The 72,089-nt window shown below is 34.9% G+C and overlaps 2 pseudogenes; both read right to left on the reverse strand.

Annotated features, from left to right (window-relative positions):
- Positions 1 to 7,900: 7,900 nt before the first annotated feature.
- Positions 7,901 to 9,798, reverse strand: LOC136388081 (heat shock cognate 71 kDa protein pseudogene; annotated as a pseudogene).
- Positions 9,799 to 28,216: 18,418 nt separating this feature from the next.
- LOC136388082 (small ribosomal subunit protein eS10-like) lies at positions 28,217 to 33,066 on the reverse strand (annotated as a pseudogene).
- Between the last annotated feature and the right edge of the window lie 39,023 nt (positions 33,067 to 72,089).

The following is a 72,089-nucleotide window of genomic DNA, read 5'->3' on the forward strand; positions in this document are numbered from 1 at the left end:
TATGAAGACAAAAAGAAGGGGTTTTATGAAAAGTTACCTCACAGGATGATCTGATATGAAATTCTAAAATGGGCAGGTCATGGTGGGTATTCATGACCCAGGAATATAACTTATTTAGTAAAAGGCTTATTTTTACCTTAAGCAAATTCTGTCCATTGTTTCTGTGCATGTAGGTCAATGCCTCTCTGAAATGCATTTTTTCAATCTCATTAACTATCCTGTAATCTGATCATCACCTAGCTTTCTCCCACCTTTATGCAATCTTCCTTACTGCATAAAAAAAATTGCAAAACGATTATCTCCAGAGAGTTTGAGATCTTGCTCTCCCAGCATGCTATCAGTTTGGTTCAAATAAACCTGTAAAATTCTAGGTGAAGGATATATGGGAATTCTTTGTACAATGTTTGTAACTCTTCTATAAGTTTATAATTATTTCAAATTAAGTTTAAAAGCTATTCAGATGAAACTTAAAAAACAAAATAAAATAAATAAAAATTATTTGCAGGTTTGGATGTTTATTTACCACACATAGTATTTACACACATCTAACAATTGTTTATTCAAAAATATATAGGTATATTTTTATGTTCATTTGTCCTCAGTGATGTGAACAGAAGAGATGTTGGTAATATTATTTTACAAATTATATAACTGGATTTAAAATAATTGAAACAGATTTATGTGGACAAGTCCTGCCAGGGGTAAGGACAAGAGAGACGCAAAGACCCAACTCCGGAGGCCAGGTTCAGTGACACAGATCCACTTTATTCAGGAAGTAAGCTAGCTTATATATATGGGTTCAGCCTATAGGGTGTTACAGTGTGTCCTTCATAGCCAATGGCTGAAAAGATCAGGGAGCTGTGTGGTTGGCACTGAGTCACTTCCTTATAGCGGGCGAGCTCCCTTTCTGGGTATGCCCAGGAGGGTTCTGGGAGCTGGAGTATTCTCACAGCATTGCATCAGCCACAGCTGCTAGGAATGCGCTCTGCGCTCCACCCACAGGTTTACAGGTATAACTCTTGCCAAATATTATCTTAATTATACACAACAAAATAGAGAGGAATTATAAAAATCACACTCTGTTGTTTCATTGTATATGTGTCCTGTTTCCTGTGCTAGATAATTATTGCATGAAGTGATTTATCTGCAGAAATTTAACTCTGAAACACAGTTAGGCTTATGTACATAATGTATGCACTTTTTATTATTTGCCTATCTTTTCAACTGCCTTGGGACCAGAACTATGAAAATATCTAATTCTTAAACGATCTTTTATGATGCAATATTTGCCATGCCTGCGCTTTAGGAAAATATGAAGCTTTCCCAGTATAAATCAGTTTTACTACAATAATATGCTTACTTTAGTAATACTAGGATGCCCACTCTACATTTAATGTATTTCATTCATAATTTCACATTTATTTCAATGCAGGTTCTTGAGATTCTTAAGCAAAATTGTGCTTGCTAAAGAATCACAAAGCTGGAAGGATCTTAGCATAGTAACTTGTTCAGAGTTCTGATTTTATCCCATTCTACATGCTGTTGCAGAAAATGTCTACCTTACAAAATAAATACTTGCATTTTGTCTCTCTATTAGAGTGATAGCACTCATAAAAATGAAGTTGATCAATTTTCTTTAATATAAGTAATATATAAGAAAGCTATAAATACGTTATTTCCACAAGTAAGACAGTCACTCAGATTTATGAGCTGTCTCCAACCTTATTTAAACATCTAACTTTGAAACTTTATATAAATATTGCAGCCTTTGATTTGATCCTTACCCCTTAAAATTGTAAATCCTTAAGGCCTTACTGCCTGAGGAATAAAGATAATGTTGTTGAATAGCTTAAGATTTTTAGTTCATTGAATAATCATGTACTGCTTAACTTTTACTTGAAAGCTTTCAGTGTGACATAAAATAACCTCATCACATCACCAATCCCAATGCAGTCGGAATGAAGGTAAATAGCAACCATCAGGAACTTCAACTACGTTGAGTGCTCATTAATTATCCTTTTGGAGTAATTATCCCTTTCAGAGGTTAAATAATTTTTTTTTTCCAAATTGTCTTGGTTCATTTAAACTACTATAACAAAATTTCACAGATTGGATAGCTTATAAATGACAGAAAATAATTTATCACTGTTCTTGAAGCAGGGAGCCCATGTTTAGGGCACCCACATGGTAGCTTTCTGGAATAGGCCCTCTTCCTGGCTCACAGGCTGAACCTTCTTGCCATGACCTCACATGGTGAAAGGGGCTAGGGAGCTCTGTAAGGTCTCTTTAATAAAGGCACTAATTCCATTCATAAGAGTGCCACCCTTAATCCTTCCCAAAGGCGCCACTTCTTAATATCATCTTTGAGGATTAAAATCTCAACTTTTAAATTTTAGAAGGACACTTTCAGACCATAGCACAAACCAAATATTTAATTAAATGATTTGTTATAACCATCCAGCATTGTTGATAAAAAAAATCTTTTCTTACATATATAAATACTTATTTTCTCATCCCTGATACGTTTTCTATTGAGAAGAAAGAGTAGAAAAATTTATTCATGTAGAAAAGTATAATCATGTACAAATTATATCAAATTGAAGTAACAGTGAATATTTTCCTGGATTCATACAACTAAATAAATGAAGAAACAAAGTATAAATTAATGAATAAATATTTTTGAGTGCCTGTTTAGAGTCAGTCAGAAAATAAATGATCTAGACCCAAGGTCCATTGCAAACCAACTTTGTTTTGTTGGCAAGTCTATAATTTCTCTTTGTTTCATTATTCTTATTTATCAAAAATAAATTAGCTGACTAGATTTTGCATTTTTTACTTGTAAACATAAATAAAAAATAGTTGCTACTTGATTTTTCTTCTTGGATTATTGTGTTGTTTTAAAGGTACAATGAAAATATTTTAAAATTTTAAAAAGTTTCACTTAGTATAGGTAATTTTTATGTTGTAATTTTCATAAATTTTTTGTGAGTAAACCTTAAGAGAACAAAGTTTCAGTTTAATCAATTTATAATAATTTTCTTTTAATACAATGTAATGAGATCCTTGTTTAATGGGGGATGTAAAAAATTAGGGATAAGTCATTATTTAATCTTATTATAGAAAATATATTCATTTACTAGGAAATTATTGGAGTTATAAACAATAATTAATCTAATCTGATGCTTTTATGTAAATATAGTGTATGTCATAATTGTGTGCAAATACAGTATTTAATTGAACAAGAAATTAAACCAAATGAAGGCTGATTTAAAAATAAAAGTTTATTAAATTTTGTTTAAAATATGTTCAAATAAAAATAAATAAACTCTACAACATTATATAATGCTGTCCTTTCTTTTCAACTCTAACTTTCAAAGTTCTGAGTACTTGCCAACCATTATCTAATTCATTAGTTGATATATTTTTTAATATAACTTCACATCTATGGAATCATACCAATAAAAACTATGTAATAACCTAGACAATTAAAGTAGAAAGTATCTGAATAGTTTTCCATTTCAAATGCAAGTCAAACCCTTAATCAAATATTCCATACATGCTTATTGTTTGTCACTCTCTCATAGAAACTAAACTTCCTGAAAATTCATTGTTTTGTTTATACAATGGTACCTTGAGATACGAATTTAATTCATTCTGTAACTGAGCTCATAAGTCAGTCACCTTGTGTATCAAATTGCCGATACTGGACGTGTGCGCCAATGCGCCAACTAGCTGCAGCTTCCCGAATCATGACTCATATCTCGAAATTTCACTCGGATCTTGAACAAAAATATGGACTGAGTCGCAGCTCATATCTTAAAAAATTGGTATGTCAGTCTGTGTGTATCTCAAGGTACCACTGTAATTCTATTGCTAACAATTAGAATAAACTGTAAACATACATTTCCCCCAATCAAAGTCTTATATTAAAGATTTTAACATTTACAGTAATTCAGCAACTTCTCTCACAATCTTATATTTCATTTTATATAAAAGAAAATATGTTCAAATATAGTATGGAATTTTACACTCAACAATATAGATAACTAGACACCTAAGATTTGAATTCTATTTCTATTCTTAATTTTTTGAAGAAGTATGAATTCTACTTCAAGATACATTTTCCTCACAGAACACATTGCCTCTCTTTTTCTAAGTAAGGTAGTCAATAGGGCAAACTCACACATAGTTACACAGTGATGTCAAAACCAGTTTTATGACAGATACAGAATGTTTATAGAAGAGTTAATTTTTAAATCCTCAGAAAATATGTTGATAATAATAAAATATAACTCAAATAATTGATTCTAAAGAAGAATACACTATTGAAATACAATATATTGGCTTTCAAGTTTCCTAAAGTGATATAAGGGAAGAATTAAAATTTCTTGGGGTATGAATAAAGGGTGCTCCTTAGAACAGTTTCCGGAAATAGCCAATCTCTTAGTCAGGATTCTGACATTAAAAAAAAAAAAAAAAGACATTCTGGTCCTGCTAAATCTCTAGTGAAAAATTTAAAATGGAGATTATTTTTATTGAATTTATTGGGGTGACATTGGTTAGAGAAATTATACATTTCAGGGGCACAACTCTACAATACATCTTTCTGTACACTGTATTGTGTGTTCACCACCCTAAGTGAAGTCTTCTACCGTCATCATTTATCCCCCATACCCTCCCCCATTCCTCCACATCCCTACCCCCAGCAATCACCACACTGTTGCCTGTGTCCATGACTATTTTCTATTGTTTTCTTTTTTTAGCTCAATCTCTCCACCTCCCACAACCAGTCACAATCCTCTTGCCCCCAACACATTGTCAAATGCTATTCAATTCCCCCCCACACAACCTTTTCCCACTGGTAAACATCACAGTTATCTGTGTCTATGATTTTTTTTCTTTGCTTAATCCTTCCACCTTCTTCATCCAGCCCACCCAAGCCCCTCCCCTCTGACATCTATCAGTCTGTTCTCTGTATTTATGAGTTTGTTTCTATTGATCTATTTATTTATATATTTTTCATTAGATTCCATATATAAGTGAAATCATATGTTATTTGTCTTTCTCTGACCGGCTTATTCCACTTAGCATTACTCTCCAGATCCCTTCATGCTATGGCAAAAGTTAAGATTCCATTTTTTTTATAACTAAGTATTCTATTATATAAGTATACCATTGCTTTTATTCATCAACTCATCTGTAGATGGGCTATTGTAAGTAAAATTGCAATGAGCATAGGGGTGCCTATATTCTTTCGAATTTGTGTTTTCAGTTTCTTCAAATACATTCAAAGAAGTGGAATTTCTGTGTCAGAGAAGATGCTTGATATAATTTTAATCTTATTAAATTTATTGAGACTTGTTTTGGGTCTAACATACAATCTATCCTAAAAATGTTCCATATGCACTTGAAAAAAATTTATATTCTGCTGCTTTACAGTAAAATGCTCTGAAGATATTAAATTCATCTGATCTAGTGTGTCATTTAAGACCACTGTTTTCTTATTTATGTTCTGTCTGGAAGATTGATTTATTGATCTTAATGGAGTGTTAAATTTTCCTAATATGACTGTATTACTGTCCATTTTTCCTTTATGTCCATCAAGACTTGATTTATATATTGGAATGCTCTTATGTTAGGTACATAAATATTTACAAAGGTTATATCCTCTTGTTGGATTGCTTTCTTTATCATAATGTAATGTTCTTGTTTGTCTCTTACTGTGGCCTTTGTTGTAAAGTCTATTTTGTTATATATACATATTGATAGCCCAGCTTTCTTTTTCTTTTCATTTGCATAAAATAGCTTTTCCATCTCTTTTAGTCTGTGTATATCTTTTTGCTCTGAGGTGGGTCTCATGCATAACAACATATATATACATCTTGTTTTTTATCCATTCAGCTACCCTATGTCTTTTGATTGGAACGTTTAATCCATTTACATTTAAAGTGATATTCCCATGGTTCATTGTCATTTTATTTTTTTAAAGGAATCTCTTTCTACTACTACTTCTCCTTCTTCTTTTTCCTCTTAAAGCAGGCCCTTAAATATTTCTTGTAATACTAGTTTGGTGGTAAAAAATTCCTCTAGCTTTTAATTGTTGGGAAAGGTCTTTATTTCTTTTTCAATTTTAAATGATAGCCTTACTGGGTAAATTAATCTGGTTGTAGGTTCTTACTTTTCATCATTTGAATATTTCATACCAATCCCTTCTGGCCTGAAATGTTTCTGTTGAGAAATCTATTCACAGTCTTTTGGGAGCTCCCTTGCAGTATCTAACTATCCATATCTTGTTGCTTTTAAGCTTTTCTTTTTTTAAAATTCAATGAGAGGAGGGGAGGCAGAGAGACAGACTCTTGCATGTACCCTGACTGGGATCCACCTGGTAAGTCTGATGCTCTGCCCATATGGTGCATTGCTCTATTGCTCAGCAACCGAGCTCTGCTTAGTACCTGAGGCAGAGGCCATGGAGCCATTCTCAGTGCCTGGAGCCAACTTGTTCCAATTGAGCCATGGCTGCAGGAAGGAAAGAGAGAGAGAGAGAGAGAAGTAAGAGGGGTTGAAGTGGAGAAAAAGATGGGCGCTTCTTCTGTGTGCCCTCGCCGGGAATCAAATTTGGGACATCCACATGCCAGGTCAACACTTTACCACTGAGCCAACTGGCCAGGACCTAAGATTTTCTCTTTATTTTTTTATGGTGCCAAGTTTAAATGGTTTTATTTAAAATACCGCATTTTCGGCCCTAGCCGGTTGGCTCAGTGGTAGAGCATCAGCCTGGTGTGCAGGAGTCCCGGGTTCGATTCCCGGCCAGGGCACACAGGAGAAGCGCCCATCTGCTTCTCCACCCCTCCCCCTCTCCTTGCTCTCTGTCTCTCTCTTCCCCTCCCGCAGCCAAGGCTCCATTGGAGCAAAGTTGGCCCGGGTGCTGAGGATGGCTCTATGGCCTCTGCCTCAGGCGCTAGAATGGCCCTGGTTGCAGCAGAGCAATGCCCCAGATGGGCAGAGCATCGCCCCCTGGTGGGTATGCCAGGTGGATCCCGGTCGGGTACATGTGGGAGTCTGTCTGACTACCTCCCCGTTTCCAACTTCAGAAAAATAAAAAAATAAATAAAATAAAATATCACATTTTCCACTTTACAATACTTATAATGTGATACTTATAAAGTGCATTATTTCTTTTCCTTGTGTACATATTCCATATTCAAGTGTCAAGAATGCCCAGTGTAGGGCCAGTATTCACGGCCACCATCAGAGCCACCTGGCCAATGCAGGTTCAGGTTTGATTCTGACCAATGGTAATGAAGCAACACAGTCAAAAACTGATGGGCTATTTTCCTTTAATCCTATCTTGCTCTGGGCAAGCCAGTAAATACACACAGTGGGAAACAGTTCCCTTTCTAATTAGGGCTCCCAAAGCCACTGACTCATCTGAGTTTTTCTAGAATCAAAGGCTTCCACTTCACCAGTCTTATTCACCTCTGTTCCCCATCTCCTTCTCCTCCACAAACTGGCTTCTCCTTCCCCCATTTTACCATTTTGACTGCCTCCTCCACGTGGCTTCCCTGCCGTGCTCCAGCCAGGGCTCCTTCTCCCTACAAGAATGTGGCCACTCTCTTTAAATGGCCTCCTAGCTCCACCTTTTAAAACCTATTGATGTGAAAGCCCTCCCCCAACACATTAGGATAACCACACCCCTTCTCAAGCAAGAAGGGCATTAATATTATCACCATGGGCAACATCATCTTTAACAATAAGGGTGGGAAAAAATAACTTTATCTGCCCAACATCCAGTTATTTAAATACAGAAGTTCAACTTTTAAAACTGCCACCCAATATTCTACAAATATGGATCCTTCATTATTTTGTGTGGAACAATACTAAATCTATACTCAAGGTTGGCTTAATCAACCTCTTCAATGGTGAATCCAGAGGACAGAGGGGACCCTACCAGTAGGAGGGGCTTTCCCACGAGGGAAGCCCCAGGCATTCTTCCTGCTATGCTTCTAGTACTCTTGTACAGCTCTGTAATGATAAGGTTGCAGACATTTTCCTACTTCTTCTGCTGGATGTTCAGTTTTTCCTTTTCTGTGGTCTGGTTCTTATCAAGCCAGTTGATGGTTTTATTGCACTTGTCAAGAATCTTCTCTTTGTCATAATCATTGACCTTGCCTTGATATTTTTCTTCTTCAACTGTTGCTTTCATATTGAATGCATAGGTTCAAGTGAATTCTTGAAAGATACCTTGCCCCACTGCTTCTCAGCTTCCTAGACCATGAGCTCAATGTCTTTTTTTCTCAGATGACCCTTGTCATTAGCGATGGCAATCTTGTTCTCTTTTTCTGTATTCTTATTCACAGGAGAGACATTGAGGATGCCATCGACATCAATATAAAAAATTACTTCAATCTGAGGAACACCATGGGGTGTAGGAGGTATGCCTATAAATTGAAACTTGCCAAGCAGGTTGTAATCTTTTGTTATCACACACTCACCTTCATTAACCTGAATGAACACAACAGGCTGGTTGTCAGAGTAGGTGGTGAAGGTCTGTGTCTGCTTGGTAGAAATAGTAGTATTGCATTTGATGAAGATAGTCATGACTCAATGCCAAGAGAAACAGGAATGACATCCAAGCAGTAAATCTTGAACACTTTTGAATTTGTTTTCAGAGAGAATGGCTATTTCAACAGCTGCACCATAAACAACATTCTCATCAGGTTTGATGCTCTTATTTAACTATTTTATATTTAAGAAGTCCTGAAGGAGTTTCTAAATGTTGGAGATATGGGTAAAACCACCCACCAAGACAATATAATGGATCTGGGACTCGTCAAGTTTGGCATTCAGAAGGTCTTTTTCTACAAGGTCCAGGGTGCCATGGAAAGGCCAGAATTCAATTTTTTAAATCAGGCATGAGTGAAAGAGGTATAGAAATTGATTCCTTCATAAAGCAAATCAATCCTTATACTCAACTAAGTGCTGGAAAAGAGAGTATGCTTAGCACATTCACAAGCAGTATGAAAGTGATGGACAGTCTTCTTTTTCTCATTGATGTTCTTCTTATGACTGTGCTTGAAATCTCCAATAAAACGGTTGACCATTCAATCATCAATCTTCTTCACCTATGTGGGTGTTTCCAGCTGTAGATGTGTCCTCAAAGATTCCATCTTCAATTGTGAGAATCAACACATCAAAAGTGTCACCTTCCAAGTCAAAGATCAGCACATTTATTTTCAGCTCCAACCATTTTGCCTAAGCCATAAGTAATAGCAGAAGCTGGCTCATTGATGATTTTAAGTACCTTGAGACCAGCAATAGTCACAGCATCGTTGTAACCTGACATTGAGAGACATTGAAGTTAGCAGGTACTATGACACCAGCATTGTTAACGGTCTTCTCAAGACAGGTTTCTGTGATTTCCTTCATCTTTGTCAAAACCACAGATGCCATCTTTTCTGGATAGGAACTTTTTGCCTCTCCCTTGTATTCTACTTGATCATTGGGCCTGCCAGCATCATTCACCACCATGAAGGGCCCAATGCTTCATATCAGATTGGACAACAGTATCATCAAATCTATGTCCAATCAAGCATTTTAAATTAAAAACTGTATTGGTAAGATCATTGTAACTTGACTCTTTGCAGCATCACTGGTCAATTGATCAATGTCAGTAAAGGCAACCTAACTTGGGGTGGTTTGGCTTTCTTGTTCATTAGCAATTATTTCTATATTTCCATATTGGAAGAAACCCACAAAAGATTAGGTGGTGCCAAGATCAATGCACTCTGATGGTCCCTTAGATATGGTTGCTTGAGTGCATGTGCCCCTTTTAAAGACCCAGATTGTAACAGCTGCCCTTGCGTTTAATGAGTTTCTTTCTTTAAATTTAACCTTTGACGTTTTACCATATTAATTATGGTGTGTCTTGGTGTGGGCCTCTTTGGGTTTATCTTGTTTATGATTCTCTGTGCTCCCTGGACTTGTGTGTTCTTTCTTTTCACCTGGGTATTTTTAAAGACCCAGATTGTAACAGCTGCCCTTGCGTTTAATGAGTTTCTTTCTTTAAATTTAACCTTTGACGTTTTACCATATTAATTATGGTGTGTCTTGGTGTGGGCCTCTTTGGGTTTATCTTGTTTATGATTCTCTGTGCTCCCTGGACTTGTGTGTTCTTTCTTTTCACCTGGGTATTTTTAAAGACCCAGATTGTAACAGCTGCCCTTGCGTTTAATGAGTTTCTTTCTTTAAATTTAACCTTTGACGTTTTACCATATTAATTATGGTGTGTCTTGATGTGGGCCTCTTTGGGTTTATCTTGTTTATGATTCTCTGTGCTCCCTGGACTTGTGTGTTCTTTCTTTTCACCCGGGTATGGAAGATTTCAGTCACTATTTCTTCAAATAGGTCCTCTTTCTTCTCCTTCTGGTACTCCTATGATACAAATGTTATGCTTCATGTTGTCCCAAAGGTCCCTTAAATTATTCTCTTTTTTTTTTTTTTTCATTTTGCTGCTTTGATTAGATGCTTTTTTCTATTTTCTATCTTGTCTTCCAAATCACTGGTTAAATTCTGTTTCATCCAACAGATTGTTTATTCCTTCTAGTGTATTCTTTACTTCAGATAATGGGCTCTTCATTTTTGACTGGTTCTTTTTATGGTTTCTATGTTCTTTTTATGCTGTTGTAGCTCTCAGTTCCTTCAGTATGTTTATAATCTTTTTTTTTAACTTTACATATGATAATTTGCTTGTATCTATTCCATTTAGCTCTTTTTCTGGTGATTTCCCCTGTTATTTTTTTTTTTTAATTTTTCCATTTAGGGCATGATCCTTTAACTCCCCTTTTTGGCTTCCACTTTGTGTTTGCTTCTTTATATTAGGTAGCCCTACTATGACTCTCAATCTTAATAAGGTAGTCTTATGAATTAGAAGTTTGTGGGACCTAGAAGTACATTTTCCTTTATCACCTGAATTGAGTGCTGCAGGGATGTCCCTTGTGTGGCTATGTGGCCTTCTTGTTGTCATTGAGTCTTGTTTGCTGTTATCCCATTCATGCAGAGGATGGACTTCAGCCTGGCTGACTGTAAGTGTTACCACAACTACAGTGTATGAAGTATTTTGAGAGTCTTGACCACAAAAGCAGAATTTGCCTTAGCAGGGTCTGGTAGCTGCTGAGATCTCCCTTTGTATATACTAATTATAAAGTTATTTGGATTGTGCTGTTGTCTGAAGCTGGCCATTGGGTATGTTAGCTCTAGTGCAGGCCATGGACAAGCAGTTTGGAGCTACAAGTGATCTACAATTTGTAGCTACCTTTGCTATACCTGGGCATGCATATGAAAGATCAAGTTGTGCACCTATACTGGCTTTTACCAGTATTCCACCTGGGAGAAGTTCAGCAAAAGTCCCAAGGCACCCTGATATTGACCTCTGCCTGCCTCCACTTGAAAGCTGCTTGTTATGATCAGTCACTGAAAAAACTTCTGGTGGTACTTGAGTTTCATGAGGTAGTTTTTCAGCAAGTTACCAGGAAGGAAGTAGTGGTATGCACCAGATTGATATAGGTTCAAATTTGGTGCTAGAGGTGGTTGTGAAGACACTCAGCCAAAATTCCAAGGTTTGCCAAGTCTAGCTGCCACCCACTAGATGCTTGCCACTGTTGTTGTGGGGTGGGGTCTCCAGGTAAGGCTAGCAGAGTTTATCAGGCCCAAACATACCAAGATTTGACTTATAAAGGAAGGCTCTGCACTGCTCTGGCATGTGAGGAAAAAATGGCCCTGTTTTAGAGCCACTAAACTCAGTCTGCCCCAAATTCTGCCAGGAGCTGATCTCAGCATGCCAAGCCATTGGGAGTCAGGTGGATTGGGCTAGTGGAATTCCCATGAAGAGGGAGGTCCTGGTCATTCTTGGAGGACAGTGGGGAGAGTAGCCTCCACTGCAGAGCTACACAACTCAGTGTTTCCCAGATTCTTACCAGCCCTTATCAGGGCAGAGCCACTAAGAGTCGGGAGTGTTGGACAGCTGGGAGGCCAGAGAGTGGGTCTAGCAGATCTCCCCTGAAGGGGAGCAGCCAGTAAGGTTCACAGAAAGTGGGGGGTTTTCATTTGTCCCAAAGTCATACAACTCAGTCACTGATGTCCCCTGAGTCTGACCAGACCTCTCTACCCTGGCCCATTAAGCTGACTCCTCAGCAGAATGCAATCTCACTGTGTAGGGCTACAAGGATTCCAGAGGGTGGGGACATTGCATTCCTTCAGGCTGCTGCCATTTGGAGAGTAAGCGCCACCCAAGGGAGATGGCATCTGCAGTGTGAGAGAATGACTCAGCACAAAGGTCCTGGTGGCTGTCCCTTCAGCTGTCTCCCCAGAGCAACAAGCCCCAGTCTATTCTCACATAACTGTAGATCACTCTACCCTCCCTCTGCTAGATCCCAGGGTAGTGGCTGTGAATAAGATTTTGTGCATCTGCCTTTTAAGAGGGCACCTGTGTTTCTATCAAACTTTTGTCTCTTCCTGGCAGACAGAATCCCCTTTGATTTCTTCAACCAGATTTTATGTGGGGCCCATTTTCCTGACTTTAGTGCTTAGTCTGGGGAGCCTAGTTTGATATTAAGACCCCCACATAACTTATTAGATCATTCACAGTTAAGATATCCCTCCAGAATCCTACCCACTTCAACGGGAGCAGAGCCAGCCAGTGCCAGCCATTTTTGTCTTTTCCTTACTACCAGTCTTGATATGGCTTCTTCTATAAATCCTTGGTTATAAGACTTATCTTCAGCTAGTCTTTAGTTGGCAATTTAGACTGATTTTTCTATATATATTTGGTCTCAGTGACAGAGAGAAAGAGACAGAGGGAAGGACAGATAGGAATAGACAGGAAGAGAGATGAGAAGCATCAGTTCATTGTGGCACCTTAGTTCTTCATTGATTGCTTTCTCCTATGTGCCTTGAGCGGGGGGCTACAGCAAAACAAGTGACCCCTTGCTCTAGCCGGTGACCTTGGGGTTTCAAACCTAGGTCCTCTGCATCCCAGTCTGACGCTCTATCCACTACCCCACTGTCTGGTCACAGGCTGATTTTTTAATATTTTAGTTGTAATTGAAGTTTATTCCTGGGAGGAGGTGATTGTAACATCAATCTATTCTGCCTCTATCTTGGATCTCCAATTGATTTTCTTATATAACAATTTTAAAAGGATCATATGCGCTGCAGAATAATTTGGTGTCTCCTAGTTTCACCAAAACTATCTTACTTTTAGAATTTCCCAAAATCACTATTCTTAGTTTAGTTTCTTCACTAGTGATACAGTAGTTGTTTTGTTTTCATTTTGTTACATATTTTGAGATGCTGAAATTTGGTATTATTTTTATTTTTTTTTCTTTAGGTGGTTGACAAATATAAATATTATGATGATATGTTTTTGATTCTATGCAGATCTCATGACATTTTATGGCTCTACTATAATTTTATTAAATTTACTTATCTACATATACACACACATTTTTGTACATTATAAGCCAGAGTATTTAAAAGTGCAACTTCTAAAATGAGATATTTAGATTTGAGTCTTAGCACAGCTCCCAAATTTGATTGGAATAATTTTAAAAGATCTGGAATATAAATAATATAACATACAAAGTGCTTTGTTAATAAAATTTTGGATGTGTTCATAGTAATAACTTTTGCAGATAAAATTCCTATATTTTTAAAGCAAAAGAAATATGTGTGTGCACTCTTTTTACTACATTGTTAAATTCTCCTTTAGATTGTTAAAGAAAAAGAAAACCAATATTTTGTTTCCCAATTATACATAAGGTCAGAATTAATTGTCTCAGGAATGAATCTGTCACAATTTGAAGAACTGATGTAGTAGAACTTGATCTTCTGGGTATAGGCTTTGTGTAGTCTCTTAATGTTTTTATTTAAATTTTCATTGGCCTTGTAACCCAAAACCTTGCTTTAAATTTATTTTTTCTCATATGCTACACAAATTGAAGAAAATTTAGCTAAAGTCTCATTGATATAATTGCACATAAACCCTTAAATGTATTCAAGTGCTTTTTATAATAAGAACAGAAAATTAAACTATCCATTGTACTATCGTGCTAATCTATTATGTTGCTTTTATGAGCAGTATAAGAATTAATTTCCTAACCTAAAGAATTATTAAATCCACTTTCATGTCAACAGTTCCTTGTTGTTGATAGTTTTGCTGTTTTTAATGATAGACTCTTACAAATAGCATCAGAGAATTCTATATTGCGTGCAGAAAACTAAAGGTAAATCTATTTCAATACATTATCAACTATATTATTTGGCAATAGTTGTGAGAAAAGTATCTATACTGTTTGTGGCAGAAAATTCTCCTATTAAAGATTTATAAAATTATAACAACTGTTCTATGGCCTGGTAACAGTGCTTTTGATACTTGACATTTTTAAACCTCCTTTAAAAACAACATTTGTAATTTTCTTTGGATAACTGTTATTCTGAGTCACTATCTATTGCAGGGATGTGGTTTAGCATTGTATTTATGAAAGTCTCCCTTTCCCAGAAGCAGTTACTAAAGGCTTAATCTAATCATTTTATTTCTTATTCCTAATCGAATGGTATGTTTGAAAATAAGCAATTTATAATGACACTTTTTTGTGGATTGACAAGGAAGCTTTTTCTTACCTTTTTCTCAATTACCACACAAACAGGTCGTCATTCATTTTTCAACTTGATTGTTGAAGGTATAAAGTTTGCAAGTGAAAGAACTATTACTACCTCCACTTCATGAGAAGTAGCTGAGACAGAGAGAGGTTACTCATTTCAGGCAGGATCACACAGCTAGTAAATGTCCAACCTGGGGATAGGAAGCCATGTTGTCGGGGGCCAGAGCCCATGCACTAGCTGCTACATATGACATTGATTAGTACCTCTTGAGCCTAGAAATGTACTAAACATTTTACAAACATTGTTACATTTAGTCTGCACTCACTGCAACCTTCTAAGGTAGATATTGACCACCCTAAATGTACAGATGAGGAAAATAAGGACTAATAAGGGTAAGGTAATACTGACTTCAACATCTGGGCATTTAACCATGTGTGTGGGGGCACCAGCTCATCCACCTGGTGTGATGGTGGTTTGTAGGGGCTCACATACCTTAGTGTGTGCATCACAGATGACTGCTGCTACTACAGACAAATCATTCAAAGCTTTTTCCAGTCCTTGACTTGGCAGTTGATCCTCTAACATGACTGCTGCCATTCTACAATCCTTTAAATTATGTGCACTTCAAAACATGGCCCATTAACACATTCTCTGTGATATCAGTTGCATATGTACACATGAGCATGCAATTACATATACAGGGCACACATACACATCTGAAAGTGTACCTATTTTGCAACCACAAAGAAAGAGCTGGCAAATGGATGTAGTCATATTTCTGTGCTGACCAGAGAAGGCAGAGCTCTACCAAGAGTAGTCTCATCCTTGATGAAAATATTGGAGAAGGTGAACTAAACCTTATTTGAGTTATCTTTACTTCTGGACTTCTCAGTTATAACTCAAAAATGTTTTTAATCTAACAAACAATGAGATGGAGTTTGTGTCACATAAAGCAAAAAAACTCCCTTAAAGATACATTGATGTTTGGAAATTCTTGCTTTTCAGGACTAATGATAATATCAGTGTTATTTTTCTGAATAAGTAATGCAAAAGATAGAACCATTGATAGCCATAGAAATTCTTCATCTTTTTAAGATTTGAAACCAGAGTTGTCTCCATTCATAAGATTTTTAATGCTATATTCACAGTCTAAAAGAGTACATAATACCTAGATGCTAAATTCTCAGGAGACTATCCAATATGGTCACTTACTGATTTTTACCTTCAGAAAAGCTTTCCAATTGTCCCCTCCTCATCAACATCCCTGGCCATACTTTTGTTTAAGGTCTGACTAGATCCTCCTTTAAAAATTACAATAGCTTTCTGACTATTTTCTAACTATTTATACTAATAGTTTTCTAACTATCTCTATTATTATCTAATAGTTTCTAACCATTTAACTTTACTAAGTCTGCGAGAGAGTATGAAAGATAGATACGGACATAGATTACCTATTAGCTCTTTCCTCTGGAGGTTCCAGACTAATACATTGGTTATGAAAGCAAAAAGCTTGCAAAGGAACAGATAAATTTCTGATGGGTGAATGTAGACATGTGAGCCAACACATTCTGCTCATGACTTAGAAAACAGCTAGTCAAAATAGAGTGTACCGTCTGCCTTGGTTCCACCCCAACAGAGTTCTTATCTGCTTTGAGAAATGTGTGCCAGATACTGATGCACCAGCCTGCAGGTGTAAGTAGATCTAAGGGCTGCAACAACTTGGCATACACATGGCTTCAAGGGCCTTTGCAAGGACTCCTGAACTCCAGATGTTATGTAATGGGTATGTTTGGGCTTCACATGTGGCCTGAGCACAGTTCTAAGGGTGGCAGTGATAACGGAGCCAGGGATCTGGATACAAATCCATGATTCAGTAGGAGCTGCTTTCACTGTGCGTAGCCTTATTTAAACCTCTGTGAGAATATGAACCCAGTAATACAGTTGCAAAAATTCTGAATTAAAAAACTACAGTTAAGACATAGGAAAGGGTTTTATAATAGTTTAACACCAAAGAATATTCTTTTTGTTTTGTTTCTGTATTTTCAGATAGTCTCAAGGTTCCAGATGAACTGACAGAATATGAAAAAGGTACCTTTTTTTCTAAAATGGATACATAATATTAAAGAAGTACATTTGATATGTTAAACATGTTTTATATTTGCAAGTTTGCAATACAGTAACCTGCAGTCACAGATGATGGTTGAGCAATTGGAAGGTGTCCAGTAAGAATGAAAAGCTAATTTTAAAGTTTTATTTGCTTTAAAATTCCTTTATATATATTTTATGTATTTAATTAATTTGAATCTAAATGTCAATAGTCATGTGGCTAGCAGCACCCAGTTCTAAGTACCCAAGTGAATAAAATGTTTCTAAATACCTAAATTCTCTCTAAATTGTGCATTAGCTGTATCTCACCATTTCACAAGTAGTATTTTCATTTTTATTGTTGTTTCAGGTTCAAGAGTTTAGTAATCTTTCTTACACATTATGTATAATCAATAGATAATTTGGTAATGCATAATGGCATATTTGAATTATAATATTTTTCTCTATAATGTTTTATAACATTGTTTTGGGTAATTAAATGCAGCACAGGTCATGATGGGTTTAACTTTTATTCTGAAAAAGGTGTAGAGCTATCAAATAGTTCATCAGAAGGTAGTGACATGTCAGTTTGGCAATTGTATAATTGCATTACGATAAGTATGGAGTCAGGTAAATTTGTTTAAAAATTACTCTAAAGTTTATTCACTCAAAAAGGGTACATTTATCCTCTTATTTTTGCTACAAATTTTTCATCATCAACCCTTGGTTGTTTGTCTCTCATTTGGGCCTTAATTTCTCTTTAGTATTTCCTTTCCTATGCTTCTTACCTTATAGTTTCTCTCTTTCTTTTTTTTTTTTCTTTTGTCTTCATTCAGTTAGTGATTTTTAGAGAGGGGGGAGAGAGAAGAAGGAGAAGTAGGAGGAGGAGAAGGAGAAGGGAGAGAAACATCAGTTTCTTGTTCCAATAATTTATGCATTTATTGGTTGATTCTTATATGTGCCCTCATTTGGGATTGAACCCACAACCTTGATGCACAGAACGATGCTTTAACCAACTGAGCTATACCTAGCCAGGATCTACCTTATAGTTTCTTGATCATGACTTTTATTTTTTTATTTTATTTTTATTTTTTTGTATTTTTTTCTGAAGTTGGAAACAGGGAGGCAGTCAGACAGACTCCCGCATGCGCCCGACCGGGACCCACCTGGCATGCCCACCAGGGGGCGATGCTCTGCCCCTCTAGGGCGTTGCTCTGTTGTGACAAGAGCCATTCTAGTGCCTGAGGCAGAGGCCATGGAGCCATCCTCAGCGCTGGGGCCAACTTTGCTCCAGTGGATCCTTGGCTGTGGGAGGGAAAGAGAGAGACAGAGAGGAAGGAGAAGGGGAGGGGTGGAGAAGCAGATGGGCACTTCTCCTGTGTGTCCTGGCTGGAAATCAAAACCAGGACTCCTGCACACCAGGCCAACACTCTACCACTGAGCCAACCGGCCAGGGCTTGATCATGAATTTTAAAAGTTCATCCTAGCTTGCACACTACTTTACAAGACACACCATTGGAGATATTAGCCTCACCTAAACATTTAAGCAACCCAACGAGGCCAAATCAGGTTAGAAACATGCTGTGCCAGGGAGACAGTGACAGGTACATCTTTTAAGCGGGTGTCTCCATTTCAGTCAACAAAGAAGATCAGGGACTATGTTTTTGCTCCCATACACACACTCACATGCCCTATGATAACTTGGAAATTATAGCATAAAAGTGGATATGAAAGACACCCTCCTTACAGGCAAAACATTAAAAAAAAATAAAACCATTGTCTTTGTAGCAGCTGATGGACAAAACTTTTATGGTTCTGGCAAGAGTCATGTTGAATTATATGAAATCTCACACTCAGGGAAGCCCGAAGCTTTGACTTAATAGAGTACAGAATGGTACAACCAAGGATATAGGAATGAAAAGGTATACAAGTGTTTCAGAAATTGATAAGAAAAAATAATATTGTCATTATTTATAGAATTATTATAATTTCATGGAAAATCAGCAGTCCATTAAAACTAATTAGAATAGATTCCTGGGTGTGAGGGCTGCTTAAAATAATCAGTAGCATTTATCTCCACTAGATATAAGCATAAACATAACTCTAAACTACATATCTTTCATATTAGCACGAGGAAAGTATAAGTTATTAAGAACTAACATGTCTCCTGACCAGGTGGTGGTGCAGTGGATAGAGCATAGGACTGAGAATTGGAGGACCCAAGTTCAAAACCCCGAGGTCACTAGCTTCAGCGTGAGATCATCTGGTTTGAGCAAGGCTCAGCAGCTTGAGCCCAAGGTCGCTGGCTCGAGCAAGGAGTCACTCAGTCTGCTGTAGCTCCCCCCCCCCCGGGGTCAAGGCACATATGAGAAAGCAATCAATGAACAGCTAAGGTGCTGCAACAAAGAATTAATGCTTTTCATCTCTCTCCCTTCCTGTCGGCCTGTCCCTATCTGTCCCTCTCTTTGTTTCTCTCTGTCTCTGTCACATGCACACAAAAAAGAATATGTCAAGACCTCTATGGAAAAACAGAAAAACTCTAGTATAAAATGTTAAAAATATGAATAGAGAACACTATGTTCCTTTGATTGAGACAAATAGTAAAAATATGTCAATTCTCTACACATAAATATATACAGGCTATGCAATTCAAAGTAGATTTTTTGAAAAATGTAATAATTGTGTCTAAAATTTCTACTTAAAAGTAACGTCTGTTTTAAACAGAGTTGTAAATTCTGAAGAACAAGAGCCAGTAAGACGGTGTGGTCTTTCTCCTTTACATGTTTAATAACATACTGCATGCCAATAAGTACTCTGTTTCTATGATGTGTCATATTAACTGATTTTCTTTTAAAGAATATTTTTGTGTTCCTATTTTTTCTTATTATAAACAAGCCAGCAATGGCCATCTCTTTAAATATTTAGTGATTTTTATAGAGTATGTGTTGATTTCGGAACCTTCTCTTCAGCAGCAACTGACCTACTTATTATTAGCTATCAAGATTATATGTCTTCATGATTCTGTCTTCAACCTTGCCTTCAAAGCAAATTCAAAAGGAGCATTCATTGCCAGACTGTGTATCCATCCTTGTTGTTACAAACAAAGGACTGGTAACTTCTTTGAGGAACTGTTTGGTCTGAGGTCTGCACTACAATCATTTTTTCTAAATATCTTTTATCCCTTCAGTTTGACTTTCATTGCATACTAGCAGCTGCCTCTCCTGGCCCTGTTTAGAGTCACAGAGGCTCTTATTTTCTGTGGAAAGCGCCAATTGCTTTTCTGGTTCTGTTTCTCTTTGTTGTTGTGATAGGAGTACTGAGCAGGAAAAAAAAAGTCAATTTTATTTTAGCTTTGACATTAAAACCAAGAGCTTTCCAGTTTCAAGGAACTCTTTGTAAACTTAGTCAAATATGAAGCTGCAGTAACTGCAGACCCTCAATAATTAACCAATTTAATCAGAATTCCCTTTTCTTTATGTTTGAGAAAGATTGGACAAATCATTTCTGTTCTTTCATTTTCCCTATCTCAAAGCTAATCAGGTTGCTGAATTTCACATTGGAAAAAACCTTAAAGAACTTCAATCTTTCTCCCTCCTCCCCCTTCTCCTTTCATTTCCTCTCCTCCCCATCTCAGGTTTCTTTAGAACATCTTTATTTTGCAAGACTGCACTGTTGTATTGCATAAGAAATGAAGCTGTCCCATATTTTGAAAAGAAAGATACAATAAATTTCTTAATTATTACTGTTATGTTTTTTATTTCCATTAGTACATATAGGGATTGTAAAAAAAAAAGAGATAGTTACTTCTTAAATGTGTCAGAATACAACTATTAGCAATAAAAATAGCACCTACATACTTATTAGTCATGTAATAACTCACAGTTTGAATGCTTTACATAATTAACATTCGATTTTTGTAGTCATCTTATGTCGTATGTTCAAATATTATCACCAGTATACAAATCAGAAAAATTATGCGCAGTGAATAACTTACCCAAAGTCAGTTACTAACTGGCAGAGCTGGAATCAAAGTAGGCAGTGCTTTCAAACAGTGCTCTCTTTTCTCTCTAAGCACCATGCTAAATGCTTTACAGGAAACGTGAACTCTCATCAGTCACACCAGCACTGCATTTTACAGATAAGGCAACTAAACTTCAGAGAAGTTAATAACTTTTTTTATTATTATTACACAATTTGATAGCAAAACATTTTATATTCCAATCAAATCTTATGTTCTGTTGTATTTATTGGCTATAGACAGACTTCTGTCCCTACATACTTTGAAATAGATTATTTGAACTTTGCCCATATCTAGGAGGTAATTTATATATTTGATTAGCTGATCCAGGTTCTATTTTGATAAGTAATAGAGAATAAACAATACCATCTTGTTCAGATATGTCTCTTTAATATTATTGTTGAGTAAATATTTTTTAGAAATTTCAACATTTGTATACACTACATTGCCACATATATTTTTTTAACATCTGTAATATATCAGCCTTTTGAATTTGAACAGAACAGTGATTATTTTATTTAGATTATGTCATCTGAGTTTCTTAAAATAGTCCCTTTCATAAAAACTTCATCTGTCATAAATATGGAGCACACAATTCTTCAACAGTGAAATTGAGGGTGTTTTCTCTGTCCCTAAACTCTTTTTTTGCTTGTTTTTAGGGTAACAAATGTGCGAGACTAACATTTTCACAAGGGAAAAAGAAAAGCAAAATCACCATTTTTACTTTCCATAATAAAATTATTTGTACCAATAATTATTTTCTGACTTAACAGCTACAGTGGCAGGTCCTACAATATATTTAGGAAGCCACTTAAGTATTTCACAGCTGTATAAAAACTTCTTGGCACACTATGGACATCTAAATTAAAAGGCTATTGGCAGGAAAATAGCTCCTATTTTCCATTCTAGCCAGCTAAATGTATTTAGTAGATGCAAATGAGTTGAAAACATGTTTCATATTTCTGTAAAAAAAAATGGGCTGTTGGCCAATAGTATTCACCTTATTTAGAAGATGCCAAAAAAATAATCTGTGTTCAGGCTTTTAAATGAAGATATATTAAACAAAATAATTGTATCAGGTATGCATTTGATATGATAGTCTGATTTAAATGTAAACAATCACTGTGATTCCCAAAGAATATTTTTAGGGAGTAAGAACTATAGTGATCATACTTAATGAAGCACATTTTACTGACACAGTTTTGTTATTATATTCTTCTGCTTAAAAAGTTAATTAGGTGTCAATATAGAGCATTCATCATGGAAATGAAAATGATGGGTTATATGAGATTTTTTCTTTTTCTGTTAAATAAGTTTTTACAGTTACATGCAATGTTTCATAATTATTTTTCAGTCTTTTTAAATGCAGGTTTGATATTCATAAGACAAATGACTTTTATTTATTTTCAAAGGCACTCTTAGACTAAGTTTCTGTCTTTGCAATGATGCTACCCTATACTTTAATTTAGTAATTCATTCAAGCAGTAGGGGAGAATGTAGTTCCATCTATGCAAGAATAGTTTGATATGCAATGAATAGAACAAGGAAGGGAGATTTTTAATATTGATGAGCCTGCATTTTTATTTCCTTGGATGCAAGAATATTTGCCAGATGATCTGCCAGATGACTGTTATATTTGTTGATACTCTGGAATTCAACCTCTTAATGAGATGCTCCTTTCTAACTAATCACTGTCACTGAGAACAGCACATTACCAAAAGCATGATTCAAGTCATAGCTGGGAAAGATTAATGTATAATGACAACTAGGAACTCCAGGAGACTTTGGGGATAGAGAAGGTTAATTGGAAATGCTGAAATTAATGTTCATTAATTTAATAAACCAAAGTGCCTTTCATTGTTAAGAGTATATTGCCTTACTTTTCTTCCACCTAAAACTACTAGTTATTAATTTGAGATGATTCATTTATATACAAAAATAATTGAATATGTAAAACTTTAAAATAAAGTGAGAAACAAAGAAGTAACCTTTGAATTCCTTTCTAATTCTAGAATAAATAATTCATATCTACTGATAACTAATACCTGAAGCTCATGATGTTCTTATAAATTGTGTTTTTAGAGTCTAATTATTTTACAGTGTTAAACACATAACAATGATTAACAAAAAATTGCACATTCCTTAAATATGCTCTATAAACTGCATTTTATAAAACAAGTTCTAGTGATCATAAATTTGAGAAACACTAAAATAATTTCTTTCTTATAAAAATTTAGAATGCTCATTAATATTTATATAAACTATATTTAAGCCCAAGTCTCTCAATCTCTCACCATTGAATGTGTTTTTCTACTAACATCTGTTAAGAAATAATGAAAATGCATGTTGATACAATTAGATTATTCAAACTAACTCAAATACTTCTATTTTATTCCCTTTAGATAAATATCTTCAAAAAGAAGAAACAACACAAAACCTTTAAAACTGTAATGCTTTAACTTACTCCAAAATAATAAAAAGAACACATAAGAAGCTTAGATTTGCAATATTAAAACTTTGTATTGGTTATGCATGTCTTGTTTTAATTTTAATCAAATTATTCCATAATATACATGTACCACATTTATCCAATATTCTATTGAAGGACTTTTTGGTTGTTTCCATGTCTTGGCCACTGTAAACAATACTGAGATGAACATGGGGCTTCATGTGTCTTTATATACCAATGATTTTGAGTTTAGGGGGTACCCACTACCCCCAAATTCCTCTACCCAGTAGAGGGATTGCTGGGTCATATGGTAGTTCTTAATTTTTTGAGGAACCACCATACTTCCTTCCATAATGGTTGTAGTACTTTACATTCCCACCAACAGTTAATGAGGGTTCCTTTTGCTTCACAGCCTCTCCAACACTTCTTATTACCTGTCTTTTAGATAATAGCTAATCTAACAGGTGTGAGGTGATATCTCATTGTAGTTTTTGATTTGCATTTCTCTAATAGCTAATGAAGATGAGCATCTTTTTATATATCTATTGGCCATTTGTATTTCCTCTTGGGAGAAGTGTCAGCTCATGTCCTCTTCCAATTTTTTTATTGGATTGTTTGCTTGTTTGTTGTTGAATTTTGTGAGTTCTTTATATATACAATATTTTGGATATTAGCCCCTTATCTTAGCCGTTGTTCGAAAATATCATCTCCTATTTAGTTGGCTGTCTATTTTGTTGTCAGTTTCTTTTGCTGTGCAAAAAATTCTTAGTCTGATATGCTCCCATTCATTTATCTTTGCCTTTACTTCCCTAGCTTTTGGAGTCAAATTCATAAAATATTCTCTATGGCCAAGGTCCATGAGTTTAGTACCCATGCTTTTTTCTATGTATTTTATTGTTTCTGATTTTATATGTAGGTCTTTGATTCATTTTGAATTAATTTTTATACAAGGAGATAATCGTAATCTTTTTCATTAATGGCATTTGGGAGTGGTATTGTTAATAACACTAATAAGAGATGATTAAGAAAAACTAGGAGTTGAAAAAATATAGTGAAAAATGAAAATTCTATAATGATAAGTGGAACAAAAACTTCAGAAAACAAGGAGCAGAAACTGAGGAGAGATGACAAACGAGAGAAAAAATGAAGTAAAAAACAAGCAAAATGCCACAAAGAAAAATGAGTCCAAAATATAATAATTTGATGATAAGTGATGATCAGATGAGAGAGAAAAAAAAAAGATAAAGGAGAATAAATGAGAAGGGAGAATAAAGAGAAAAAAAGGACAAAAAACAAAATACAAAACAAAGAAAAAGAAAAAAACAGAAGTAAAGGTTTCTGAAATGAAACCCTCACAAAAAACTAGAATGAAAAATGTAACAACTATGCATAATGTAGTTCAAAAGGAAGATAAAAAATAAATAAAAAGTAAAGAAGTAAAAATGACAAAAAGCATTTAAAAATGTAAATATTTTCTGGTTTTGAGATGTAGCATCTTCCTTTTTTTGGCAGGTGGCGCTGTACTATGTGTTTTGCCTCTGTGGTGCTTTTGGGCAGAAGTCTGCTGGTGTGTGGCTGTGGCAATGATGTAGGTTGGGCCTCGGTCCCATTGGTAGGTGGGGCTTGTTAAGGCTTTCCAATTATAGGGCTCTCTCAAGGTCAGTCTCAGTTTTCTACTTGCCTCTCCACAGGTCCCTCTCATTGGAGCTAGCAGACTGGAGACTTAGCTGTAGGGTCCACCTCAGCTCCTGTCCTCGCAACCTTTGCACAGCCAGGTCTTACCTCCAGGACAGTTCAAAGCACAGTTCTGGGCAAGGCAGTGGCACCCAGATCCACCAGTGAGAGCAGGCAGGGCAGGGCACTAAGGATCAAGTTTCTTTCTGTAACACACAGGCAAAATTTTATGGGCCAGTGGGCATATCTAGCATACCTCAGCGCACTGTGGTTTCAATCTCCACGGGTTTTTCCCACTTGCGCTGCTTGGTAACTTGTGACAGGCCCTGTGTGTGCCCAGTTCTCAGGACTCCAGCAAAGCACACAGACGGTTGCAGTTGCCATTCCGGCGCTCAATGCAGGCAGTCTCAGGCCAAGGGTCTTGGCTCATGTGCACCCACAGTGCTGGAGGCTGTGGATCTGGGAATGCCCAAAGATGCTGGTGCTCACGCAAGTACCCAATGTTGATAATTTTGGGCCAAGCACCTTGGCTGGCACGCACGCCTGCTCCCTCCGCATGCTGGAGATGCTAGGTGGCACCTCTAATGCATCACCAGTGATAGTGGAGCTGGGAATGTACAAAGATACTGGCGTCCACCCATGCAGGAACCTTGTGCTGGTAATTTTAAATGTATCCCACCGCCCGTGTGTGTGCCCAGCCTCCACGATCTCAGGCAGAGCGGGTGTGTTCTTTCTTTTGTTTGGGTGCCTACACTAACTCAGCTCCTTCCCCACTAGCTCAGTCTCTCCTCTTTGCCTGGCTCCAAACAAAAGTGCCCCTACCTCAGATCAGCGCAGAAAGCAAAATGCTCCATCCTCTGTCTTATATACTCAGCCACTTTTTCACCCAATTATACCTTTGTCTAGTGTGTGCAAACTTCAGGTGCTTCTAAGGGTTCTTTTTTTCTGTGATTAGTTGTTAAATTTGTTGAAATTTCAAGGGGAGAGATCGAGATTTTCCCTCACTCTGCCATTTCTTTGACGTCATTCCTCTATGTGAAACTCTTTATTGTTGTTTAGAATTGTGCATTTTTAGTATACTCAGGTCCTTTTTAGATTTATGTCATTTTCCTAACTTGATTTAATGTTTTCTGAAAGATATTGCCAATTACATTTTATAAGAGATTTTGAATTACATATTCTGAAATTAAATTGTTAGGAGTATTACTGTTTATTAACAAATGTTAATTTTCCTTATGTATTTTTTTATCAATTTGAAATAACCCACTGGATTCTTTCTGATATTTAAACTAATCTTATTTCACTTGGCAGTATTATTATTCTACTGAAATTTTTGTTACCATTTTCTTTTCTCTGTATTTTCAAACTATCAGTGTCGTTTTTATTTTAGAAGCACTTCTGTAAATATCACACAAGAAATAAATGGTATATAAATATAATACATTATGCACACATACATACAATTATTATGACTTTAGGTAACTTTAACTTAGGTATCTTATGTGGGGGTCTATTCTGCCTACAGCATACGTCTATGCTATAGTTAGTATTGTCATTTATCAAATGATGGACTTCTGTGATTATTTTATATGGGTTTTGTTATGCTTTTAAAATTTGGAAATTAATGTTTTCAATTAACCTGGAAATATTTCAGACATTATTTCTTCAACAAATTTTTGCCTGTTTGTTCTTTGTCTGAAACTTCATCACATATTTGTTGGTAAGCTATTTTGTCTTCAATTGTTTGTCTTTCCATTCTTAGGGTTGGATCATTTTCATACATCTCACTTGAGTTTCCTGATTTTTCTGCCATTTCCAATCTGTATTGAGGCAATTTAATGAATTTCCACTTCGGTCCTCAAAGTTAAGTAAGTCTATGTTGAAATTCCAGATTTGTTGAATCTTACCCTAATGATTTTTACTCCTTTAAACACAGATTTTTTAAATTCTTTAACAGGTTTATAAAACATTCTTTGAAATCATCTTAGCTAATTTCAACACCAGAGCCCCTTATAGTCAAATACTATTGACTATTTTTTTCCTGAATATGCTATACATTATTCTTTCATATCTTTGTTGAAAATTGGACATTTTAGATAATATGTCAAAAGCACTCTGTATTCTCAATGTTTTTTTTTCAACTATTATCTAATTATTATTGTAATTTTAAGAAACTTGCCTGGGCTAAAATTCCAAAATAAAAAGTATATGCTTCTGATAATCTGATCTTTTTTTTAGTGTTGTTCCTTATTTTTATTTTTTAAGCTAGCTTCTGAGGGATCACCCTCTCTATCACTTTGTTTAGTTGTTAGATAATGAATGGAGCTGAAGTTCTATTTAAACTCCTCAATCAGAAAAGCTTCTATACAATGCTGATTGGTCTGTGTGGTAGTTGAGAGCATATTCAAAATTCACCCACTTTTTAAATATCCTTTTATTTTGTGCATTGGTCTTTTTAGCATCTCTCCAGTGCAGGTGTGCAGTTTCTCAAACAACCATAACAAAATACTATAGAATAAATGTTTTTTTGAAAAATGTTAATTTTCTTACCGTTCTGGGGGCTAGATGTCTAAGATCGAGATGTTAGCAGGCTTGGTTGCTCCTGAGGCCTCCCCTGTGCCTTGCAGATAGCCACCGACTCACTGTGTCGTCACATGGTCTCCTCTCTGTACAGGTACATTCCTGATGTCTCTCCCTCCTCTTAAAAGAATATTAGTCGTATTGGCTTAGGATCCAATATATAACTTCATTTAAACTTAGTTATCCCTTTAAAAGCACTAAATTCAAGTCAGTCACATTCTGAGGTACACCAGGGGATAGGAGATCTATAGACAAACTCAGGGGAAAGAAACAATTCAGTCCATGGCATTATGATGCTCTCATTTCCAATATCTCTGTTAAATTTTTGGCTGGCTCTTTATTTACCCCATTCAGGATCATAGCTTGGTCTGCTCAAAGCAATAATTTGTCCCTACTCATTTGCTATCAATTTTGCTATTCTTTATTGACAAGGCCTTGGGGTTTACCTCCTAATCTCATGCCAAATTGAGTCTGCACACCCTAAAGCACAAATACTTGTTTTCTAGTGTTCTGGTAAAACTAGGTTTTAACAACTGGATGTGAAGTTAGATTATGGAAAGAGCTCAGGCAAGAAGAAAGCAGATTCCTTTTTTCTCTTTATCAGTTTTACCTTTGGTCAATTTCTAGAAATCTGAAATTGTTCTAAGCAATTCTGTTCAGTTTTATACTTTTTATTTCTGTGTGGGTATGTTCTACTTTTTGTTTTCTTTCTGTCTCTCTTTTGGAGAGAATTTGTCAACCCCTCCATTTTTTCATTTCTCTATCCACAGAAGTCTTTCTTTTATTTTTTTCCTTTTAATTTTTCTAGCCACAAATTTATTCAACAAAAAATAATCCCTCCGACTTTCTGGAGGCAGTTGACCATATCTACGACCGAATCTGCCTCAAAATTGGAATTTGGTTGCCGACCAGCTTTCTTGTCAGCACCAGGGCGCAGCACTCCGTGGGTACGTGTCTCTGTCAGCTTCTCCTCAGGTGAGCCTTACAGGTCGCTCACCCTCCAGACTTTTGGGTCTTGGCCTGCCAGTCTCAGGCCAGTTGCAGTGCAGAGAGGCGGGTATGACTTTAGGGAGCAGCTGAAGGGAAGCACGGAGATAGTGGATGCCCACCTTGGTCAGGTACTACTCCAGTAGAAATGTCTCCAGGCAAACTGTTCCTTCATGTAGCCTCGTGATTTGAGTCTTCATAACAGGAAGACTATGCATATTCTTGTCTGCTAGCTTGGGGTGGTTAGCCATGTGAGCATCTCCTTGGTCACCATCACTTTCTTCTTATAGAGGTGATCATGAATGACAATCGTGATGACTGCTGCATCCCTGCCAGAGCTGGAAAGGAAAAGTGGAAACCCCTCTTTCTCTTCGCTATGCCTTTGCTCCACCCAGTTCCTTCTTGCTTTAAATTTTTTTTGTGTTTTTCTTTTTCCAAGTGAAAGGAGAGGAGATACAGAGACAGACTTCCACATGCACCCTACAGGGATCTACTGGCAGTCCCCGTCTGGGGCTGATGCTCTGCCCATCCTTAGCCATGCTCCTAACCAAGCTATTTTTAGCACCTGAGGCTGAGGCTCCATAAAGCCATCTAAGCACCCTGACATGCACTGGGACAAATCAAGCCATCAGTGCAGGAAAGGAAGAGAGAGAGACAGACAGAGAGACTGAGAGAGGAGGGGGAAGGGTGGAGAAGCAGATGGTCACTTCTCCTGTGTACCCTGACTAGGAGTCGAACTCAGGACATCCACACACTTGGCAAACGCTCCACCACTGACCCAACAGGGCCTAAAATACATATTTTAGCTATTACCTAGAAGTATTCTGTGGCAAATTTTCTCAGTTCTTTTATATTTGAAAACTTATTTATTAAATACATTTGTGTTTCATATAAGATTCAAGGTTAAAAGTAATTTTCCCTCAGAATATGAAATTATTATCTTATTGTTGTAGTGTAGAAAGACTCACTCTATTATCTTCAAGAATGTAGCTTTTTATTCCTTTAAAAATATTTAGAATTTTGTTCCAAATATTTTAAATTTGTTTTGTTTTAATGTAGAATTAGTATGTATGTGTTCTTTTGACACTTTTGATGTAGTAGGAACCTACTAGATACTTTACTTTTCCTGTATAATCTCTTGGTCTGGCCAATTTGTTTCCTATGAAGTCTCTCAACAGAAGATATCCAGTGTGGAAAACTGGTCATGCTAATGATTTCTCTTTCCCTCTCAAATTCAATCATTCTGCAGGTACTACTGGCAATGCCCTCAGGGAAAACTGGCTCTCAGTGAAAACCTCCTCTGGAAATTCTTTATCTGTGAATTTCAGTTTATTAGTTTTTTATTTTGTCCACAGTTCTCTGAAACTTTCATTTTTAATTAAATTTATTGGGGTTTTATGTGTACAATTCTATGATAATTCAATCTGTATATGGCATTGTGTGCCCATCACCCAAAGTCAACTTTTCTTCCATGACCATATATTTGACCCGCTTTTACCCATTACTTCCTCTCTCCCCTCTTTCCCTCTGGTAACAACCCTGTCATCTGTGTCTATGAGTTCTATTTATTTTTTTCTTGTTTGTTCATGTGTTGCTTTCAGTTTATATCCCACATATGAGTGAAAATATATGGTTATCTTTTTATGACTGGCTTATTTTGCTAAGTATGATATTCTCAAGCTCCATCCATGTTGTTACAAATGGCAATACTTCATTTTTTCTTATGTCTATTATTTCATTGTATATATGCACCACATCTTTATTCATTCATTTAAATACATTATTTTTCTAATAATGCTGGCTTTTTGTAGATGGCATGCTATGACTTACTATATCTTTCTCAGAAATATAAGCTCTCTACTGCTTTATATTTATTATTATTTTAATTTGGGTTTATACAAATAATTAATATATCATTATTTTAATTTGTTTATAAACACATTCAGTATTTGCAATTACATGGTGACAGTCCCAAGAAAAATGACATAATTGATATTAAATATTGTGCTTTGTTCTTTTAATTTTTTATTTTATTTTTTTTTTAGAGAGAGAGAAAAAAAAAGGGGGTTAAGAGCGGGAAGCATCAACTCACAGCAGTTGTTTCCTATATGTGCCTTGACGAGGCACACCCAGGTCTTTGAATTGGCGACCTCAACATTCCAGGTCAATGCCTTATCCACTATGTCACCACAGACCAAGCTGTGCTTCGTTTTTATAAAGCTTTGCAAGTTATCTATTAGATCTATATAAGCATTCAAAATTTCATTAATTATAGTATATCTCAGCTAATATGCTCAGACCAAACAATAATCTGTTTTTTGAAAAAAAGGAAATAAGGCCCTGGCCGGTTGGCTCAGCGGTAGAGCATCAGCCTGGCGTGCGGGGGACCCGGGTTCGATTCCCGGCCAGGGCACATAGGAGAAGCGCCCATTTGCTTCTCTACCCCCCCCCTCCTTGCTCTCAGTCTCTCTCTTCCCCTCCCGCAGCCGAGGCTCCATTGGAGCAAAGATGGCCCGGGCACTGGGGATGGCTCCTTGGCCTCTGCCCCAGGCGCTAGAGTGGCTCTGGTCACGGCAGAGCATCGCCCCCTGGTGGGCAGAGCGTAGCCCCTGGTGGGCGTGCCGGGTGGATCCCGGTAGGGCGATTGTGGGAGTCTGTCTGACTGTCTCTCCCTGTTTCCAGCTTCAGAAAAATACAAAAAAAAAAAAGTAAATAAAAAGAATTCATTGAAATAAGAGACTTTGTAAAGATTCAAATCTAAGATCATTTATTGATTCTTAAGTGATAGGTTTAGGAACAAAAACAAAAATTAATGATTATTTTGGGGGTTATTTAATTAGGCTTAAAGACTTTATGTAACTGCTTAATTTTTCATTGAGAATATAGTGGTGCCTGACCTTCATGGCACTTGTAATCTCATAGGGAAGGAATTGATTGCATAACTAAATGATGAAGTTTATGATAAGGGCCATAAAGAAGAACTGGGATGTATGAAAATTTATAAGGAAAGTTTACTTTTTCTGAGGTGGCAGGAGGGAAAATATCAGGGAATTCTTTCTAAAGAATGAAACATTTAATATATGACTTGAAATATGAACATTGCCAAGATTTTATAATCACAATTACAAGCACCTAGTTTATGTCAAATATTTGTTATATCTATTAGTAAAAGTTAGCTATACAGAATTATATACTTGTATGGAGATTACTGAATGAAAACATAAGAAAAATAATATTTAAGATAAAATAATGTATGACAAAGTATGGAAAGGGGGATTGAACATGAGACAACACAAAATAGAAAAAAAGAACTATGAGTGAAGAAAAGCAGAGTAAGGGGATTTGTTACATGATGTAAGGCTGGGTCCGAAATTAAAGATTATATTGAAATTTTGAAGCTGTTTTATATATTTTGATATTTATTCCCAGTAAAATGAGATTGTATTGAAAAAATGTTAAGTATCAAATTGATTTAAGGCAATTTGTAATGTAAAAAAGTATTCTTGTCATAGTGTGTAGAATAGAGTGGAATGGGGAAGAGATTATATAGAAATTAGCTTATTGCAGGTGTTTAATGGTGGTGCATTTGTCTAGAACGGAGATGTGTGATTCATGAAATGTAAGTAGATTTTGGAGATTCTGTGGTAGGAAAATAAACAGACTATGGAGATGATAATCTGTAGACTAGAAGAAAAAGGACAGAGAAATTAATGATCACATTCAGATTTTGGAATACATACATTGACCGAGGTGCTGTATAGAATAAATACAAAAGAAGCAGGCACACAGGGGACTAATAGGAATTTTGTTCTGGCCATGTTAGGTTTCCTGAGCATGTAATACAACCAAATGGGGATATAAAGTAGGCACTGGACTTTATTTTCCTGAAACCAAAAAGAGTCCTTGGGGCTAGCATAAGATTAAAAAGCAACCTATAGAAATGGATGAGAGAAATGTGAAAGAAAGATTAAATAGAAGAGAAAATAATCTAGGACATATCCTGATGAAATTAAACATGTAAAGGGTGATTAGATGAGAAACAGATAGCAAACTGGCTGAAACAGAGGAGGGAGTGAAACAAGAAAATAAAACAAAAACAGCACATAAAGAGGGAAGCATGTTGCAGTGAAAGCCAGTGAACAAAGTGGCTTAAAGAAGGATTATGTCATGAGCAAAGGTAGTTATCAGAAATCCCCAAGTCAGATGCATACCCTGCATCAACCATTCCTATTAATATTTTTCTATCTCTTGCCTAGACTGTGTAGTATCTGGTTAGGGTGGCAAAAAATTTACCTCTACCATCCTAGAGTTTTCAACCGTGCCTGAGAATTAAACGGACATGAGCCAGGATAACAGGAAAAAAACACACAAATTTGCATAAGGTTTATGTAACATTGTTAGTCCTCATAAGGAAATAAAGAAAGAAGTGGCAAAACATAAATGCTTTTATATTAGGTTGAACAAAGAAAGGCAATTTTGGAAAAGTAAACTATATCTGTGGCTAAAGGAAGATAAGATTATTGGGTCTGTTTGTGCAGAATCTTACAAGTCTTTATATCCCACCGTTGATAATAAAATATTTATTTTCTTCTGGAATAAGGATATAAGCTTTCATGAGGGAGTTTTATATTCTATTTTCAGGATGAAAAGAGAGAGAGCAGAGCGTCCATTTCCTATCTGCTGTTTCCCAAGTGCGTTTAGATTAAAATAATTCATTTGTCAAAGTGACATATTTTAGGGTGGTATGGTATATCCTGCTATCTTTCAGCTGCCTAATTGCTTTCACTGTTTCTACTCCTGGCCTCCTAGAACAAATTCTTCAAATAAGCAAAAATGAGATTTTTAAAATACACATTTTAAAAAATGTAAATCAAGTGAATTTAATCACTCTGTCATTCTTTCTGATTTGTTTCTTTCTCCCTTTGCTCACTGTGTTTTAGCTGTAGAGATCTCGGTGCTAGTTTTGGACATGTCAATGATACATTTCCAGCCCTTTGCACACAGTTTCTCTGTTAACAACTGATTGCAAAAATGGCTGTATTCTTCATTCCTCTCTTTGTACATACACTTTGTAAAATGATCTGCAGCTCATTTTATTGAGACAGTCTCTTTCCTTCACCCTTGAACTTTGATCTGGCTTTGTGATTTTCTTAGATCGAAAGAACATAATGAAGAAAAGGCAGAGTGCAATTAACAGTGTAGGCTTCAGGAGGCTTAGGGTGCCACCCTCTGTTCCTTGGATATCTGAGATGGTCAGATGAGCCATCGTGTCTAGTCTGCAGAGGAATGAGAAATCACATGGAGCAAAACTGATCATGCCTGTCATGGTCATCCGGGATCACTCAACCACAAGCTAAACTAGCATCTGAAACAGATGCATAGGTTAGCCTACATGAGATCAGCCAAAAAAAAAAAAAAAAAATCACCCATAGCGCCAGGAATCAATCACATCCTTATTATTTCAAACTATAGAAATGATCCCTGAAAGTATAGTCTTCTTATTATTTCAAATCACAGAGCTTTATGATGGTTTTGGTATGTAGCAATAGCCAATTGATTTAGTTTATTTTAATTGTCCTGATAGTTTGCAAGACATTTTCATCAACAGCTTTCTCACTTCATTTAGGTCTCTCTGTTCACATGTCATCCCTCAGAAAGCAGTTCTCTGGTCATCTAAATATCTTCTAATACTACCTAATTTTTTCCTCGTTATACTCATTAATGATCAATATATAATGTATTTATTTTTAATCTCTTAATCTTTGTTTTTAGTATTAAGTGTACAATGCAAGTATAGTCCTTAGAGTATCTGACACAATAGAATGGATCTATAGTTTTGTTTTTTGTTTTGTTTTGTTTTACTATTTTTCACTATTTAAATCTATACATATTGTTTTGACGAATTGGTTATCAGGTTTTTCAGTTACTCAAGTGAATAGACCTTTGATACCCCATTTCATGTGTTTTATGACATATGAAAATTCTATGGTGATTACAATTTAGGAAATCAAGCTGAGCTATATACCCTCATTGGGTAAACTGCAGAGTACAAAACAGTCACTGGTCAATGTATCACTTAAAATCTCACTTCACACATGAACTAGGTGAAGCCACAAAGTGTTGGTCTGAGCTGAAAGACTGGTTAGAATTGTGTTTTGTTAACAGTTGAAATGTCCGTATTTTAATATATTACCAATCCAGCAAATGAGCAATGTGATGATTAAATTTTGTCAAGCCCTCTTCCCTCTGCTTTTAAATTTTTCATGAAGGATCTGAAGTGGCCAATGAAAACTGAAAGCCAGAAAGTCACGATTCTTTTTTTGCACTTATTTGGCATAGTACATAAGTCATGTTTCCACCTCCCACTATATAAAAAGTCATGCCTATTAAAGTACTCATTTATTTACATGTATGTTTGCATTACGGGTCTGAGGGCAAGATTCGCTATGATATTCTACAGTAATTATTACATGCCTTATAAACAAAAAGCCAACTCTACCTCCTCCCATACCACCTCATTTTTGTATGCTTACTTATGGTTAGGGATAAACAATCTGGAAGAGACAAAGCTTGAGACCAAATAAAGTTAGAATATCCATTTGAATTCTAGTCTAATGGGATAAACAGGCTAGATTACTAATATATGACTTTACAACATAAAAGCCACCTTAAAAAAAACTTTAGAAAGAAGGAAATCTTGCCTTTGTGACAGCATGGATGAACTGGAAAGCATTATGCTGAGTGAAATAAGTCAGTCTGAGAAAGACAAATGCCACATGCTTTCACTCAGTGTGGAATCTAATGAACAAAGTCAACTAACAAACAAAATTAAAACAAACTCATATATAGAGAACATACAGCAGAGGGGTGGGTGGTTGGGTGAAAAAGTGGGTGGCAGTTTGAAGAAGATAAGGAGGATAAATGGTGATGGAAGGAGACTTAAATTGGGGTAGTGACATACAGTGCAAGGTATAGATGATGAATTATAGAATTGTGTAATTGAAACCCATATAATTTTATTAACCAAGTCACCCCATAAATTTGACTAAAATAAAGTTTTAAAAATATTTTAAAGTAAGTAAAAATAAGATATGATAAAATAATCTTTTTAAATTCACGGACATCGTATAAAACAATAAATCTCCTAGACAGGGTGTACAATTCTTGAAAGTGACAAACTTTATCCCTTACATAATAAAAACTCAGCTTTCTTCGTTTTTAGAAAAACTTACTGTTTCTGATAAAGAGCTGGGAGGATTTCAGCACAACAATGTGAGAACCATTGGTGAATCACTCACTGCACAGTGAAGAGGAAATATATATATATATATATATATATATATATATATATATATATACACACACACACACACACACACACACACACACACACTCACACACACAATACATACACATATATATACAATATACTGTATATGTTTTGTATTACAGAATGTTACATTGTATATATATGTATAATAATTATATACATTTATACACAAGCATTTAAAGCCCCTCTGGAAATGGTCATGAGCAAATTAAGAAACATCTATTCATGAAAATCTATGAGATCTTAGTATTAAAGGAATAGTCCATGGTATATGAACCTAGCCCCTCCTTCTTCCAAATATCTTGCGTTTTCTTTCCTTAAGGTTTAATTGGGAAATTAAGCTCTCCTTGGACATAAAATTAAATCAAATTAGCATAGCTTTCACAATCAAAGTAAGGCTGACATTCTAACAAATATTTTTAAAATATAAACTGAAGTACATGTGGAAATTAAGGATAGCTCATAACTAGCAAGGTAAAAGTAAATTACCTATAATATAGTAATTTTAAGATGAAATCAAAATAAGTCTAAATATATGAACCTTCCTATGTTATCTAAACTATATTATTCTGAAACATAGGTATAAGAGAAAAGAAAATCGTTACTTCAGCAGATATTTAAAATTAACTTTAGAGCAAAATTAATATTTAAAGGACCTAAGAATGACCTCCACATTATGGTTAACTCTAGATAGATAATTAGTAGCTAGATAGAACTCAATAACTGTATCAAGAGATTCTTTGTTCATTTCTTAAAGCTGCCATCCTAAGACAAGTATCTCTTGAGAGAGAATCTGCCACCTGCATTCTCTATAACATTGTGCTTAATACTGGATCCATTTTAATACCTAGTGTATTATAGGTGCTCAATTACATACTCTACTAAATTGTTAGATCAAATAAATAACTACTATAAACAATATCTCCTGTACTTGTTTTCCTTTATATCTAATGTTGAATCAATTATTTTAAATTTTGTTTGATTCACATAAAGAAATAAGTAACTCAGTTTATTTATTTGTATTTTGGTTTACTCCAGTAATCTTCAGCAGAAAAAATTAAAATTGAAGTAATTTTAGAAATTTGCTTTCCTCTTGGCAGAAAGAAAACTAAATAGGTAACTTATAATTGGAATGAGAGACACCTGTTTACTCCTATTGTGATACTAAGTGCATCAGAGCTAAAATGAACACTATAATCATTTTACAATTTTTAGTATTCATCAAAATGTATTGCATATACCTATAAAATGTATTTTCTGATTTGTAACAAATTCTCCTTGAGTCCCAAAGCTCAGATACCCATTTTTTTGAGTTATTATAAGAAAATGGAGTAGGAATTTAATTTGCCTGGTAAGTGATCCCCTCTTGCTGAAACAGCATTCTATCACCAAGGATAAAATGAATCCTATTATAGGGAGGAATGATCAAGCTGTGGGAAATGTCTGGGGGGTTCCAGTTTATAAAGTACATATTGCATTTTGCCAGTGTGTTGGTATCCATCATAAGTACATGATTTCAAACATGTAGTCAATTTGCATAAGGTAGATGACTATGTAGTTCTTTTCATTTAAATAGAACTACTATTTAATTAGTTACTTCTTATAGTGTCACGCATTATTTGTAGTTTTTCTTTGTAACATATGCTCTTATTGTAGAGTTTATTTGATTGATCTAGGTAGAATTACAAGAGCAAATGTAATGGGTTTATTTTTCAATGTCCTATGTCCCTTGAATTTATTATTTTGCAGTATTTGAGATTTGAAAGGATAAAAATTATGCCTCTGGCAAATACTTAGCTTAAAACTAAATTTCCTAATTTTCATACAAACAAATTTTGTGTGTGTCTATGTGTGTGAATTTGTATATGTCCCTGAGTATGTACATATGTGTGTATACACAGAAATACATACATATAAAATACATATATAGATATATGTGCTCCCAAGCACATATGTTGGTATAGACAGCTGGTTAGGTAAATTTTAAAATGTTATTTTATTTTTAGTTTATTATGTTTAAGACTATTATACCCGAAAATTTGGGTCACCCAATTGATCACAGAGATAAAATAGAGAACAAGTAGTGAGCATGTAAGAGAACAATCATTAACACATTCTTCAGTGAGTTTTTCTAAAAATAGTTCTGGAATAGATTTCAAATAGGCCCCTTTTTATGTTTTATTTTTTTTACAGAAGAACAAATTACCAGCTTTCAAATTATCAGTCAAATAATTCCTTGTACAAGTGTAATTGAAATGTTTCTATAGTTCTTTACAATTGTCACCATAGTCATTTAAAGAATTTTCAGTGAGGTATTTAAGAATATAGAACATAAAAGTAGAACATTTTACCTGAAAGAGCATGTTTTTGTTCTAAATAGAATGGCATATCTAAAACACAGTTCATAAATAATAGAACTTTAAGAGATGACATACTAAATTGTGTTGTTATACTTTATTAGGGACCAAAAGAAATATGATATTTGTGTGCCAACATGTATTAAGATTTTGGAGCCCTGGCCAGTTGGCTCAGCGGTAGAGCGTCGGCCTGGCGTACAGGGGACCCGAGTTCGATTCCTGGCCAGGGCACATAGGAGAAGCGCCCATTTGCTTCTCCACCCCACCTCCTTCCTCTCTGTCTCTCTCTTCCCCTCCCGCAGCCAAGGCTCCATTAGAGCAAAGATGGCCCGGGCGCTGGGGATGGCTCCTTGGCCTCTGCCCCAGGCGCTAGAGTGGCTCTGGTCCCCGCAGAGCATCGCCCCCTGGTGGGCAGAGCGTCACCCCTGGTGGGCGTGCCGGTTGGGCGCATGCGGAATTCTGTCTGTCTCTCCCCATTTCCAGCTTCAGAAAAATACAAAAAAAAATTTTGGTATTTACATACATTTAAAAATATATACATATCTCCATTTGACAATACTCACAGACATTATAGAAATAGTTATACAAATGCATATATAATAAAAGTGATTAGTACTCAGATAAAAATATTATCTACTTTATATTGGGGATAAAAAATATTACTCAGAGGATTAACATTTAAGCTAAGATGAGAAATAACTGTAGGAGTTAGCCAGGTGAAAATTGGGGGAGAACATCTCAGAGAAAAATGATAGCATATAGACAAGTTCTAAAACAGAAGAGATACCTTGCTTTTGGAGAATGGAAAGAAAGCCATTATAAAAAGGGTATACTGAATAGAAAATAATAAGTATATTATTGAGACAGTTTTCATTTCTTCTTTATTCTCTCTACCTAAATTATTTAACCCATTTCTTCTATGTTGAGAAATACTAGTCTGTATCTTTTCTATAAGATTTTGGGCAACAACACCCAAATTCTGTTTTCTGCATCACTGGCAAGCGTTGAACTTACCCTTAAATTCAATATATCTAAGACTGAGTCTTTGATTTCCCTTTTCAAGCCATATTTTCTTCTATTCTCGACATTTCAACACATTGAACCACTACCTACTGGGTTTCTCAAACCAGAACTTCAAAGTTGTTCTTGATTCCTCCCTCACTATGAGCCCTTCAATCTGGGGTCCTAAGCAAACCTGACCTTTCTACTATAAAATCTATCTTTCCCACCCTACTAAAACTGTCACCACCCAATATGAAACTACCATATTATTTTGCCTAATCTGTTATAATCTTTCTTAATATCACCTCACTCCAATGTCTTCCCCAAATAGCAGACATCTTAATAACATCAAAACAATTTACAAAGAACTCATAAAACTCAACAACAAACAAACAAACAATCCAATAAAAAAATGGGAAGAGGACATGAACAGACACTTCTCCCAGGAAGAAATACAAATGGCCAACAGATATATGAAAAGATGCTCAGCTTCATTAGTTATTAGAGAAATGCAAATCAAAACTACAATGAGATACCACCTCACCCCTGTTAGATTAGCTATTATCAACAAGACGGGTAATAGCAAATGTTGGAGAGGCTGTGGAGAAAAAGGAACCCTCATACACTGTTGGTGGGAATGTAAAGTAGTACAACCATTATGGAGGAAAGTATGGTGGTTCCTCAAAAAACTGCAAATAGAACTACCTTATGACCCAGCAATCCCTCTACTGGGTATATACCCCAAAACCTCAGAATCATTGATACGTAAAGACACATGTAGCCCCATGTTCATTGCAGCACTGTTCACAGTGGCCAAGACATGGAAACAACCAAAAAACCCTTCAATAGAAGACTGGATAAAGAAGATGTGGCACATATACACTATGGAATACTACTCAGCCATAAGAAATGATGACATCAGATCATTTACAGCAAAATGGTGGGATCTTGATAACATTATACGGAGTGAAATAAGTAAATCAGAAAAAAACAAGAACTACATGATTCCATACATTGGTGGAACATAAAAACGAGACTAAGAGACATGGACAAGAGAGTGGTGGTTACCAGGGGTGGGGGGAGGGAGGACGCAGGAGGGAGGGAGGAAGAGAGTTAGGGGGAGGGGAAAAAAAAACACACATTTTAGGAAATTCTAAATGTTTAAAATAAAAATATTTTGGGGTTTCCTAGAATACTTGGGGGTTTATGTTATAGATTTTATTTTTAATTTTCTCATATTTCTTTTTTTTTTTTTTTTTTTTTTTGTAATTTTCTGAAGCTGGAAACGGGGAGAGACAGTCAGACAGACTCCCGCGTGCGCCCGACCGGGATCCACCCGGCACGCCCACCAGGGGCGACGCTCTGCCCACCAGGGGGCGATGCTCTGCCCCTCCGGGGCGTCGCTCTGCCGAGACCAGAGCCACTCTAGTGCCTGGGGCAGAGGCCAAGGAGCCATCCCCAGCGCCCGGGCCATCTTTGCTCCAATGGAGCCTTGGCTGCGGGAGGGGAAGAGAGAGACAGAGAGGAAGGAGGGGGGGTGGGGGTGGAGAATCAAATGGGCGCTTCTCCTATGTGCCCTGGCCGGGAATCGAACCCGGGTCCTCCGCACGCCAGGCTGACGCTCTACCGCTGAGCCAACCGGCCAGGGCCTTAATTTTCTCATATTAAAGGAGCACTCTCTATATGATATTATCCCTTTCACATTCATTGAAACTTGTTTTATGTCCAACCTAATTTTATTGATTGCTCTCTGTTCACTTGAAAAGAATTCTGACATTGTTGAGAACATCCTAGAAATATCAAATAGCTTGCCTGACCAGGTGGTGGCACAGCGAATAGAGCATCAGACTGGGACAGAGAGGACCCAGGTTCGAGACTCCAAGATCGCCAGCTTGAGCATGGGCTCATTGGTTTGAGAAAGACTCAGGTGCTTAAGCCCAAGGTCGCTAGCTTGAGCAAGGGGTCACTCAGTCTGCTATAGGCCCCCGGTCAAGGCACATATGAGAAAGCAATCAATGAACATCTAAGGTGCCACGAAGAAGAATTGATGTTTCTCATCTCTCTCCCTTCTTGTCTGTCTGTCCCTATCTGTCCCTCTCTCTGATTCTGTCTCTGTCACAAAAAAATAAATAAAGTAAAATAATAAAAAAAGGAAATATCAAATAGCTTAACATGTTTGTTGTGTTGTTCAGTTTCTTAATGATTTTACTGGTTCTTTTATCTTCTTTTTCTATCAATTAATGAGAGAATGTGTTAAAAAAATCTACATTCATGAATTATCCATTTCTCCATTTACTTTTAATTTTCCTCTTATTTATTGCATTTTATTATTAAAATGTTTTGTTATAATGTTATGTTTCTCTGATGTGTCACTTTCATCAACTTGCAATGACTCTATTTATCTCCATTGATGATCTTTGTTTTAAAGTTCATTTTGCCTAATATTAATGTAACTACTCAAACCTTTATAGGCTATTTACAAGGAACTTCTGCTATCTGTTTCTTTCAACCTATATTTAAATTTTATTTCTTATAGAAAGCATAAAATCAGTTATTTTATCAATTTTAAGAAAACTGCATACGTCTGATAAGGGGTTAATAACCAAAATTTATAAAGAACTTGTAAAACTCAACACCAGGAAGACAAACAATCCAATCAAAAAATGGGCAAAAGAAATGAATAGACACTTCTTCAAAGAGGACATACAGATGGCCAATAGGCATATGAAAAAATGCTCAACATCACTAATCATTAGAGAAATGCAAGTTAAAACCACAATGAGATATCACCTCACACCAGTCAGAATGACGCTCATCAACAAAACAACACAGAATAAGTGCTGGCGAGGATGTGGAGAAAAGGGAACCCTCCTGCACTGCTGGTGGGAATGCAGACTGGTGGAGCCACTGTGGAAAACAGTATGGAGATTCCTCAAAATATTAAAAATCAAACTGCCTTTTGACCCAGCTATCCCACTTTTAGGAATATACCCTAAGAACACCATGGCACTGTTCCAAAAGAAGAAATGCACCCCCATGTTTATGCAGCATTGTTCACAATAGCGAAGATCTGGAAACAGCCCTAGTGTCCATCAGTGGACGAGTGGATTAAAAAGCTTTGGTACATAGATACTATGGAATATTACTCAGCCATAAGAAATGATGACATCAGATCATTTACAACAACATGGATGGACCTTGATAACATTATACTGAGTAAAATAAGTAAATCAGAAAAAAAATAAGAACTATATGATTCCATACATAGATGGGACATAAAAATGAGACTCAGACACATGGACAAGAGTGTGGTGGTTATGGGGGGGAGAGGGAGGAGAGGGGGGAGTGGGGAGCGGAGGGGCACAAAGAAAACCAGATAGAAGGTGACGAAAGACAATTTGACTTTGGGAGATGGGTATGCAACATAATCAAATGTCAAAATAACCTGGAGATGTTTTCTCTGAACATATGTACCCTGATTTATCAATGTCACCTCATTAAAATTAATAATAACAAAAAAAGAAGAAGAGGCCAGATTGCTAGCTAAGCTCTTTCTCCACCATGTGAGGATACAAGAGATTAGCAGTCTGCAACCCAGCTTGGCAGAACTCAGCCGAGCTGGCACAATGCCCTCAGAATTCCAGCCTCCAGACCAGAGGAAATAAGTCTCTGTTGTTTATCAGCTGGTCAGTCTACAGTACTTTGTTATAGCAGCCTGAACTGACTGAACAGTCTCAAAGCAACTTTCCAAACCCAAAATCATCCTTCTGAGACAACAGACCTTCAGATTTCCATCAGAAAAGAAACTCTCAATTCAAAGCCATGACAATAAAGGGATATTCATCACCCCACATTGCAAACAGGCTTAGCCTAATTCTGAAGGGCTAATAAAATCCTCAAAATAAATGTATCAATAAGAAAAAGAAAACTGCTGCATTTTAATTGAAGATTTAGACAATTAACATACAATGTAATAATTGGTATGATTTGATGTAGGACTTTATTATTTTATTATTTATTTCTGTTTGTCATATCTGTTTTTTTTAATTGATTTTATTGAGGTGATATTGCTTAAAAAATTATACAGGTTTCAGGTGCCCAATTCTACAATGCATCTCTGTAAAATGTGTTATGTGCTCACCCCCTCCCAAGTCAAATCATTGTCCATGACCATTTAGACCCCCTAAACCTTATCTGGTTTTAATTCCCTAATTCTCAAATTCTTGCTTTCTTTTGCATCATCTGGATATTTTTGAATATTTTTCATTTTATTTATTTATTAGCTTTTTAGTTACACTTTCTGGAAATATTTTTAGTGGTTTATTTAGGGAATGCAATAAAAATATAATATATATACATCCTCATGTTACCAATCATTCATGTTGTACCATTTCAAATAAACTATTGAAACCTATTTAACTTTTTTCATGTTATCATTGTCATATGTATTGTATATGCATGTATTTAAATCTCATATTAGTGTTACAAAATTTGCTTTAAAGAGTCAATATAATTTTTTGCTTTAAATAATCATTACTATTTAGCTGTGGATATTTTCTCAGATATTTATAATTTTCAATGTTTTTCTTTGGCAAAAGTAGATTTACAGTTGTGTGTACAAATATTAATACATTGATTAGTAAAGAATACAAGAATAAACTGTTTTTGCATACTCACAACTATAAACCTGCTTTGCCCACAACTTTCTCCAGATAATTGATATTTCAAATATTTTTCTTTATTCTTCACAAGTGTTGATTCATTTCACAATTTGCTGTTTTTAAAAAAAAGTTTTTTGAAAAACCTCATATAGAGTTATTCCCCCTCCTCAACTCCAGAATTTTACCTTTAATCAGCAGGAGTTACTCTATTTTGGCTTAGACTGCCATCCCAAAACTCAGTTTCCATCCCACAAGGTTTTTATATATTTCCATTATTATTTAGTTTGAATTATTTTTGCTGGGATTTCTGTTTTGCCCTGTAAGTTTATCAGAACTACATGACCTATTTAACAAATACGTGGGAAATGTGCTTTTTACATTGTGCTAGTATATGTTAGTTTGATTCTATTATTCCCTGAGAAATTACTTTGTAATATTTCAATTCTTTGAAATATAATAGGTACATTTTAAACAAATATTTGCTCACAGTTTTATAAATTATTCCTGTTCAGTTGGAAAAGTGTGAACTCTGTGTTTGTTTAGTGGAATGTCAATAAAGTTAAATTGATTAATTTTGTTGTTTAGAGATCTTGATTCTCATTGAATTATTCTCTGCTTGTTCTACCCAATATTGATAGAGAAATGTTAAAAATATTCATCCATATTAATGGATTATTTTACTTCATCTTCAATTGTCAAGTCTGTCAAATTTTGTTAATACCATTAAATTTGTTATTAGAGTTACAGAGGTGTTACACAGAATTATGTTCCAAGATTATGATAGTTACAATGTTCTGTGTATTATACTCTTTACTATTAAAATGTTTTTCTCTATCTATACTTCTTGCCTTAATGTCTACTTTGGCTGATATTAATAAAGCTATAATAGTATTTGTTTGCTTTTTGTATGGTATGTATAGTTTTTCCTTTCTCTTTTAAAAATTAGTATTCTTATATTTAAAATTTGCTTCATGTATATAGCATGAGTTGTTTTGTTTAACTAGTCTGATAATCTTTATATTTTACTTGGAAATTTTATTCTATCTAACTTTACTATAGTAATTAATAGAATTAAGTTTAAATCTACAATTAGGTTGTTTCCTTTCCATTTTTTAATTTAATTGTAGGTAATTTTTATTCCTCTTATTTGTAGGTTATTTTTATCCCTCGTTGTTTCTTTCTGATAGTTTAATTAATTTTTAATTATTTTGTTTTAATTCCTATATTTGCTTTGCAAAATTGTATTCTTGTATTATTTCTTAGTATAACCCAGAAAGTATAACAGGCATTGTGATCTATTAATTTTATGTTAAAACATTTGTTTTACTATATATTAAATAATGTAGAGACTACAGATTGTTCTATTTATTGAATCTCTCACCTGCAGTTAGCTGTACTGTCAGCATATATTATACTCAGATTGGATGTTGCATAAATTTAATGTTTACATTACTGGGGCCTGAATCTTAACGTAGTTATTTAAAGGAAGTCAGGCTTGTTGAACCTGTTCTAGCACACCCTTAATTCCAATCAGTTTGCTTAAATTGAGATTTGATGAGAAAGGGTCTGAAGCAGCATTTATCCCAGATTCAATTTAGCCACATAATAGAATGTGACCTCTTATAGCATTCTACGCAGTGCCCATGTATGATGAGGTTGTTCCATTCTAGCTGGGTGCTTTCATGAAATATTCCTAACTCTGCATGAGCTCTGGATTTATTCAGTCTACTGTTTTCTGGTAGTTCTCTCCCAGTCTCATTGAATTTCACTCAATGCAGATCAGTATGCAGACAAAGCCTTGAAGAGAGCACCTTTCTCTCCAAGAGGGTCTCTAGACGTCTCTCTGAATAACTCCCTCTTTTCTGGTTCTCAGTTATGAAAATATTGTCTGATTGGTCTCCTTAGTAAACAGTAGTTTCCTAACCTCAGTGAGACTGCTAGACTCTATTTGACTTTCCATCCTACTCAATGTCCTGCAAACTGCCACTCAGCATTAAACTAAAATTACACGTCTGAGTTTTTAAGTCATTTGTTTACTCTCCCTCAAGAATCATCATAGCCCTGCATGGTCTATTGGGATGTCCAAAATCTGAAAACAATGTATTCACATATTATTTTAATTTTTCTTGAGTGAGAAGTGAGGAGGCAAAGAGATAGACTCCCACATGTCCCCCAAACAGGATCTACCCAGCAAGCCTACGAGGCCATTTTCTGCCTATCTGGAGCCATTGCTCCATTGCTTGGAAACTGAGCTATTTTAGTGCTTGAGACAAGGCCATGGAGTCATCTTCAGTGCCTGTGGCCAACTTTTTCTAACAGAGCCGTGGCTATGGGAGGGGATGAGAGAGAGAGAGAGAGAGAGAAGGGAGAGAGAGAGAGAGAGAGAGAGAGAGAGAGAGAAGGGAGAGAGAGAGAGAGAGAGATGAAGAAGCAGATGGTAGCTTCTCCTGTGTGCCCTGACTAGGAATCAAAACTGGGACATCCACATGCAGGCCAATGTTCTACCACTGAGCCCACAAACTAGGGCCACATATTTTGTTAATTTTTCTAGTTGGCTATAATGAGAAAGGCATTTCTGCACAGCCAAGGTCGAGGCAGAAGTTCCCACAAATTCATTTTGAAAATAAGCAGTATGATAGACTAAAAAGACATTTCTATGAAACTGAGCAAAGTGATTGAGTCCTTCATTAATGAACAGGACATCCTTTATAAGATAATTAATTCAGTAGCCCGTGTGATTACAGGCCCTTATGTGGTTTTGGTTTATTTGTTCAGATAGAACCTGTTCTAGATGACATTGATTTATAATGAAACCTTATAGTACTCAATAAACTTAATCCTTTGTTGCCCAAAAAAGGTGTGCTTTCTGAAAAAGAAAAATCTTCCCTGTATATCAAAGAGAATGCCCAGCATACTACCATACTGAGAACTGTGTCTTCATTCTCACCATCCTTGATTGGCAAACTACCTGGCTAATTTTGTCAAACTGAATGTAAAAACCCCAATTGAAAAATGAATTTTTTTCAACAAATATAGTATGGGTGCTTTTCTCCAAGTGAATTAAAATATATATATATACACACACTTAGTTTTGGCAAACATGTTAAAGAATGAGAGATGACATCAGAGTAATGGCATGATAGGAAGCGATACCGATAAATCTCCCCCAAAACTCAATAAGATCTTCAACCAGAAACAGAAAAACCTATCCTTGGAGCCTCCAGATGTTTCGCAATACACCCGAAGGTATGGTCGAGCAAAAAATTGGTTAATATATAACCAAACTCCGAAGGAAATAGGGAGTAAGAAATGCTCCGCCTTCCCCACTAACCTAAATAGGGCTGCTTTCACTGGGAACTGAGAATATAGAAACTGAGCGGGCAAAGGGGGTGAATAGATCCAGGCCGCGGCACAAACGGCTGAACCAGGCTGTGGAACAGAGATCCAAGCAAAGGAAAAACTGTGCCTGTGGCAACCCAGGCAATACAAGCTAACACTCGCAACAAACCCAGACAGAGAAAGACAAGTGGGGCAGCCATTTTCCCCGATCTCCTGGTAGGCACACGCAGATAGTGGGCGAGAGATTCCTTCGAAAGCCCCAGGAGTGGGCACCCGTGTTATCCCACAGAGAGGCAGTCAGAGGCCTTTGGGTGGGCTGAAAGTGGAATCTTCAGGCTGCCCCAGTGCCCTGAAAAAGCTGCGCATGGGGAGGGAGCGGGAGCCAATTCCAACGCTGGAACTTTTCCATACAGGCGAGGGTTTCACTCAGAGTGTGAGACTGCCAGCCTGATATCCTGGTCTGCGCACAGATAGTGAGCGAGAGTTTCCTCCAAGAGCCCGGGAGCGGGCGCCCGCCCGTGTTACTGGACAGAGTGGCAGAGCCAGAGGTCTTTGAGTGGGCGGAAGCCCCGCTTGATTATGCTAGCAGCTCTGACTGACTGAGTCTTACCCAGAGCCCTGTGCTGAGTGGGAATAGAGTGAGGAGTTAGTTGCCAGTTCTTTGAGCCTCTTACTATCCAGGCAGAGGCAGCAGCAACCCCATAGCTGGATTATCAGGCTACTAATTGAGGAAGGAAAGACTAGGAGAAAGGCTCCAGGAACACGGACTCTTTTACTGGCAGAACCTATAAATGCTAATGAGCCTCGACCGCCAACGAGACTAAAGCACAATACATGACATCGCCATAGAGACTTATCAACTGCAAACCTCTACCTGAGCGTGCCAAAGGGGCAGAACCCGGGGTACAGAGTCACCGACCAGGAAAAGGGAGAGAAAAGAAAAAGCAAGAAGATAACCTCTCAAAATCAAGAATAATCTGCAGACTTTATAACCTATCCCATTTTATTATATTTGTTCGTTTGTTTCTCTTATCTTCATTCTTGATTTTTTTTCTCCTCCAATTTAGTCGATTAACTCTCTTCCAGTCTTACTCTCTCCTTTCCTTGAACTACACTACCCATAAGTGTTACATCTCCCATTATCTTTTCTTTCCTCTTCCTTTCTCTCTATGAGGGTTGCACTCCAAAACCCTTAACTCTCTCTCTCTCTCTCACCTCTTTTTTCTTTTTTCTTCTTTTAGTGGTTCCCTCATTTTTTTTTCTCTCTCTTTCTTTTCTCCCTCTATATTAGTTTCTTCCTTTCTCCTTTATGTCTCCTCTCATTCAAACCTCAATAATGAACAAATTATCTTATCTGGGACTCAAACTTATGTTTGTGGCATTTTGGGGGGTTTTTACTTCACCTTTTTAACTCACTAGCAGTGCTCCCATCCCTGGCTCACCATTTTATCTAGTTCTTGTTCCACTAAATACAATAGTAATTTTTTAATTTGTCCCTCATTTTCCTGTTTACCTATTATTCCTCTCATCATAACTCTTAGTCAGCCAACACCTAAAAGCAACTCATTTTATTCTTGACCCAAATTTTTTTCTTATTTGCTTTTTGTGGGTCCATACCCCCTATTTTTTTCTTTTCTTTTTTTTTTTTTTTTTTTTTGCTTCTTTATTACTTCTCCTCAATTCAGGCTCTCCATTACAGGCATTGTTTGTTCTATTTAATACAATATAATTCACAGTTCAACACAAGATTTTCTCAAGAAAGAGGGGAAGGAGTGGAGAAGAAAAAATAGGGGGGGGGAATAATTTCCTTTTTAATTTTTATTTTATTTTATTTTTCTTTAATTATTTTTTTTTAAAAAAACAACTCTGATTTTTTTATTTTTTTAACTTTTTATTCTTTATTAAATCTCATTAATACTATCAACAAAACCACCCTCAGATGCCATTAAGGAAGAGAAAATCGAATATCATGGATACAAAAGAAAGAGAGGTAACACAGATAGATGAGGAAAATTCTATAGAGAAAAAATTTAATATATTGAAAATCTTAGAGGTAAAAGACAGAGAATTTAAAATAGAAATCCTAAAAATACTCAGATATATACAAGAAAACACAGAAAGGCAATTTAGGGAGCTCAGAAAACAATCAATGAACACAAAGAATATATTTCCAAGGAAATTGAAAGTATAAAAACAAATCAAACAGAGATGGAAAACTCAATTCACGAGCTGAAAAATGAGGAAACAAGCTTAGCTAATAGAACAGGCCAGATAGAAGGTAGGTTTAGTGAGATAGAAGACAAGCACCTCGAGGCAAAACAGAGAGAAGAGGAAAGAGACTCAAAAAATTTTAAAAAATGAGATAGTCCTACAAGAATTATCTGACTCCATCAAAAAGAATAACATAAGAATAATAGGTATATCAGAGGGAGAAGAGAGATAAAATGGAATGGAGAACATACTCAAACAAATAATAGATGAGAACTTCCCAAGCCTGTGGAAAGAACAAAAGCCTATAATTCAATAAGCAAACAAAACTCTGAGTTTTCTTAACCCCAACAAACCTACTCCAAGGCACATCATAATAAAATTGGCACAAACAAACGGCAAAGAAAAAATTCTCAAGGCAGCCAGGGAAAAGAAGAATACAACATATAAAGGAAGGCCCATTAGATTATCATCAGATTTTTCAACAGAAACTCTACAAGCTAGAAGAAAGTGGACCTCAATATTTAAAGTCCTGAAAGAGAGGAACTTTCAGGCATGAATACTATATTCATCAAATCTGTCCTTCAAATATGAAGGAGAAATAAAAACATTTACACATACAGAAAAGATGAGGGAATTTATCATCAGAAAACCCCCACTCCAGGAATTACTAAAGGGAGCTCTCCAATCAGATACAAAAAAAAAAACAAAGCCACAAGTAAAAGCTCCAAGAAGAACACAATACAACCAAATTTAAACTGTGACAACAACAAAAAGAAAGGGGGGGAGAGGATGGAGATTAACAGTAGCAAAGGATGATGGAGTGCAAAAGTACTCACAAAATAGTGCGCTACAATGAACAGGGTAGGAACCCTTTTCATTACTTAAAGGTAACCACCATTGAAAAAACCACCATAGAAGCACATGAGGTAAAAAAGATAGCAACAGAGGAAAGATGTATGGAATACAACCAAATAAAAACAAAAGATAGAAAAACGAAAGAGAAGGATCAAACAAGACACAAAACTAACAGAAAGCAATCTATAAAATGGCAATAGGGAACTCACAAGTGTCAATAATTACACTAAATGTAAATGGATTAAACTCACCAATAAAACAGGCACAGAGTAGCAGAATGGATTAAAAAAGAAAATCCAACTCTATGCTGCCTACAGGAAACTCATCTAAGTAACAAGGATAAAAACAAATTCAAAGTGAAAGGCTGCAAAACAATACTCCAAGCAAATAACATCCAAAAAAAAGCAGGCGTAGCAATACTCATATCCGATAATGCTGACTATAAGACAGCAAAAGTACTCAGAGACAAAAATGGCCATTTCATAATGGCTAAGGGGACACTGAATCAAGAAGACATAACAATTCTTAATATATATGCACCAAACCAAGGAGCACCAAAATATATAAGACAGCTACTTATTGACCTTAAAACAAAAACTGACAAAAATACAATCATATTGGAGACCTCAATACACCGCTGATGGCTCTAGATCGGTCATCCAAAAAGAGAATCAACAAAGATATAGTGGCCTTAAATAAAACACTAGAGCACTGTATATGATAGACATCTACAGGACATTTCATCCCAAAGTGACTGAGTATACATTTTTCTCCAGTGTACATGGATCATTCTCAAGAATTGACCATATGTTGGGCCACAAAAACAACATCAGCAAATTCAGAAAAATCAAAGTTGTACCAAGCATATTTTCTGATCATAAAGCCTTGAAACAAGAATTCAACTGCAAAAAAGAGGAAAAAAATTTCACAAAAATGTGGAAACTAAACAACATACTTTTAAAAAGTGAATGAGTCAAAGAAGAAATAAGCGCAGAGATCAAAAGATATATACAGACTAATGAAAATGACAATACGACATATCAGAATCTATGGGATGCAGCAAAAGCAGTGATAAGAGGGAAGTTCATATCACTTCAGGCATATATGAACAAACAAGAGAGAGCCCAAGTGAACCACTTAACTTCACACCTTAAGAAACTAGAAAAAGAAGAACAAAGACAACCCAAAACCACAGCAGAAATAAATGAAATAGAGAACAGAAAAACTATAGAAAAAATTAATAGAACAAGGAGCTGGTTCTTTGAAAAGATCAACAAAATTGACAAACCCTTGGCAAGACTTACCAAAGAAAAAAGAGAAAGAACTCATATAAACAAAATCCAAAATGAAAGAAGAGAAATCACCACAGACACCGTAGATATGCAAAGAATTATTTTAGAATACTATGAAAAACTTTATGCCACTAAATTCAACAACCTAGAAGAAACAGATAAATTCCTAGAACAATACAACCTTCCTAGACTGAGTCAAGAAGAAGCAGAAAGCCTAAACAGACCTATTAGTGGAGAAGAAATAGAAAAAAACATTAAAGGCCTCCCCAAAAATAAAAGTTCAGGCCCTGACGGATATAACCAGCGAATTTTATAAAACATTCAAAGAAAACTTGGTTTCTATTCTACTGAAAGTCTTGCAAAAAATTGAAGAAGAAGCAATACTTTAAACATATTTTATGAGGCCAACAAAACCCTCATACCAAAGCCAGGCAAGGATGGCACAAAAAAAGAAAACTATAGACCAATATCTCTAATGAATACAGATGTTAAATACTAAACAAAATACTAGCAAATCGAATACAACAACATATTAAAAAAATAATACATCATGATCAAGTGGGTTTCATCCCAGAATCTCAAGGACGGTTCAACATACATAAAACGGTTAACGTAATACACCATATCAACAAAACAAAGAACAAAAACCACATGATCTTATTAATAGATGCAGAAAAGGCTTTTGATAAAATACAACACAATTTTATGTTTAAGACTCTCAATAAAATGGGCATAGGAGGAAAATATTTCAACATGATAAAGGCCATATATTATAAACCATCAGCTAACATCATATTAAATGGCACTAAACTGAAGGCTTTACCCCTTAAATCAGGAACAAGACAGCGTTGTTCACTCTCTCCACTCTTATTTAATGTGGTACTAGAGGTTCTAGCCAGAGCAATCAGACAAGACAAAGAAATAAAAGGCATCCATATCGGAAAAGAAGAAGTAAAGGTATCACTTTTTGCAGATGATATGATCCTATACATTGAAAACCCCAAAGAATCCACAAAAAGACTACTAGAAACAAAAAACCAATACAGTAAGGTCGCAGGATACAAAATTAACATACAGAAGTCAATAGCCTTTCTATATGCCAACAATGAAACATTTGAGAACGAACTCAAAAGAATAATCCCCTTCACGATTGCAACAAAAAAAAATAAAATACCTAGGAATAAACATAACAAAGAATGTAAAGGACTTATATAATGAAAACTATAAACCATTGTTAAGGGAAATCAAAAAAGATATAATGAGATGGAATAATATTCCTTGTTCTTGGTTAGGAAGAATAAATATAATCAAGATGGCCATATTACCCAAAGCAATATACAAATTTAATGCAATTCCCATCAAAATTCCAATGACATTTTTTAAAGAAATAGAGAAAAAAATCATGATTTATATGGAAGTATAAAAAATCCCGAATAGCCAAAGCAATCCTAAAGAAAAAGAATGAAGCTGGGGGCATTACAATACCTTACTTCAAACTATATTATAGGGCCACGACAATCAAAACAGCATGGTATTGGCAGAAAAATAGATACTCAAACCAATGGAACAGAATAGAAAACCAAAAAATAAAACCACAAATATATAGTCAAATAATTTTTGATAAAGGGGCCAACAACACACAATGGAGAAAAGAAAGCCTCTTCAATAAATGGTGCTGGGAAAACTGGAAAGCCACATGCAAAAGAATGAAGCAGGACTACATATTGTCCCCCTGTACTAAAATTAACTCAAAATGGATCAAAGATCTAAACATAAGACCTGAAACAATAAAGTAAATAGAAGAAGACATAGGTACTCAACTCATGGACCTGGGTTTTAAAGAGCATTTTATGAATTTGACTCCAAAGGCAAGAGAATTGAAGGCAAAAATTAATGAATGGGACTACATCAGACTAAGAAGTTTTTGCTCAGCAACAGAAACTGATAACAAAATATTGATAAATAGACAGCCAACTAAATGGGAAATGATATTTTCAAACAACAACTCAGATAAGGGCCTAATATCCAAAATATACAAAGAACGCATAAATCTCAACAACAAACAAACAAACAATCCAATAAAAAAATGGGAAGAGGATATAAACAGACACTTCTCCCAGGAAGAAATACAAATGGCCAACAGATATATGAAAAGATGCTCATCTTCTTTAGTTATTAGAGAAATGCAAATCAAAACTGCAATGAGATACCACCTCACACCTGTTAGATTAGCTATTATTAACAAGACAGGTAATAGCAAATGTTGAAGAGGCTGTGGAGAAAAAGGAACTCTCATACACTGTTGGTGGGAATGTAAAGTAGTACAACCAGTATGGAAGAAAATATGATGGTTCTTCAAAAAACTGAAAATAGAACTACCTTATGACTCAGCAATCCCTCTACTGGGTATATACTCCCAAAACTCAGAAACATTGATACGTAAAGACACATGCAGCCCCATGTTCATTGCAGCATTGTTCACAGTGGCCAGGACATGGAAATAACCAAAAAGCCCGTCAATAGATGACTGGATAAAGAAGATGTGGCACATATACACTATGGAATACTACTCAGCCATAAAAAATGATGACATCGGATCATTTACAGCAAAACGGTGGGATCTTGATATCATTATACGAAGTGAAATAAGTAAATTAGAAAAAACCAGGCACTGCATTATTATACATAGGTGGGACATAAAAGTGAGACTAAGAGACATTAATAAGAGTGTGGTGGTTATGGGGGGGGGAGAGCGGAGAGGAAGAGGGAAAGGGGGAGGGGGAGGGGCACAAAGAAAACTAGATAGAAGGTGACAGAGGACAATTTGACTTTGCGTGATGGGTATGCAACATGATTGAATGAGAAGATAACTTGGACATGTTATCTTTGAATATATGTATCTTGATTTATTGATGTCGCCCCATTAATAAAATAAAATTATTTTTTTTAAAAAAAAACATGTTAAAGAATGCTAGATTTCACCAATATTTCTTTTCTTCTACTTCTTTCTATGCACACAGCTACATTTCCCATGCTCCTTACAGCTGAGTAGGGTCAAAGGACTGATCACTAAAAGATGGAATTGGGGATACAGTGATGTGCTCTACTCTCTGCTCTGGCTTCTAAAGTATCCCAGGTCATGCTCTGCTATCTTTCTCTCTAATCTTGTTGTCTAGTTCATTGGTCCCCAACCTTTCTTAGGACACGGACCAGTTTAACGTCAGAAAATATTTTCACAGACTGTCCTTTAGGGTGGGACGATAAATGTATCACGTGACCGAGACAAGCGCCAAGAATGAGTCTTAGACAGATGTAACAGAGGGAATCTGGTAAGTTTTTAAAAATAAAACATTGTTCAGTCTTAAGTATAAATAAAACGGAAATAATGTAAGTTATTTATTCTTTCTCTGCAGACCGGTACCAAATGGCCCATGGACCGGTACCGGTCCGCGGCCTAGGGGTTGGGAACCACTGGTCTAGTTAGATGTAGAGATAGATGTAAATAATAGGCAGCTATCAAAGCAAAAAGGTCCAGGGAAGAAGGCATTTCAACATAGAGAAACGTTTGTCTATTTTCGCAGAAATGAAACAAATGTGGTGAAAGTGTGTTTCACCATCACCAGAGTATAGTATATACAAGAGGAAGAAAAGGGAGATAAGTTTGAGAGGTAGGCAGAAGTATTGCCAAGCTACTTTCATTGAAGAGTTGTCAGAAATATGTTCTTTTCTTCAAATTTTACAAGACAGGCAAGGCATGCTAACTAAAACACAAACAAATACATAGTCTTTAAAGTCCCATGTTGTGTTTTGTTTTGTTTTTTTGTCTCCTCAATTCACTCTGGGACTCCATAAATGCTCTTCTCCAGATATGTGTCTTGTAGCTGTCAGCTGTAATCTACAGTTATTCCACCAGAGCTCTGTTTGTGTGCTGGTGTGATGTTGGGGAGGAAGGCTGCTCTGTCTTCTAGTGGGATTTGGTCTGTGGTACGCGACTCTAGTAAGTGTTTCCAAGGTTTCTTTTCCCCTTTTGCTGAAAGAGGAGGAAGAGGGAGGAAACTAGAGCTGAAGAAATGCCCTACACTCAGGTGCAGTTAGGTACTTGGACAATAGACTTTGTTCTGGACTGTAAAATACTCTAAGCATGTTTCACAATGGTTACTTTTCTCCTGCCTGGGTCATGAGGGAAATGATTCTTGACTCTTCAGTGTGACACCTTGATGGGTTTCCTGGAGGTAAAAATGAAATTATAGGGTTCCATTTAGACTGAAGAACCCAAGAGTTTCTCATTTATATTACTCCAGGTATTCATCAAAATTACACTTAAATTTTTTCTGCCAGTTTATGGTTCCAGTTATTTTTATTCCAGACAAGCCAGTCTTTGCTGTCACTCTGCCTTTCTCTCCAGATTTCAAGGTAGCAGTTTGTCTTATACCAAAGTTCTATTATTGGTTCAAGAAAAGCAGAGGACCTTTGTTTCTGCTTATAATGATAAGATTGCTGACTTTCTAGCATTTTTTTATGGAATTGAAACCAGATATCCTGGAGTAGTATCTTAATAAAAGATTAAGAAGTAGACTTCTAAATAAAGAAAGAATATTACCCAATGTAGAGACAAATAAGACTCATTCATCAAGAATACATTTTTACATTGTTAGTGTAAAAAACATTTTTTAAATTTTTTTACAATGTTAGTGTAAAAATTACACTAAAATCCAAGATTCTTAACATATAAATCAAAAATTTGCAGAACTGAAAAAGAGAAATAGATAATTCTACAATCATGGTATATGATTTCAATCCTTCTCTCAATAATTGATGACTAACTGGAAAAAAATGTATTAAAGATACAGAATATGTGAACAATAATGTCAACTACCTTGATCTAATTGATACTTATGGAACACTAGATTCACTTTTCAAGTGAACATGATATAATCACTAAGAGCATATTCCAGGACATAAAAATTTTCTTTCTATATATAATTATATCAAACCAAAATGTAATTAAATTAGAAATCAATAGGAATAAAATATCTTTTAAATCAGTGGTCCCCAACCTTTTTTGGGCCACGGACAGGTTTAATGTCAGAAAATATTTTCACGGACGGGCCTTTAGGGTGGGACAGATAAATGTATCACGTGACTGAGACAAGCATCAAGAGTGAATCTTAGACGAATGTAACAGAGGAAATCTGGTCATTTTTTAAAATTAATACATCATTCAGACTTAAATATAAATAAAATGGAAATAATGTAAGTTATTTATTCTTTCTCTGCAGAGCGGACCAGTACCAAACGGCCCACAGACCTGTACCGGTCCATAGCCTGGGGGTTGGGGACCACTATTTTAAATAATTTATGGATTAAAGGTGAAATCACAGGGAATTTTTAAAGTGAAATCAATAATACAAAATTTGGAGAAAAACAGTAATGCATGCTAGTAAGGAAACTTACAGTTTTAGATATAAAAAAGAAAAATTAGAAAAAAAGCATTTATAACCAAGAAGCCAAGGTTCCACAATGGTAAGATTGAAAAGAAAGAGCAAAGTAAACCCAAATAAGAAAAACAATAAAATAGGGAAATTAACAGCTAAAATTCAACAACATGTAAAATAGGGAACAGAAAATGTTAGGAAAACTTAAAGCTTGTATTTTGATCAATCCACAAAATTAAAATAAAAAAAACCAAACACTTGACTCATTAAGTAAAAAAAGAATCAGAACATAAATCACCAATTTCAAAGTGGAATGATAGAAAAATTAAATTATTAAATGGTAATAAAAGTGACAAACACTTCCATGCCAACAAATTTGATGCCCCAATAAAATACACAAGTTTCTTGAAATATATCTTATCTAAATTGCTATATAAAAAATTAAAAATCTGAATATCACTTTATTAAGGATTATATTACAAATATTTATAGACTTATGACCTATGCAACTTACGACCATTCAACTTTACGACCACAATCGCTAGCCATGACTGCTCTGTGTCTGGCAGTACAAGCGTTGCCCAGCTGGGCGCACAACAGTGCAGACCATCTTCCGGCAGCACTACCATCTCCGTGTGCACCATTTCAACTGTTATCCCAGACTTGGTACAGCAATTTATGTTTTGTGTCTTGGATATTTTTCATCAAACCCCTCCCAAGATTTCTACCAAAAGGAAATTGTCTTTCCAAATATTAAACCAGTTGTACTGGTAATGCAGTGTTTTACTTAAACCTGACGAATGTAAAAATAAGAAACAAAATGGTGTAGAGGTGATACAAATGGAAAAAAAATGAACAAAGAAAATTATGATATATTAATGAAAGAAAATTATGATAAAATATGACTTAAAGATTTTTATAACATCATTTCACAGTAATGTACATATAGCCTACTCAACTTATGACCAAATCATGTTACGACTGGTCTTTCAGAACCAATCATGGTCATAAGTCGAGCACTAGCTATTCTAGACTGACATTTAGTACAAGAAGAAAAAAAATCAATATTACAAAAATTCAAATTAAAACCACAGCTATTAAAATGACTAAAATTAAGTTTTCACAAAGATGTAGAACAGCTTACATTCTCAAATATTGGTAACTGAATAATGAATATACAACCTATTTGGCAGTTTGCCAGTTTTATGTAATGTTAACATACAGTTCCCATGATACTTGGAAGTATTTAGCCAAAAGCAATCAAAATATATATCTATACATTTTATTCACCTCCCTGACTGCTTGAAGTTCAGTCACCATCATAAATGCCACAATAACTATCTTCCCCAGGAAGTTCATGATCAACATACCACTTTTGTGGAAACAAATAGTTATTGGCATCCTGCACCCTGGGAAGGTAACGGTACCTAAGAGAGAAAATTGGGAAAAAACTACCCAAAATGTGTAAGACCACATCAGATGTCATCTTTGTGTTTGGATTCTGAACCCATTTTGGTAGTTATTTTGCTTTGGCATGGTTTATGATTCCTTGGATTACATGAAGAAAAATTAACCCAAACATAGACTTGCAAGACATGACCTGTATGAAAATAAGACCTTAAGAAACAGAGAGAAGAACGCAAGAACAGAATGAAGAAAGTAAGGGGTCTGCAAAGGTCAATGCTGGTGCTGGCAAAAGGAAGGATTACAGATTCTTCAATGACTTTATCTGTGGTGATTGTGCAGATATTTCATTTGAGGATTGATAAGTAAAATCTTCAATGTATCTGATGGTTTGAAATATGAAATATAAAAGGTATTTATATATACATATATATATTCATACAGATGATTGTTGGAGTGTTCTTAGCAGTACTAATAATGTTAGTCAATAACTGAATATAAAACAAATGTACAATAATTCATATATATATGAATTATATATATATAATTCTGAATATCCAATGGAATCCATTTACAATTAAAAAAGAACAAAACATTGAGAAATGTAGTCCATTGAGATTAATGACTCTAATTCTATACTAGGTCAAAGAAGTGAGCTAAGAAAGAATATACCCATATGAATCTATTTGTATATATTTAGACAATGTAAACTGAATTTCACGACTGAAATGTGTTGCCTGGTGACAGCATTGAAGGGTGAGAGGGATTGGAAAAGAGAATGAAGAACTCTTTGCAGATGATGAGATTGCTCTGTATCTTGACTGTGGAGATCATTTCATGAATGCATGTTAAAGTCAAAACTCACTAACTTTTATACTTGAATTATTAGCAGCTCCTAGTATGTCAGGTTATACTTCAATAAATTTAAAGTATATATATATATTTAATTTTTTGCAAAAATTTGCATTTTTCAAAATGTCTCCTGTCATTCCCTTTAAGAAGAATATTCTCCTGTCCCACTGTCATCAGTTTTAGTAGTACTTTGGCCATATTCTTGGCCCAGGGAAAAGTGGGCAAGAGGAATGTGTGCCACTTCTGAACGTAAGCTTTAAGAACCATTACATGGTTCTGTCGCTCCTTTTATCTTTATCTATCATGAGTTCAGTCTAGAGAAAGCCCAATCCTGAATTATGAGCTCTAAATTAAAGAGAACATAAAGTAGAGACAGAGAAAGTCTATGAAGAACATACAATATAGCAAAAATATAGCCTTAGCATTATATATCACTGATATGGGTTATAGTTTTATTAAAAATTAACCCAGAAAAGTATCCCAAAAATCCAATTTAATATTTAAAATTTTGTTACAATAGAAATGTATTCTATATACCCTAGGACATAAAAATTTTAAAACATGAGATGCTTAAAAAGTTCAAAGTGATTTTTTATAGTAGAAATTATGATTTCTGTGGACTGTATGAGATTTAGATTCCAATCCTCTTTTATACTTGAGTATCTAACTTGACTAAATCTTAATCCTATCTGGATTTCAGCATCTTTATTTACAAAATATGTCTAAAACTACTGTGCACTTTAAATTCTAACAACACAGAGGTATTATAGATAAAATGAAACATTTGAAGTGTGGATGTTAAAATAATGAATACAGTTTAATGTTAAAATCTAATCAATGTTTTATGTTTTAAGTCCATCTTGGCTATTTCTCTTAAAGGTCAAAAAGTTCAAATAAAAAAATTGTATACTTAACATTAAAAGAACATTAACTATCAATTAATATATTGTGAGAAGCATGAGATCAGATTATACCTTAATTTAAAAAGCATAACTAAGATTAGCTATTATCAACAAGACGGGTAATAGCAAATGTTGGAGAGGCTGTGGAGAAAAAGGAACCCTCATTCACTGTTGGTGGGAATGTAAAGTAGTACAACCATTATGGAGGAAAGTATGGTGGTTCCTCAAAAAACTGCAAATAGAACTACCTTATGACCCAGCAATCCCTCTACTGGGTATATACTCCAAAACCTCAGAAACATTGATACGTGAAGACACATGTAGCCCCATGTTCATTGCAGCACTGTTCACAGTGGCCAAGACATGGAAACAACCAAAAAGCCCTTCCATAGAAGACTGGATAAAGAAGATGTGGCACATATACACTATGGAATACTACTCAGCCATAAGAAATGATGACATCAGATCATTTACAGCAAAATGGTGGGATCTTGATAACATTATAAGGAGTGAAATAAGTAAATCAGAAAAAAACAAGAACTACATGATTCCATACATTGGTGGAACATAAAAATGAGACTAAGAGACATGGACAAGTGTGTGGTGGTTACCAGGGGTGGGGGGAGGGAGGACAGGGGGAGAGTTAGGGGGAGGGGGAGGGGCACAGAGAACTAGATAGAGGGTGGCGAAGGACAATCTGACTTTGGGCGAGGGGTATGCAACATAATTTAATGACAAGGTAACCTAGACATGTTTTCTTTGAATATATGTACCCTGATTTATTAATGTCATCCCATTACCATTAATAAAAATTTATTTAAAAAAAAAAAAAAAAAAAAGCATAACTAGCCTGACCTGTGGTGGCGCAGTGGATAAAGCGTCGACCTGGAAATGCTGAGGTCGCCGGTTCGAAACCCTGGGCTTGCCTGGTCAAGGTACATATAGGAGTTGATGCTTCCAGCTCCTCCCCCTTCTCTCCCCCCCCTCTCCTTCTCCTCTGTAAAATGAATAAATTAAAAAAAAATTAAAAAGCATAACTAAAAAGGGTATTATTCACAATACTATAATTATTTTTATTTTCACAACTATTTTGGGTACTAACTTATTACAAGAGTAAGTTTTATCCTTAAAATTAAAATTACACTGAGTGAATATTGTGTCTGTGTTTGATCTGTAGTACAGACATACCTTGGGGAAACCGTGGGTTTGGTTCCAGACTTCCATAATAAAGCAAGTCACAGGAATTTTTTGGTTTCTCTCTGAATATAAAAGTCATGTTTACACTATACTATAGTGTATTAAATGTTCAATAGCATTATGTCTTTAAAAATACATACCTCTATTAAAAATACTTTATTGCTAAAAAATACTAACCATCAACTGAGCCTGTGAGAAAAATGGCACCAATAGACTTGAGGCCATGTTGCCAATTGTAAGAAACCAATATATGTTAAGTGCAATAAAGCAAAATACTTTTTCATGAGATCTGTAATTGTTCATGAGATTGTTTTCATTAAGAACCCTATATATTAAAAGTATGTTTAAAGCTTTGAGAAAATGTTAATAATTTACTAACATCAAAGATTTAAAATTTTTTTAATTCATAAAGCATATCCATGAAAGATTACATATTTCTAATTATTTAAGACTCTGGAGTATATTCCTCTAAGTGTGCCAAATTCTACTTTATATCTTGATTTGTTTCATCTAATGCATGCAAATGTGGAATATCTTTCACCTCAATGAAAGTTTAAGGGTACTGAAAATATCAAAAATTGTAGAAAAATATTTGGAGTCTGTTTTTATTTAAAGAAAGTAATGACACATCAATATTATATTTTTATATGTATTTTTTCACATAAGAGTAGTCTTTTTATTGCTGCTCATTTATTTATTGAACGAACATACAGCAACTTAGTAATCTATTCATTTTTGTGAGTCATTTGGATTTTGCTAGAGTTGTGTTACCATGAAGTGCACCACTCTGAGCATTATTGCTATGACTTTTGCCATACCATTTTTACACATTTGTTTTATGATTATTCCTAGAAGAGCATATAATACACCACAGGGTTTGCAGAAATATAAATATGCATTCTTAGACTTGTAATTTAATTGTTTTCAGTAATTACAGAAAAGTATTGGCTATTATCTCTTTAAATACATATTCTACCCCATTCTCACTAACTTTTGAAATTTCAATTACACACATGTTAAATTGTTCAATATTATTCAAAACTCTTGCAAGCCTCTTTCAAAATTGGAATTAGTTAAGAAATATGAGAGTTCAGGCCTGACCTGTGGTGGCACAGTGGATAAAGCGTCAACCTGGAAATGCTGAGGTCGCTGGTTCGAAACCCTGGGCTCACCTGGTCAAGGCACATATGGGAGTTGATGCTTCCTGCTCCTCCCCCCTTCTCTCTCTCTCTCTCTCTCTCTCTCTCTCTCTCTCTTTCTCTCTCTCTTCCCTCTCTATAATGAATAAATAAAATCTTTAAAAATAAAATAAAATAAACTTAAAAAAAAAAAGAAATATGAGAGTTCAAATACAGCAACTTTACTGCTGACAAAGCTAATTGGAGAATTTGAATCTTAAAGGGTATAGACAGAAGAATATGCTAACATTTCTTTGTCTGACCTACCCAGATTAATCAAGTTGAATAAACATACAGTTTTCCAGGGGCAGAGATTGCATCATTAAACTGTCTAATTATAAGTAAAGCAAACTAGAATATACTATCTCTGAAAACAGGCAGTTATAAAAGGCACTGAAACTCCCTGATGATACGTTTTCTCTTATTCCATACAAGACAGAGCAAGGCACAAAGTCAGGCTAGGTGTGGTTCTCAAATGTAGTCCTGGACTACCGGTATCAAAATCACCATAGGAATTTGTTAGAAATGTCAGTTTTCAGCCCTCATCTCACACTTGCTGAATTAGCTTTCCAGCTGATTCCGATCTACACTAAAGTTTGAGGAACACTATTTAGCTATAGATTATCAATCATGCCTACATATTGAAACTTTGTAAAACTAATCGTTTTCAGATCATTCCAGACCAAAGCAATCACAATGTCTTGGGATATAACCCTGAACATTGTGTGCGTGCCTGTAGGTATATGTGTGTTTCAACAGCTTCAGATGACTTTTACATTCAGGCAGCACTGGGGACTACCAACTAGCAGAAGTCCCCTCTAATGTAAACGTGAAGCCAACAGGTGGATTAGTTACCACCAACAAATTTATAAAAAATTTGTTGATAATCCCAGTGTACAGAGGTCTTGCTAAATATAAAATCAATCTTAAACTCTAGAATATTTTTTAATTTAACAATTTCAATCCTATGATCTAATTTTCTAATTATAGATATATATATTATAAAAAAAACACATGTTATTCTTGTGTGTATATAGAAAATCAAAAGAATATAGTGGAACTAATTGAATTAAAGTGAACAAACTACAATATACAACATCAATAAAAGGAAATCAAACTTATTTCTATATACCAGCAACAAAGAAGATAGAAAGTAAAAAATTAAAAATAATACTATTTAAAATAGCACTATAAAGCATAAATAGGTAGTAAGAAATCTAATAAAAGAACTTTAAAGCCTACAAAATATTAATGAGAACAATTAAAGACTTAAATAAACACAGACCTATGTTGTTTTTGTAGGTTAAATGACTCAGTAAATCAGTATTCACAAATACATCAATTATCCCGAAATATAAATATATTCACAGATACAATGTCATTTACATTTCAGTATTCTTAATTGGAAAATAATTTTATAATTGAGATAAGAAAAGCACAATAAAAAATATAATGTTGAACAAAAAAATCCATATGCAAAATTATATATTATATAATTATATATAAAATTATACATATTATATAATATATAAAATTATATATTATTATATATATTATATCATACATGTATATATAAATATACTATATTGAGATGCCCTTTTAATTAAAGTGAAACACAAGAAAACATAGCTATGGTGATAGAAGTGGTTATCCTTGGGGTATGCATTGTAATTGCAAGGAGGCAGAAAGGGTTTCTGGAATACAGATAATGTTCTGTTTCTTGATATGTATACTCCCCACATATGTAATTATTGAACTATAAAATTATTTTTACTTTTCTAAATTTATAAATATTAAAGAAAATTAACAAAAACTAAAAATTCTAATTTCTGTTAAAAATTATATAGGGTGAGTAATGTAGGGCAAAATTACTGTTATGTTATTCTATGCTTATTAACACATTTACAAATGCATAAAATTATATACCCCCTTAGCATGACAGTGTGCTTCAAAGTGTGTGAAATAAGATACATTAATTTTTAAAAATAATTGTATTAAAGTATAATTTATATATCACACAATTTATGTAAACATTTTAAATACTATGTAACTTTTTAAGTTAACAATATATCACCATAGTTAATTTTTTGAAAATTTTTTTCTGGTTTGCTATTAACACCTTTATTATATCCTTTATTTTGATTGCTGTAGGTTTAGCTTGGTCTTCTTTTTCCATTTTTGTAATTTGGAAAGTTAAGTTATTGATTTCAGATTTTTCTTCTCTACTAATATGGTCATTTACCAATATGAATGTCACTCTAAATACACTTAGAGCTGTATCTCATAAATTTTGATATGGTATGTCTTCATTTCTATTTAGCTGAAAGTATTTTCTAATATTTTTTATTTTATTTGACCCATTAGTTATTTATAACAATGTTGTTTAATATCCATACATTTGTGAATTTACCACATTTCTTTTTGCTATTGATTTCATTATTGATTACTTACTTCTTTATTTATAGTTACTACTTTTTTCTTTTTTTACCCCTTGAGACAAGTCTTTATCCATCACCATTTATCCTTCCTGTATCCCTCTCCATCCTCCTCCCACCCCAGCAATCACTGCATGTTGTACTTATAAAGAAAAAACTGTTTACCAAAATCAACATTGCAAATAAGAAGCCAGGGGATATATTTATTTAAGAAAATTATATTCAAGCTTTCATAAGAATAGGTAGGCTATTTAAAAATACACACAATTTTTTATTAAAGAAATTTTTATGAGTTTCTTTGAGTCAAACTGATGACAATTAACAAGAAGCAAAATCTCAGCAATTGAGAAAACGCTCCTAAAATGGCAGTTTTACTGATTATTTTATATATTACAATAAAAGCAGAAGATGTAAGGGGTTGTATGAAATCAAAGCAGAAGATGTAAGGGGTTGTATGAAATCCACTGGTGATAGCTTAGGGAGGCGGGAGAAAGCAAAGCAGAAGAATCTCTCGGATTGGATAAAAAGTACATGAATTAGATAAGAAGTAAAATGAATAGACAAATAACACATAGGCAGGTGTTAACTTTTAATAGTTAACATCATAATAATAACAATAAGGGGATTTATGGTCTGTGCTCTAGTGTGGTGGTTGTGCCCTGAGTGGTCTGGAAAATAAGATTACTCTTACATTTCAAAAGTGTGTTACTCTTACATTTTTAAGGTATGTCATCAGGTATTTATTTTAGATGCAAAAAGACAACAGATAGGCTCAGTTAAGGTAAGCACTGACCTTTGTTAGGAAAAGATATCACCGTAGGACATGACTACTTGCCATGACTGCTTTTAGTTACAAAGGTTTAACTTCAGACCATCCTATGTGCTTACTTTGGATCTCTAGTTTGAAAGGCCTCCCTTGAGTTTGTCACAGTTAGTATATGGCCCCCTTTTTTGTTTACACTTTCTCCTTTTGGTCATAAATCAATCAAAAGGATGCACTGATGACCATTCAACTTTTGGTTGAATGATGTGGCCCCACAATTGTAGGAAGGCTGATTCCTAGAAAATCTGATAGTCAGCTTTGTCTTACTGAGCAATGGGCCACTGGGGATAGAGCCAGACTGTAACCTTGGATGAAAGTCAAGGCCAAATTTTTCTCAAAAGTGAAAGACATAAATGGAAGGCAATCATAACTTTCATTAAAAAATAATAATTGATCATTTCTGACCTATATACTATTATGATCAGAGTTTTGCTGTCTGTCTCACTACTCTGTATGTTGTCTAGTTTAACACTTACTAGTTGAGGGCACATTATACACCTCTTAGGTTTCATAATCTGACAGTGAGATAAGTTCCCATTTACTATGGTCCATCTACTTCCCATTGGAAGCACTCAAGTGCTGTTATAAATCTGATTTCCATTAGCTATAATTGGAAGCTGTAACTTTAAGGTTTAATTGGGGCCATACCTGTAACAATACAATGCTGTAAATTATAATTACCATCTAAAATTTCTAGAGACCAGGAGGAAAGCAAATGTTTTATAAGTAAAGTAGTTGTATAGGGTTGTGCTTTTATAGATACTTTAGCCTCTATCTGAATTAGTATATTAGTAGTCCTTTTTGGGTTGGGGGTAAGCACATTCAAATAATTGTGCTCTAGTTTTTATACATAAAAATTTTTTCTCAATATTCCTTGCTCTTCTTAATTTCTTTTTTATTTTTTTAGTGACAGAGACAGAGAAGACAGACAGAGAGAGGGATAGATAGAGACAGACAGGAAGGGAGAGAAATGAGAATCACCAATTCTTTGTTGCACCTCTGTTGTTCAGATTTTCTCTTGTCACTATAAATGTCCATTTTATCTCTATTAATAGTTTTTGTATTAAACTCACTTTTTTCTGACATTAATATAGTTCTTCTAGGGTTTTGTGGTTTCTGTTTGCATGATACATCTTTGCGTCCATTCATTCACTTTTAACTTTGTGTCTTCATTTAAGTATATCTTCTGTAGACAACATACATGGTCTTACTACTTTATTCAGTCTGCTAATCCCTGCCTCTTAATTAAATTAATTAAAATATTACATTTTATCATTAGCTAAATAAACTTTATAAGCCTAATTTATGAAATTTTATGGAATCTACAGTGTGGGACACCTTGGGACAGCCTTTACACAATGCAAACAACATTGGTGGGCATTGCCCCACTGTGCACTTACAAAGAGATACATCACTTAGTAGAATCCTTTGATAGAATTATGTAGAACATATTTTATTTTATAGCCTAACTCTGGTCTCAACATTTTTTTTTCTAGAAACAAAGAGTATTTAAAATTTGTTAGCATAAAGGCTCTGTCAGTACTATTCAACTCTGTCATTCTAATGTGTAATCAGCCATAGGTAATGCATAAAAAATGTATTTCAATAAAACTTTACTAACAAGAACAGATGGCTAAACCATGGTTCGAGTATACTACAAACCCTATTCTAACTCATTTACTGTCTAATCTTTAATGCTTTCTAGGGCATTAAATGGATTTGAAGCTGGTCCAAGGTGCCTTTTGAATTTATTACCCAACAGACTCAATGGTGCAAGAAGTGTTTCTATGTATATGGATGTTATAGGAAGCCTCTGACATTCCTCAGTAATAGAAATCAGAGTATTAAAACCAAGAAATTTTGGATTGAAATCAAGTTATATTGTACAAGTTTTTTTTTCATAATAATAAATATTAAATAATTCACAGTGACTAAACAATCATGGAACTGAACTGTTCTTCCTAAACTGGGGGAAAAAACTCACCAAAGCATTTAATTATGTGAATTATAATTATAAATAGCACTTTGTGATTAAGTGGAAATGTGTGTGTGAACATATCCTGAGCAAGTTTAGAAGGCATAATAAGTTTCATGAGAAGGTTATTGATTCACAATTTCAAATCTAATTTCGAATTAAATCCTATTTATCTATGCATATACATAAATTCATAGAAAATCCTTTTTATGGCTAAAAAATTTTTAAAGATCTTGATTTTCTATAGTTAATCATAATATTCTGGCATACAGTCATCCCTCATCATATCGACGTTCACTTTTCACAGTCTCACTGTACTGTGGATTTTAAAATTGTATATGTCTCATTTTGTATCACGGATTTTTTACTATATCGTGGGATTTTGCGGTATAAAGGTATTTTTATATATTTATTATTTTACTTATTTTTGCAGGAAAATAAGCAAAATAAGTGGGGGAAAGGTTTATAAGACTGTGGGGAGGGTTTATAAAGCCTTAATAATATATAAATAATAAAATAAATATAAGGTCTCTACTTTGTGGATTTTTGCCTATCATGAGGGGTTCTGGAACATAACCCCCGTATTTGATGAGAGACCACGGTATTAAAGACTTAAGATTTGCCATGAATGACAGTGCAGAAGGAAAATTCTACCCATAGGAAAGACTTAAAAAATATCTGACTATCCAATTTTTTGGTTAAGAAAATACTCTGTGGTATTAATTGACACTGATTAATAAACATTGCTTGAACATTGACAAATAATGGGTATGGGAATCGCTGTCCTACTATATTCAACTTTAGAACAAAATATGTAAAACAATTTTCAATAAAATTTAAGAATAAACAATTTTTAGTAAGTAGGAAACAGAGAGAGATAGTGTTATATAAGACAATGACAGCTTGTTACCCTTTGGTTGTTTGGCACTTTTTCTCTTTACATTATTTATATCTTTGTTTACTGAAGTAACAAATGCAAGGGAATTAAAATGTAGTATTTTGTCAAAGGTATAATGAGTTTTATGAAACAAATAAATAAATATTACAAGCACAGTTCTGCCAATTTTTTTTCACTTATGGACAGAATAAACATTATTTACCAGCGCTTAGAATATACTGTTGCACAGATCAACATTAAAAAGAGTAAGAAATGAACGTTAAAAGGTGAAAGGAATGTAAATTTGTGATTTCCACATTGGGCAGCCACCCAGTCACCCACCTTAGACAGAACCCTGATTACAAGTGCCATTTTAACAATCGGTTCTCTGAATTCAATAAAAAAATTAGGTTTTGATTCTACCAAACCGGTGCAAACTGGCTGAATTCCACCACTGGGCAACAGATTTAATGACAAAGAACATGGCTGGAAATACAGGGCAGGGATTTGAAGGGGCAGCATGAAATAGGAGATCCACAATTCTGCATAAGGATTACTTTGACTTTTGGGGCAAATAATGAATTCTAAGTGATCAGACAGCATACACAGGATCTGACAGCAAACATACACTTGGGACTGTGAGCTCAACACAGAAGCCAGTGGTGGAAATAATAAAGTTAATCCAACCAAGAAAAAAAACTGTTGAACTTTCTAGACAAACATTCAGTTAAGGTCTTTGAAAGGCTATCCCTAAAGAATAAAGCTATCCTACTCATACAGAAAGGGCTATATTGACATGCCCTAACAGATACAGAAACCAAGCCACAGAAGTATCAAAATGAACCACCTGTAAATAAACTGCCTATCAAAACAAAACTCAACACTTTTTAACAGAATATAACACAAATTAAACTTTGAACAATGAAGTATCCACAGTGTTCTACATACAGTCAGATATTACTTAATCTACAAAGAAGCAGGAAAAAATAGTAAATTAGTGGTAGCAAAGAAAAATGGGGCCAGGAGAAGGGGACATGGGAAGTTGTTGAATTGGTATAAAGTTTTACTTATGCAAAATAAATTCGTTCTAGAGAACTATTGTATAGATAGAATAATGCATATAGTAACAATACTGCACTTAAAAATTTATTAGGAGGACAGGTCTTATATTAAGCATTCTTACTAAAAAGTGGTCACAAAGGGACACAGAAAGTTTTGGAGGTGATAATATATCTATTATTTCATAGTGATGACTTCACAGGTATATGCATATTTCCATTTTCATCAAATTGTATATATTAAATATGTGCAGTTTTTATGTCAATAAATTTCAATATTATTTTAAGAAAAAGGAAAAAATTAATAGAAATAGACCAAAATATCACATGTATTGAAACTAGAAGACATTACCTGTATTTTAAAATGTTATAAAGAAGCACCTGACCAGGCAGTGGTGCAATGAATAGAGCATCAGACTGGAATGCGAGAACCCAGGTTCAAGACCCCGAGGTCGCCAGCTTGAGGGAGGGTTCAGCCGGTTTGAGCAACACTCACCAGCTTGAGCCCAAGGTCACTGGCTCAAGCAAGGGGTCACTCAGTCTGCTGTAGCCCCCTGGTCAAGGCACATATGAGAAAGCAATCAATGAAAAACTAAGGTGCCTCAATGAGGAGGTGATGCTTCTCATCTCTCTCCCTTCTTGTCTGTCTGTTCCTATCTATTCCTCTCTCTGACTCTCTGTCACAAAAAAAAAAAAAAAAGAAAGAAAGAAAAAAAATGTTATGAAGAAGCATGTCTGAAACCCAAGGAATTTTCTGAGGCTCTTCTTAGTGCTTCTATATTCAAAGATAAATTAAAAGAAATATTATAACATTCTAATACAGGCAGGACCACTAAGATTAAGATTCTTTTAGTATGAAGTTTTAGTTCACTTTACTAGGTAAAAATTCCTAACAATTTTAGGTGCTGGCTAAGGGCAAAGAGCACATGGAATAATTAAGACAAGAAAGTAATAGACATAAATATGGTGTATGCATATTTTTCCTTACTATGATATATATATATATACATATATATATATCTTACTATGATATATGATATATATATATACCAATTTTTTCCTTTTTTACATTTATTTCTCTAATCTATTTAAATATTGTTAGCATTGATTAAAATATACAGGTGGGACTAGAACTAAACAAGAAAAGTAATTATCACTATCAACCAGAAATAGATATAGTGACTGAATTCTGTGTTTCTTTATCTGAGGGGAATGCTGAGAACACTTTCCTTTTTTAAATCGGCTAAGTGAAGTATAATTATATACAATGAAATATACTAATTTTATGAGTATAATTTTATATTTTTGCAAATGTATAGTTTGTAAGCATGACCATAATCAATATATGAAATACTTTATCATGGTCAAAGTTCTGTTTTGCTAATGTTTTTCAGAAAAGGTATAAAACAAAAGCTCACTAAATCCCATACACAGGGTAGCAAAAAAATGGTACTAATGTTTTTCAGGTTGTTTGCTTGTTTTTTTTCTATGCTGCAAATCATGACCTGTTCCTACATACAAAATAAAACCTAAATTATAAAGATATAGCAATGGCTAAAATTTCTTTACCACTCCTTTGTTGATCTGTAAGTTTTACCTATTAATTTTAATATTTTATTTTTTAATTTAAGTATAGTTGGTATATAATATTGTATTAATTTCAGATGTACTATATTATAATTTGGTATTTGTATATCTTATAATGTAATTACCACATAAGTCTAGTAATTATCCCTCACCAAGCAAACTTATTACAGTATTAATGACTACACTTCCCTGCACACTTTTCATTCATCCCCCCACTGAATTTCAAAGTATTTAAATATTTTTTACTTTCATGAAATACGATGGCACCCTGATCTGTGGTGGTGCAGCAGATAGAGTGCCTATCTGGAATGCTGAAGTTGCTGGGATGAAACTTGGGCTTGCTCGGTCAAGGCATGTATGAGAAGCAATCAATCAGTAAACAACTAAAGTGAAGCAACTATGAGTTGATACTTCTTGCTTCCTGTCCCACTCTCTCCTCTTTCTGTAAAATCAATAAATAAAATCTTTAAAAAAAAAGAAATATGATGGTAAGTGATGTTGTGTTTATCAACATTTTTGTAAATCGAGTCTAGACATTAACTAATATTAAATTATCAAGCATTTCCTGAATTTAACAATTACTATTTTATCATGTCTATTGACAATACTTTATATTAAATATTTTTGGTTAAGGTTTTAATTTAAAATAAAATCACTTTATTTGATAATATTAATGATTGAGATAAATGTAATTGCAATAATTATATTGTTTTTATGTACTCCTTTTACTATTATTTTATCTTTTATTTATAATAATCTAATAAAGCAAATATTATATCTATGTCTCTATATACTAATTAAACTAAGGCTCAGAGATAGTTGTAACTTGAATGAGACTTATTAAATGGCTAAGGCAGATCTCAACATG

The sequence above is a fragment of the Saccopteryx leptura genome, chromosome 1 (assembly GCF_036850995.1).
Source record: "Saccopteryx leptura isolate mSacLep1 chromosome 1, mSacLep1_pri_phased_curated, whole genome shotgun sequence".
Taxonomy (NCBI): Eukaryota; Metazoa; Chordata; class Mammalia; order Chiroptera; family Emballonuridae; genus Saccopteryx; species Saccopteryx leptura.